The following is a 67,827-nucleotide window of genomic DNA, read 5'->3' on the forward strand; positions in this document are numbered from 1 at the left end:
GATGCGTGATCCTCGAGGTGGTTGATTGGCAGCAGTGATGCGACGGTCATAGTAGGTCTCTTCGACAAACAGGATTGTGAGGATGAGCGCAAGCGAAGTCTATGCCATGGTCAGGTTTGAACTCAAAGTCGTTAGGACAGTCGATCATACTTCAGTAAAGTATACCCAGAACGCAACGGGCCACGGTTCTGTCGTGATGATAAAGGCAGTCAACAATGGACCCATATACGGAGAGAGGATAATGAAGGCAGCCCAGATATTAATCTTGCGAGCACGCTCGTGGAAGAAGAACATGTCAAAGATGAACATCAATCCTCCGCCCTGCGAGACTGTACTGAAGAAGCCATTGAGGATACGCGCGGCCATGAAAGACTCAAAGGTCGTAGCAGCAGCACACCAAGCGGCTGTAGCTGCAGCGATGACGAGGAAGTAGAATAAGACAGGGAGACGGCCTGCCCATGCGGAGAGGGCTACAACAAAGATACCGCCCGCTCCGAGCATGAAAACATTACCAACTTGTGAGTGGTTAACCGTGTCTTGGCTCAGGTTCCATTGTCTGAAGCCATTGTATTAGCAGAATAATCTCTCTTGTGAACAAGTCATTACTAACGCGGCTTGCGGGATGAGAGTAACTGCGCCAACAGCACTACCATAATCGGGAAGAAAGGCTGCGAAACTGATGATAAAGAGGATTACATGTTTCTTGACGGGGCTCCAGTTGAGAGGGTCTCGTGCATCGTCAGAAGGTTGCCGAATTAGAACAGTATGGCCATCCTTGGCGAGCTTGAGGTTGCCATGGTGTTCAGTGTCAACCTGGGCTATGTAGCCTTCTGAATCTTTGAGATCCGAAGATAATGCAGTGTCACCGACTTGTTCATCAATTGACTGCCGGGGTTTGTAATCGTCCATGCTGGTCTAAGCTCGTATAAGCGTAAGTCACTTGTAGGGTAGCCAGGTATTAAGACTAGATGCAATAAATGGGTCCTTTATATAACCTGCCCAGGAGTGACGATTTACTTCAAGAAAATCCACAACAGAGGGGAAGTCCATGCTTTATGCTTGGACTCTCCCGCCTGCTATTAGGATCTCCGGCAGGGTTATGGCAAGGTCTTATCCCCGGATGCGGGGGAACACTGGCGGGCTGTAATGCAAGATCCAATCTAGATGTTGATCATCGCAAACAAACAATGCGGGGCCCCGCGTCTGCAGTCTAGGCTCCGGAAGAACATCCGGTATCTCGGAAAACAGAGAACTCAAATTTCCAGTCTTCCGCCTTCCGGTCTTAGCGCTTTAGGTTTTCCGAGACTTCCAGCTCAATAAACAATAAAGCAACCTAGCGAGGTGTTTCGATAAATCTGTTTTGGTGAGGTACTCTGTGGAATGAGCGATTTCTCCTTGGTTTGTAACGTTCGTCATAGCTGCAATTCAATTCCGCAACCTCAACATGAAAGACTTTGAGTACGATGTCCAGACGAACCGAGTCGTTTTCGGTTCTGGCAGTGTCAAAAAGCTCCCTGCCGAAATAAAGCGCCTCGACGTCTCTCGACCACTCCTCCTTTGCACGCCTGGTAAACGACACCTCGCCGACCAATTGTCCGAGATCATCAAGGGTGCTTCTCTAGACGTTGCTGGCATCTTTGCCAACGCCACAGCGCACACTCCAACATCTGTAACCGAACAAGGAACTGCGTTTCTTGACTCTGTGTCAGCAGACTGCGTTGTTTCCATCGGCGGCGGATCAGTAGTTGGACTCGGAAAAGCTATCTCCATTCGTTCAAGCGTACCTCACATTAGCATTCCAACGACCTATTCGGGCTCTGAAATGACTCCCATCCTCGGAGAGACGAAAGACGGCATCAAAACTACTCGATCCGACCCTAAGATCCTGCCTGCTGTTGTTATCTACGATGTAGACCTTACCTTGACTCTACCGCCTGTTATTTGCAGTACATCTGGAGTCAACGCAATCGCCCATGCAGTCGAGGCACTCTACGCACGAAATGCCAACCCTATCACTTCGATCCTCGCCCTCGAGGGAATAAAGTCATTAGCGGAGGCGCTGCCTCAAATCGTGGAAAGCCCCGACTCCAAAGCTCCTCGAGATCAGGCTCTCTATGGTGCTTGGCTTTGTGGTACAGTCCTAGGCAACTCATCCATGGGACTGCATCACAAAATCTGCCATGTCCTCGGTGGATCGTTCGGACTTCCTCATGCTGAAACCCATACCGTAATGCTTCCCCATTCCTTGTCTTATAATGCTCCCCGTATCCCCGAACAAATGGCCAAACTAGCCGCTGTCTTCCCTGGAAGCGAAGGCGACGCATTGAAAGGATTGGGACTACTGTTGGGAAAGCTGCCAGTGCCAGGCGGCTTGAAAGAGCTGGGGATGAAAGAAAGTGACATTGAAAGAGCATCTCAGATTGCCACAAGTAATCAGTACCCCAATCCTCGTCCTCTGGATCTCAAGTGGATTTTTGAGCTACTGCGGCGAGCTTGGGCTGGGGAGCCAGCAGAAGCAACCTTACAGTAGGTAGCTTTGCATAAAGTTAATTTAATTTATCTAAGAAAACGCTGCTCTCCACTGCCCGGCCTGTCTCACTCAAGATGAATTTTAATCAAGTGTTACCGGAGGAATTAACAATTAGTCGTACGTGAAAATAAAAGAAAATCAAGCGTCACCTATCTAGGCTCCTGTTTTGCTGTAAGGTTCTTTACTCAATTTGTTTATAACTTGCAATTGAACTATGGAATTATATACATCTCCCATCATTTTTACAGAGAAACTTCAAGTGAATGACAATTGCATTATAGGGTCCAGTGTCAGGGTCACCTTTACTGAATGTCCTGACCCTTAGCCACCTGGGTTTGTCTGCAGACTACCACTCGGATTCCATGGAAACTTGGGAATTTCGATCTCGCCGACAAACGTGCTTAGGTCAGGGGCCACTGTGTTCATATCAAGCGCGCATGTCGGCTGCTTCACACCAAACCTCTTTACCCCGGTGACATTGGAGTTCTTGTCAAAGGACATACGAACTTGATGCACAGTCCGTCGTGATACATCACCAGCAAAGTAATTCTGTGGAGAGATCAACATTGAAGATACAGCTTTCGTAGTCACAGTGTTGGGCAGGTCGGCTGTGTTGGGCAGGTGATGCATGCCTAGATTGAAGTATCTGTGATGCTTATTAGCTCTGAATGACGGCCATGTCGCCGCATCAGGTACTTACAAAACAATGTCTTCCTGATCGAGACTTTCTCCATTGAAGAACTTGTTGAAGTCGACCGCTGGGCGATTCAAGTCGTGGCTATTATAGGCGTATGCGCTCTTGGGCTCAGTGTCATGGCGTTGGAGGGCGTAAAGGTTATGATTGGCCCAATTGGCGGCTTGACCAAGGGCCGAGGATGACTGAACAGTCAGATACGCAGTACTACCGCTATCTATAGACCATGTTAGCCATCGTGTGAGATTATGTGTGTGGGTAGGTTGTCATACTCGGGGTTATGGAGTAACCGGGCGCCTCCCCAAAGTCATTCAGTTTATCCCTATTAACAACGGAATATGAAGCAGCTCCATTTGGTGCCCAATTTATCTTGCTGTCATCCTCGCTGGCAATGTACGTGCGGTTAACTTTCATGGTATTGATAGACTGACCATCAGACCATGGATAGCTATTTTAAGTTAGCGGGCTGAATACAAACGCTGGAAGGCATCTTACACTTGAGTGTGTGGTACAAACTCAGTCTTCATCAGACTGTTCTTAGTACCCTTGACATCCAGGTCCAGCTTGAAGTTGATGACATGGTCATGCATAGATCCTGACAGATTATCATGAATATGATAACCGTAATCGCCGTCTCCTGACCAAAAGGCTCCTTGGATATAACCCGAGGCCCGAACAGTAACGGAAATGGATCCATCGTAGTGAAAAGAGTACTCAAAGAGATAGTCATAGTTGCCCACCGTGGAAACACTGCGTACGGTGAAAACGATGTTCTTGGTTGCAGAAACATAGTCCGTAGTCAAGTGTCGTTGAATAGGATAACCAGTATCGTACTCAAACAGACACAAACTGTTTGGGTGCACATGGGTAGTCTCGCTGATGTAAAACGTTGTGTTGAGATAGGTAGCGTGAGATGGGCAGTCAAAACCGTCGACGAGGTTCCATTGACTGGTGCCTATACCATATGAGGAATCAAGATATGCCGATGAGGCATGCAGCGGGTCTTGTGAAGCGTAATGCGCAAGAGCCTCTTGAAGACCAAACTCATAGATCAGACGTTCGCCCTTGAATCGAACGTCGTGTAGCTGCAGACCCGTTTCTTTGTGATTAGAAAGGAAAAAGCTAAAGTCCACTTCAGAATCTTGTCAGCTAGATCTACGAAAGAAATGTCCAAAGAACTTACTCCATTCGACGTAGTTCTGCTCTCTATCCACTCCGAATCGGGGACCATCAGGCTGGACTGAAATAGGAGGGTATAGATGATCACGAGGAAAGCTATCGCCTTGCTGATCAGTAGAAGTCCAGGATCCATCGACGACTGGTCCTGGCCTTCGCTTCAAGGTCTTGATGCCCTTGCGAAAAGCGGCAGTCGTTGGCCAGAAGTTGCCGTCGTAGTACCAGCCCACCACCTTCCACTTGGATGGATCACGGCCCGTGAGGTCAACCTTGAATTGCAAACTGGTGGGTAGTACTGTCTCTGAGTAGAATTCTCCAGTATGAGCAGAGTAGAACTCGTTCCACTGGTAGACCCTATCGTTACGATGAATCAGAGGGTCACTGCCTGCAATCAGCAGATTATCGGTTTCGGCACCTGTTGCAGTCTGTTGACATCGTTAGTCGAGGTGATTCAAGACGCATAATTGGAGGATATACGAACACCATTGAGAAGCTCCTTGGTGATGTCTTTTATCTCGGTGCCAATCTTGAGGTTGAAAGCAGCGATGGCTTCACCGTCAGCGTTATACACATTGATCCGGCCTCGGCCAGATGTGAATATGTAGTTGAGTTCCTCATGGTGTGTCAGACCCTTTTGGATGGGCAGAGGCCCGACCATGTACTCTTGGATATAGGGCTGCAATTTTGAGTTAAACTGGAGGGTTGCTCTGGCATAGCGGACTGGAGCAGGACCGTGGCCTTCAAGATACGTCAATGCACCTGTCTTGTTTGGCTGTAATAGGTCCAGAGACACGATTACATTATCCCAGCTGGGCGCCGTTAGCTGATGAATCGCGAAAGGTTTTTTGTGAGAAGTAGGCAGAAGATGTTCAATACAGTTTTGTTAAGGATTTAAAGGAAACAGAGACTCACGAGGTTGAGTTGACTACAGCAGTCAAGTTGAGGTCTTTCTGCTCATGAAGATACGCCGTAACATGGGCATATTCTTCATCCGTGAGGCTTTGGAAAATGTTCTTCACTGGCGCCTTGATCACTACCTCTTGACCAGAGCTGCATCCTGATGTAGAGGACTTGTACTCCGAAAGGCGCTTAAGGGAATGAGGCCGCGTTGCTGGACCAGCGGGGCCAGGATAAGCCAATATCCCATTCGGGATGGCAAAAAAGCAGAGGATCAGGCTGATAGTGGGACGCATGACCGCCTGTAATCAAAGGCCTGATGTGGCACAGAAAGCGGTGGAGGTGATGGTGATGGTGACCTACGAAAAACAGGTAGACGCATGTTGTGGTTATAGGGCTGTAAACAGCCTGGAAGGAAAAGGGCAGGTAACCCCCAGGCACAGCTATGCAAGGGGAAGCACGGCTAGCACGGCACGGCTTAGGGCGGTACAAAAGAGAACAGCGGGCAGCCGGGGCCTGTTGTAAGTGATATCTGATCAGCCAGCCACCAAAATCCACTACTGCATGCTGCAAGCCATTTTCACGGCACACAACATAGCTCCGGTCCAACGTCTGGAGCTGGAAAGGTACCGAGAACCTTAGTATGTGCATTTTCAGGGCTACCGTGTCGATCCCGGAAAGTGAGGCTACCGGCAGTTCTGTGTTGCAGTAAAATAATGAGACAGCAAATAAAGCTTAGCGTAAATACAGGGCCTAGCAGCTGTGGCTGCAGCTGCAGGACGAATACCTTTATCATGATTCATTATCACCATACTCGAGCAGGGAACAATCGTTGCAATACGAAACTGCAGGATGAAAATTTGAAATTGAGGCCCCACGGTAGCGGGTAGTGCGGCAAACATAAGATTATGACATGGGAGGCTTTCGTGGGCGCTTCAGGTATGGCCACATTCTCACCGACCTTCATGTAAGTCCGTAGTCAGTCTCTCTCTTCAGGGTAGGCGTATGAAGTCATTTACTGTTTATCTGCCTTAGGGAGCAAAATATTTCTGGTGGATTGGCTAGTGATCTTATTTTAGATCTTAGTATCATAATTGATGCTCTAAACTAAACCATCTACTAGAAGCTATCATGATAGGAAGAAGTATACGAGTTCAGCCCAGAATCCATTCGCTGGTGCCGAAGCAAATCTGGCCATGCTCCATCGTAATTTTCTAGTAGAATCTCATTTTTACATCATTCATGCGGTGCTTCCTCGTCTCCCGTACCTAGGCTCTCGTAAAGAGCAGCAAATGCAGAATTTTCACGCCCCTGTTCCAGAAGCCGTCGCGGAGGTCCAAACTCTAGTAGTTCACCCTTATCAAGCACAGCTACCATGTCAAAGTCCTCGAGGGCTGACTGGAGCTTGTGCACGATTGCAATCACTGTGCGATTCTCAAACCGCTCGCGTATAACACGCTGCACAAGTTCGTCAACATGCGAGTCAACGCTGTTCACAATGTCAGTTCTTGATGTCAAGACGCCGCCAAATGAACGATTACGGCTTACCTGCTGGTAGCTTCATCCAGAACTACAATGGGCGAAGGGCGCAGGATAGCGCGTGCGATGCAGAAGAGCTGCTTCTGGCCATGGGAAAGGTGAAGCGCTTCAATGGGCGCATCAAGGCCGCCTTTCTCAGCTATAATGTCCCAGAGCTCAACGGCCCTCATGGCGTCTTCAATGGCAGCATCTGAGAGCCCTTGAGCAGGGTCAGCATTCAGCCTCACGCTGCTTCCTTCAATGAGGAATGCATCTTGAGGCACGCCAACTAGTCGAGTGCGAACCTCTTCGCGGGGAAGCATGCTGATGTCGAGCCCGTCTACGAGGATTTTACCATGGTGGAGGTCCACCATACGGAAGAGACAAGATACCATGGAACTCTTGCCGCTACGGGTGTATATAGGTCAGCTTGGTATGGCTAGTGAATGATGAGAGCATTTTACCTTCCGGTTCGTCCGCAAATGCCGATTTTCTGACCTGCCTCGATCGATACTGATACACCTTTCAAGACGTTTTCAGATGGCCTGCAGGAAGGCTAGTCAGCGACTGATTGAGAGTAACAGATCAAAGTAAACTCACGTGTATCCGGCCGAAACATTGTCGAAGACTATTCGGCCTTTGGACGGCCATATAGACGGCGGCTGTTCCGTTTCCTGCGGCTCGTGCTCTGACACAGTATCAGATGTGAACGATTTAATCCTAGAAATTGCACCGATATGCGTTTCCAAGGTCGTCCAAAATGTCATCAGCAGCTTCAGGTGCTGACTGAACTGGATAATGTTGACAAGGGCCACGCCGATCAACCCAGTTGGGAGTACACCTCTCAGCTGTGTGACAAGAACCACGACCAGCACAGCAATGACTGTGACAAACAAGTCGAGGACAAGAGTCAGCCATCTTTGAGCCGCGTAGAGAAGATAGAACGGCCTCTGAGACCGATCTAGAAGTTCATGATGCTTCTTCTCCAGTGCGTCACGCCAGCCAAATGCACGTAGTGTCGCCAGTCCCGCGACGGATTCTGTGAAAAGAGCATACAGCGGGCTCTTTGCCTCGAGATCCATGAATCTGAGCTGGCGAGATGTCCGAAGATATGTATGCTGAACGACCCACAACGCGACGAACAGAAATGGAAATGCGATCGCTGTGTAGTACGAACCTACAGAGATCAGAACCATCTCAGCAATGCACAACACAAATGTGGCAAAGGTGTTCAGCGCTGACAGTGGCAGGTCCATGTCGACGAGCTGAAGATCCTGGCTGAAGCGGTTGATAGTGACACCAGCATCTGTAGTGGCAAAGAAGGACATGGGTGCGTTGAGTACCGTCTTGAGAAGACTCTGGTGGAAGCTATTACCTGACAACGGCACCATGGTGACAATCATCTGCCAGGTGCTGAGGACTAGAAAGATGATCGCGAGCCCACCTAGCATCGCGTAGATGCCCAGGTAATAACCCAGACGTGCAAAAGGGTCTTTGGCGTTGGCGGCTGCCCACCAGTTGAGCCAGATTGTGGGGAAGGACTGGCAGACGATAAAGGCGCAGATGGCAAAGACGAAGATCATGCTTGGAATCCAGCCGATGGCGCGGATGTAGTAGAGGTATATTGCCATATCACCAGTGCGACGACCAGCGTCATCCTTAGCTTCCTCCGAGAGGAGTACCTCTGCATCCAGCAACGCATCAGCCGAAGGTTCTGTAGAAGAAGAGACAGAGGTTTCTTTGCTGTATGTCCAATTCGCAGACGCTACAGCCGAGCGGGACACGTAGTTGTCTGCTTTGCTTAGATTGTCAAAGCTTCCCTGTACACAGCCTGTACCAGTACCATCAAGGCTGATGATATGGTCCGCGTAGGAAAGTCGGTTTGCTGCAGCAGTGTCAGCATAATCATGAGAACGAGGATAGACTGTTCAACGTACCACGAGAAGTCGCCATGATGACGGTTGTATTCGACTGTCGCAGGAGGCCATCAGTGCCGAGTAGGCTGTGGAAGACAGCATTCTCAGTGTGCATATCCAATCCACTAAAGACATCATCCAGGATGATGATTCTCTTCTGTGCGTAGATGGCTCTTGCTAGGCTGACTCGTTGGCTCTGGCCTCCGCTGAGGACGATCCCCTTGCTCCCGATCCTACTGAGATCGCCGTTGGGCAGTTGGCCGAGATCTTCTGTCAAAGAACAAGCCTCTAGGACCTTTTGATACCATCGTTCGTCGGCGTGCGAGAAGGCGATGATGCTATCTCTCACAGTGCCGTTCATGTGCCAGGGAGTTTGGTCGCAGTAGGCGATTTCCGAATTCATCACTTGGATAGATCCGGCCATGACTGCCACTTCTCCGAGAAATGCTCTGAGAAGAGTTGACTTGCCGCTGCCCACTGGCCCCACGATAAGGGTAAGGTTGCCCAGTGGAACATGAGCGGTGATATCACTGAGGATAGGTTTCTGAGTAGGATCATATCCAAAAGCACCTGTCTTGACGACGATACAGTTGCCGTCCAGAGAATCGATCAGGAATGGGCCTCTCTGGGTAGTGTTAGGCTCTTTCTCGGATAATACCGAGTGTTTCTCCTGCTCGCTGCGTAGAGAAACTGAGGTCGATGACCCTTCGCTCGTATTATCATGAGAGATGATTCTGCTATCGACGCGAATGTCTGTGTTGAGAAAAGCCTGTATACGCGCAAAGCTCCCGACGGACCCCATCAAAGAGGACAACGACGTAACAAACGAGGAAATAGGCTCGTTGAGCAGTGCAAACAGTGATAAAGATGTAAACATGCGGTTTATGTCCAGGTTATTGTCTCCTCCCCGTGACTGGGCGACAAGACTGTATGTTGCAAAGGTCAGGACTGGGGCAAAGATAGGAGCGAGGTATGCTGTAGTTTTCTCGTAAGCAAACATCCCATCGAAACTGTTTGGAACATGCAAGATATGTACTCACCCAATACCATGTTCCAGATCAACAACCTGCGGAACTTGCCGGAAATGCGCAACTCGTCGTTTCGCAGGGCGTGGATACGAGTGCTGAGCACGTCGGTCAGCCCACACATCTTGACGCCCTTCATGCTGCCTAGCATCTGCGAGGTAACAGATATTCTCTTCTCAATGGCCTCTAGCCATGCGGCTTGACGAGCCATGACAAAACTGACGGCGATAACAGACCCGATGATGGAGACTAGACACACCCAGGGCCAGGTCAGTACTTTCACCTGTCGTTCTCGAAAATGACTAGAAGATGGATAGACTCACAAATCGCTGCTCCGACAGGAATAAGACACGCAATACCAAGCTGGCGTCCCAACAAGTAGACTGCGATAACAATCTCAACCAAGTTGGCCCAAACGTCATGCGCAGTGCGCCAGCCCGTATCGATCCTCTCAATGTCGGCACTCATCAGAGTCAGTGCTGCGCTAGGGTCAGCAGCAGCGATACTGATATCCGTGGCCTTGTCGAACAAGATCGAGACGAGCTGACCGCGTGCCATGGTGATGGCGCGATACGTCAGGTGTTGATACTGGCCGCTCGTCACCTGTAGCATAGAAAGTTAGTAGGATGCGCCTGTAGCGACAGAGATGCACGTACTGCTAGACCCATGAAGACAAGAAACCATGCGCCTATTAGACCATATCCTTGGTTCATGTCGTCAGAGTCGCTGTCGTTCTCTGCCCAAGCGAGGGTAGCAGAGATGAGGAATGGCTGGCAAAAGGTGAAGCCGATGAAGCACAAACGTGGAAAGATTATAGACAGGGTAGGCCACTTCAAGGTCCTCAGGACCGTAAGCATCAGAGCATGGTTTCCTTTCCGAGATGCTATACCAATGTCAGTATCCAGTCAATTGAGGTCAATGGAACTGGCAGGAGGACAGACCTTTAACCCACGCTGTCTGCAAAAGCTTCTGAAGATACCAAGACTTGAAATGTTTTTCCAGGGGAAACAGCGCCTCAATCTCTAGGTGCTTAGAATAGCCAGAGCGAAACATCGGTATTTGCCAAGAGAAGAACCAGTGCGACAAGACACTACCAGTGACCTCGGGGGGCAAGGCACGGTACTGGGGCCGTAGGAAACGACGCTTCTCAATTGCCTCGACAGCGAGCATGAGAATCTTGATCACAGTCGCTATGAGCGCGGTGATTGCGGCGGGCCGATTGTAACCTTGGAGCCATAGTGTCCGTGTTTGCGCAGCGTCGAAAAGAGCAGAGAAGAGCAGGAAGAGTATGAGCACTGTCGACGGTCGGTACGAATAGACGTGCTCGACGTAGGATAGACACAAGATGCCAATTGATGCGACAAAAGATAAGGCAGCAGTCGCAAGAGAGGTTCTAGTGGTGACTGCTGAAGAGCGAGTCCACGAGATGAGAAAGCTGATCTGCGCTGCTAGGAGACCGAGACATAATGTCGTGAGGCTGTTAGTACCCGAGACACGACGCAAGCACATCAATTAACTCACAATTTTACAGTACAGCCAGCGGCTGTTTTCTACCTTGACCTTATTCTTGTGCAAGAGATACAGAACTCGACATGGGGCAGCGAGAAGCACCAAAGCGGTGATGGGTATAGTGAGGATTGACTCCTCAAAAAGCAGTGTAAAGTCGAAACCGCCTCTACAGCCACCAGCATATGGACCAAAAGAGTCGTCGCACGACAGCGAGTCCATGATTGTGCCGGATGTGAGACCAAAGGTTTACAATCCGTAATTACAATCAATGTTCGGGAGGAATCGATTAAGGTTGTTCGATCAACGGGGCATCAATCAAACGCTAATCGAGCTGAGAAATCTTTCCCTACTACGTAGTACAATAGAGCCCCTTTGCAAGCTTAGCCGAGGAAATGCTCCACAGACTAAAAAACCAGGATAAATGAAAAAAATGCGGAAAAACAAAATGTCATCATGGGGTAGCGAGCCACGTCAGACATGGTGCAAGGGTACATACAGGGTAGGCAAGGGACATGGCACGGCTCGCAACGGCGTAGCGCACATGGCGGATACGATACGAAGCCGGTGAAAACAACCCGGCGGCCCGGTCGTAAGGGAAGCACTGTACGTACTCTACACCTGGGCTCCGAGACGCCATGATCTGATCAATCTGGGGACTTTGGAGGATCAGGAACGGAACTGATATGTCAAAGATCGGCGATTTTTAGGACAATCTCCCGGGGTGACTTTCAGCTGGCTCCGTAGCGGCGATCATAATCAATTACCGGTATAGCTAGTGTGAACTAGGCCTTCATCGAAGCCACCTCACCGGCGGGGACTAATGCAAGCACGGCAGCGGCTATTAGTGCCATACCCCCCAAGGCAATTGCTTGATTGGCTTTTGAGAAGAGTACCAATCAATCCTGTTCTGAGGCGCTGAGTGCGGATCATACGCCATCTGGAAATTATCTTGTTTACCTGCCTTTTCAAGGCTCAGAAAGATCGTCACTTACTTCTCTCAGCCTCTTGTTCAGCAATTCTTTGCTTTTTCTGTCCCCACTGAACAGGCCTGCTCAGATCATGGAATTAGATAACTAGTTCCACTTCACGGCTCGTATTTTAGTTTGTGTGGCCTTTTATCCCTGTGTTGTTGCATTAGAATCCATACCGGCACGTCACATGCATATGCCGCCCCGTGAGTCATGTCCACCACTACGAGGATGAATACTAAAGTCCCCTTTGCAAAAAGTTGAAATTGGAAGAGAGATCTTGTTAACTTTACAAAAAGAGGAGAAATTTATTAATTAGTATTGAGCATTCTTTTCAATGAATTATTTACATCCAGTTTCTATAATTTGTAAACCGGGACAGAACTTAGCAGTTCAGCAGGTATTGTAAACTCACATAGAATACGACGTTTGACATAAAACACACATCATGATTTAAAAAAAAGCTTTTCTTTGTGTTGGCACTGCAGCCGCCACATGACCCCGCTCCCTGCAAGCCAGACCTCCCTCCCATCATACCATGTCCCCGGGATGCAAGAAAACGTCTGATATTAGATCAAGGTACTAGTAAAACTTAGTCTAAGATCGAGTAGTCGATCTTTACCGAATTATACCAAGCTTACCTAAACCCTTTTGCTACTTAGGACAGAGATCCCAATATCTTACCACGCCCCCTTGCGTGTTGACATAGATTCACGCTAGTCATATCATCCGGAATGCCTTCTCTTGAGGCCTGCCAAGCCTCTTCCCCCCGGTAGCGGAACCGAACTAATGTAGTCCTTGCAGGAGCTCCAACGGTGCACCGCCAAGAAGGGAGTGAATAAGCGTGATTCGCGGCTGCGTCTGTCCACCAAACAAGCAAAACGGCTGCATGGTCGGCTCGTGACTAGCTGCAGTCTGCCAGTGCCGAGCCGGCTTATGGAGTATCTCGATGCATAGCCTAGTTTACTGGCCTTTGCGCGCCATGTATGTCACTCCACCACTTGTTGAGTGTGAATCGCGCGATTAGGTGACAAGGATAAATTTGCCATGACGGTTCCATTCGGATTGTCTGATTTCTTTCTGGCTAAGCTGCGCCGCCTACGTGCTCTTGACATTGGCTTGGCCAAGTTTGCTTTGTCAAGTTGGTCGCCTGAACGAAGCACCCTGGACTTTGATCCGCCTCTTATGTCTCAGTCAAGAAGATACCTCTGGGCTCCATACCATATCGGGCTACATCCGGGCTCTCCGGGTCCCAAAACCGGTTCGTATATGGTGGAACGAGAGAAACGAGGAAAGGGAGAAATAGAAAATAGCGGAAATACTGGACTTACCATGTTGTCATCGGTGTGACGGCGTTGTCAGTGGCCAATGGGCGGAGACAACTATCGTCTTGCGGTTCAGAAGCGAGAAAGAGGAGCCAGCATGGCGAAACAGGCTGCATGTCGCTGAAGAGCTGAAAAATAGTCCTCTAATTCGGCATGGTTTGCTGTGTATATCCCTGAATGACACCTTGAATGCTCTTTCTTGGTAGTGATGTTGCTGATCCGTAACAAGGATATATCTGCTGTAACCTCCATCCGAATAGATGCAGTCACCTTAGACAAAATTATTGCTGTCGTGACGCACGAATTTCACACCTTATTCGTTTGACGGTCTACATCTTTCTGTCATACAACTCCTCAACAGCAAATACTCACCGAATCATTTTACATAACCTAAACAATGGCACCCAATGTCTCTTGCGGCTGTGTCAGAACCGCCGATCAGTCAATGCCGGATCTGAAGTCTGCCATGTTCCCGCAGTTCGATCTGTCTGAGACAGATTCTGAGCACCTGGAATTTACCAGCCGGATCTACCACGTTGCACTTGATGATCTGAGAGACACGTGCTCTGCTCTCTGTGCAGCATGGGCGATCCTTCTTGGCTGCTTCACCGGGCTGGATGATGTGTGTTTCGGCTTTGACAGTCAGCACAGCGTTACCGAAACGTCGGGACTTGCAGAGCGCATGAGACAAACGGTGCATGCCCGTTTGCCTGCCAATCAGCGCGTTGGAGAAATTCTCAACGGCAGCTTTTCGTCGCTGGTGTTGATGAGCGATGAAAAGGCCAAAACGCTATTCAACACGATTCTGTCAATTCAGAACCAGGGAAATGAGCCTAGAAACAATGGCGGACAACATCCTTTGTGGTGCAAAATTCGCATGACAGTAGATCCCGCGACGCTTGAAACTGTCTTGACATGGGACCCTTCTTTTATGGGCCAAGATCAAGCAGAGAACATCAGCAGCACCTTCGACAAGATTTTCAGGGAAATCATCAACCACCCGGAGACTCTCCTATCACAAATCAGCTTCTTCAGTGAGCGAAATGAGCGACAAGTTTTGGCCTGGAACAGCAACCCTTTGAGAAATGTGCGCAAGTGCATCCACCAGGCCGTGTCAATGCAAGGAGCGTTGAGACCCGATGCAGAAGCCGTTTGTGCTTGGGATGGAAGCTTTTCCTACCAACAGGTCCTTTCACTAGCAGATCGTCTGGCCTGTCGTCTGCAAGCCTCAGGAGTCGGGTCTGAAGTCTTTGTGCCCATCTGCTTTGACAAGTCCAAATGGGTTGTTGTTTCCATGCTCGCAGTCCTCAAAGCAGGCGGCATCTTTGTCCCTCTCGACCCTTCGCAACCGCTGCTTCGTCTACAATCTCTCGCGCAAAAGGTGGAAGCCAAGACGATCTTGTGCTCTCCTCAGCATCAGCGCACGCTGGAGAGCGTAGCGCCAGAGTTGATCCCTGTCGATGAGCAGCTATTCACCGAGCTACCCGAACAGAGCGACGAGGTTGACTGTGGATCGTGGCAGAACGGAGCCTACATGATATTTACGAGTGGCACAACGGGCGAGCCCAAAGGAGCCCTCATCCAACATAGAGCTCTCATGTCGAGCGCTCTTGCTCACGGGCCTGCTATGATGATGGACTCCAACACGCGATCGTTCCAATTCGCTGCGTCTACGTTTGACGTGAGTATCACTGAGATCTTGACGTGTATGATCTTGGGTGGATGTGTCTGCATACCCAGCGAAGACGCTCGCCTCAACGCAGTTGAAGAGGCCATCACCGAGCTCCGAGCAAACTGGGCGCTTTTGACCCCGACGTTTGTCAAGTTCATTAACCCCGCCAACGTCCCGACCTTAAAGACACTCGTTACTGGCGGAGAGGCCATGACGCAGGCTGTTATTCGCTCATGGTCGCACATCAACCTCATCAACTGCTATGGGCCTGCTGAAACCTCTGTTGTTTCACACGTCCACCGAGGCATGGTGCAAGGGACCAATCCGTTGAACATTGGCCACCAGGTCGGCATAAACTGCTGGATCGTGGATCGGGACAATCATGACCGTCTCATGCCCGTTGGTGCAGTGGGCGAGCTGGTCATTGAGGGCCATACGCTCGCACGCGAGTACTACAAGGAGCCCGAGAAAACGCAAGAAGCCTTTATTGAAGATCCATTGTGGGCAAGGAACCAACCGTCGCGGATTGGTCCTAGACGAATGTACAAGACGGGCGATCTGGTCAAGTACAACCACGACGGGACGTTTCATATCGCCGGACGCAAAGATGCGCAGATCAAGTTTCACGGGCAACGCATCGAGCTTGGGGAGATAGAGCATCACATCAATGCCAGTGCCAGCATCAAGCACGGCATGGTAGTCCTACCAAGAGAAGGGTTCTGCAATGGTCGACTTTTGGCCATTGTGCAGCTCTGTGATGCCATGAGTGAAGATCTCGTACCCAATGGTCAACCATATAAGCTCATCGGGGGCGATCTTGAGAGCACTGCGCAGGAAAAGATTGCCGAGACCAAGGAGCTGCTTAGCGAGAGGCTGCCCTCATACATGGTACCGTCCATGTGGCTTGCCGTCGAGTTTATCCCTCGTCTCCAGTCTGGAAAACTGGATCGGAAGCAGACAGCGAAATGGATCGATAGTATGAGCGAGGCTCTGTATCGTCAACTCAATCCTGTGGCAGCAGTCGTGCAACGATCGGGGGATCTCGAGTGCGGAAGCAAGACTGAGTTGGAGCTACACAAGATCTGGGCCTACGTCTTGAACCTCAAGGAAGAACAGCTTGGCCTCGCACAATCCTTCCTCAGCGTCGGTGGTGACTCTATCTCGGCGATGCAAGTCATGAGTGAGTGCAAGAAACGCGGTCTCGGGCTGGCAGTTTCGCACATCATCAACTGCAAGTCCATCAGCGCTCTGGCTCTACAGGTCAAGGACATTGAGAGGCCCACGCTGCTGCACGAGACGGTTGAAATACCGTTTGACCTCTCGCCTATCCAGAAGCTCTACTTTTCCAGACCAAACTACGAGCAGGGCCATTACAACCAGAGCTTTTTGCTGCGGACGAGCCAGCGTATTCATGAGGCAGATCTGCGCAAGGCAATGGAGATTCTTATTTCCAGGCACTCGATGCTCCGTGCGCGGTTCCAGCAGGATGTTGGGGGGGAGTGGCAGCAACGCATCACCAGCGACATTACGTCCTCGTATCGACTGCGTGGCTTGAAACTGATTTCACAAGAGGACGTCGATGAGTCGCTTGTCCACAGCCAGACCTGTCTAGATCCTGTACGAGGTCCACTTGTCGCTGCTGACCTGATCGACCGAGGGACAGAAGAGCAGCTCTTGTTCGTCGTGGCGCATCACCTGGTCATCGACCTTGTATCCTGGAGAATCATACTTCAAGAACTCGAGGAGATCTTACTACGACCCGAAGCTGTGTACGACGCAGATCGTCCGCTTCCGTTCCAGGTCTGGTGCAAGATGCAGTCTGAACATGCCGAAACGCAGACGCCAGACCAAGTCCTGCCAATTCACGGCATTCCAGACGGCGATGCTGGGTACTGGGGTATGACAGATATTCCCAATATCTATGGGCAGATGGTCCGTCAAGGCTTTGAGATCGGGCCACACCAGACATCTTTACTTTTATCGAAATGCCACGACGCACTACGCACAGAGATCCCGGATGTTCTCATGGCAGCGATGGTGTATTCCTTCGGCCAGACCTTCACCGACCGTCCAATCCCAGCCATCTTTGCAGAAGGTCACGGCAGAGAAGTCTGGGACAACTCAATCGACCTGTCGAACATCGTCGGATGGTTCACTACCATTTACCCCGTCTTTGCTGGATCAGATGCTCAATCCAGTCTCATCGACACAGTCAAGATGATCAAGGACGCAAGGCGCAAAGTTCTCGACAACGGCCGGCCTTACTTTGCGAGTCGCTGGCTGACGAAGGAGGGTCAAGAAGCATTTTCTCGTCACTGGCCTTTGGAGATCACCTTTAACTACCTGGGCCAGTACCAACAGCTGGAGCGTGAGGGCGCTCTCTTCACTCCCGAGAGCAACATCGCTGGCGAGATTAGAGAGGCAAGCCAGGGTGCAGATGTTGGGCCTCTGACAGCCTGCATCTCCCTCTTCGAGGTGTCCGCCGTCATAGTCAAGGGATCTCTCCGTTTCTCATTCGGGTTCAACCAGAACATGAAACACCGACCGCAGATCCATCAGTGGATTTCCAGCTGCGAGCAGAGCCTCAGCCAAGTCATTACATCCCTGGCTTCAATGGCACTAGAGCCTACTCTAAGCGACTTTCCGCTCCTGTCCCTGACATATGATCGTCTGAGGGTATTCACAGAGGAGAAGCTCCCCGAGGCTGGAATCACAGACGTGGGCCTTGTTCAAGACGCCTACCCTTGTTCGCCTATGCAGTCAGGGCTCTTGGTCAGCACCACTAGGGAGAACGCTGCTTACGCTGCCTACACACTCCATGAGATCAAGAACAGAAGCGGCGACAGGGTGGATGTTGTCAAGCTCATCACTGCTTGGAAGCGCATGGTGCAGTACCATCCTATTCTCAGGACTATCTTCTTGGAGAGCGTGACGTTGGAGGACTCTATCTACGACCAGGTGGTGCTCAAGGAAGTTCAAGTTCCATTCACTGTTTCTGAGAGCGGCACGGATGAGGATGCGATTGCAGCACTGAAGGTACCCATGAACCATGGCGACAACTCATCACGACTACTACACCATTTCCACATCTGCAAAGCAAAGAGCGGCAAGGTCTTCTGTAGACTAGACATCAGTCATGTCATCATGGATGGCACTTCGCTGTCGATCCTCTTCCGCGACCTTGCACTGGCATATCAAGGGCTCCTCACGGCTGAAACAGGCCCGCTGTATCGCGATTACATCAACGCTCTCCAAAAGCAGCCGGTCCAACCCGGCGTCGACTACTGGAAGTCTTACCTAGCGGGTATCGAGCCATGTCTCTTCCCAGTTCTGGACGACGGGGAGATTGCAGAGGTCAAGGAGCTGCGACACTTGCGTGTCAGATTTGACGAGCTCGCTGAGCTGCAGAGTCTTTGTGAGCGACAAGGAGTCACTATTGTGAATGCCATCTATGCTGCGTGGGCAGTCACGTTGCGTTTATACACTGGCTCCGATGAGGTTTGCTTCGGCTATCTAACATCAGCTCGTGATCTACCAATCGAAGGTATTCGTGATGCCGTCGGTCCCATCATCAACATGGTCACATGTCGTGTCAACGCTGATAGCACGACAAGCTTGGCGGACATGATGGGCTCAGTGCAGAGGGATTATCTCGAGAGTCTAGAGTATCGCCACACGCCGCTGGCCCAGGTTCATCACGCCCTTCAGCTCTCTGACGCTGTTCTGTTCAACACAGCATTGTCGTACAGAAAGCTACCGCCAGCGACACAGACGCACCTCGTGTTTGAGGAATGCTGCCCTACCTACGATCCTGATGAGTACAACGTGTCGGTCAACATTGAGGCAGGCGAGCACGACATGGCGATTGACTTGATGTACTGGTCTGACACTCTGTCGGATGGGCAAGCTGCCAATGTCGCTAGCACTTTTACAAAGGCGCTGAGCAATATTCTACATCATTGCGACCAGACCATTGCTCAGCTCGACCACTTAGGTTCCTCGCATAGCAACCAGATTTCTCAGTGGAACCAGCGGATTCCTGACGCCATTGAGAGCTGCGTGCATGAATTGTTCAAGCAGCAGGTTGCCTCACGGCCCGACAGCCCCGCGATTGTCTCATGGGATATGGGCTTTACGTACGCCGAGCTTGATGCGGCCTCTGACAGACTCGCCCATCATATTGCCTCCTTGGGCGTCGGTCTAGAGACTTTTGTGGTCGTCTGCTTCGAGAAGTCAGCCTTCGCCATAGTTTCGATGCTGGCTATTCTCAAAGCTGGCGGTGTATGCGTGCCTCTGGACCCAGCGCACCCGGAAGCTGCGCATCGACTTCGTGTCGAGGATACGGGGTCTACTATCGCCCTTGTATCTCCCTCGTTAGTGTCCAAGCTCAGCTCCCTCGTCACGACCGTCGTCGCTGTGGACGCAGATCTACTTCAGACTATCTCTACGGCGCCTGAGCCACCTCTTCCTCCAGTCACGCCCGACAACGCCTGCTTCGTCATCTACACATCCGGCAGCACAGGACGTCCCAAGGGTGTAGTCCTCGAGCACAGAGGCATCGCCAGCAACTCCATGTACTCAGGCCCCCGGCTAGGTTACGGCCCAGACTCGAGGGTGTTGCAGTTCGCTTCATACACTTTTGACAATAGTCTCGCAGAGATTTTCAGCACTATCAGTCTGGGAGGCTGCGTATGCGTACCCTCGGACCACGAGAGGCTGAACGATTTGGCCGGAGCCATCAATCGTCACAGCGTCACATTAGCTGACATAACACCCACTGTGGCTTGCTTCCTCGAGCCATCGGATGTTCCGACTTTGAAGACTCTGGCTCTTGGAGGTGAAGCGGTGACTACCAAGTGCGTTGGAATCTGGCGGGACTTTGTGTCTCTGCGATGTTGCTACGGGCCGTCGGAATGCTCCGTCAATTCGACTTACTCTGGAGATATCGCCCAGCCAGGTAAGGCCAACAACATTGGCCGTGCCATTGGTAGTGTCGCTTGGGTAGTCGATGCGACTGATCACAATCTTCTCGTCCCAATTGGCTGCGTTGGTGAACTCCTCATTGATGGTCCAATCGTGTCTAGAGGCTACCTGAACCTCCCAGAGAAGATGGCCCAGTCCTTTGTTCCTCCACCCGCCTGTATCGAGGGAATCACTGAGAACGGTAGCCGGGATCGCAAGCTCTACAAGACCGGCGACCTTGTGCGCTACAACTCTGACGGCACACTTACCTACCTTGGGCGGAAGGATACCCAGGTCAAGCTCAACGGCCAGCGCATCGAACTTGGAGAGATTGAGCACCATATTGAGGAGAATCTCCCCAAGGGCTGGGAATCTGCCGTGGAGCTCGTCACATCACAGGGCAGAAAGTTGCTCGCCTGCTTCATATGTGGCGATGCCGATATTTCCCTCAGAGAAACCAGCGATGATAGCATGGTGCTGGACATGGAAGACTGGTTTAGGTCTCACGCCAAGAAGCTCGAGATTGTGCTTTTCAACGCAGTTCCCGCCTACATGGTTCCATCGGCGTGGCTCCCTGTCTCCAAGATGCCTCTTACTTCCTCAGGCAAGCTCAATCGGCGCAGCCTTAGGATTCTGGGAGAGTCGGTGCCGACAGCCAGGATGAAGACCTACAAGCTTGCCCTCAAGAGCGGCAGGGCACCGTTCAGCGAGGTGGAGAAGCAGCTGGCAGCGATGTGGGCTCAGCTGCTTGACATCGACGTGGCGTCTATCGGAGTCCAAGATCACTTCTTCAAGCTTGGAGGAGACTCGATTGGGGCCATGCAGCTTGTGACGCTTGCTCGATGCTCCAATATTGACCTGACAGTGGCTGGAGTGTTCCAGAAGCCATCCCTGCTGGACATGGCGGAGTCGGCTGTGCCGTTGTCGAAGGCCCCAACCATGACATACCGGCCATTCTCGTTGTTGCCTAGCGAGTGTTCGGTCGCCGCCTTGAGACAGACTGTTGCAGACTCTGCTGGAATAGACGTTGGCAATGTTGAAGACATGTATCCTTGTTCCGCACTGCAAGAGGGTCTTATGGCTCTCTCAACTAAGGAGCCTGGGGCTTATGTGGCGCAACTCGTCTATCGACTGCCAGCCGACATCGACACCGTCAGGTTCCAGAACGCCTGGAGCACCGTGGTGGAAGCTGAGCCATCGCTGCGCACAAGGATCGTTCATACAGAGGATGTTGGGTTCGTGCAAGTTGTTGTCGTCGAGGAAGTACCCCAATGGTCCCTGTTTGCCAGCCTCTTTGATGCCAACGCGATAAGACACCAGCTCCCACTGCATAACGGTGCAAGATTGACCAGCTACGGTCTCGTTGACGATGTCTCTGCAGGCAAATGCTTTGTCTGGACTATCCATCATTCCATCTACGATGGCTGGTGTCTTCCTCTCATCCTCGACAAGGTCAAGCGATGCTACCATGACGATTTGAGTTCCACGCAACTCAAGGGCCCTGACTACTCCAACTTCATCAAGCACCTCACGGACCGGGACCCGAAGCAAGACAGCAACTTCTGGATGTCGCATCTTTCGAACATGTCCACCCAGCACTTTCCACGTCTTCCCAACGCCGAGTACCAGCCTTCCTCAACGAGCCTGATGGTTCATAAAGCAACATTGGAGAGCACACCAGGATCAGAGATCACCGCCGCTACTAGAATCCGCACAGCCTGGGCGATGGCGGTCTCTACCTACTCTGGAACCAACGACGTCGTCTTCTGGGAGACTATGACAGGACGCGATGCTCCGGTCGTCGGGATCGAGGAAATGGCGGGTATCACGTTGGCTACTGTGCCAACACGTGTAGTCATTGAGCCTTCACAAACTGTCGCTACATTACTTGCCTCTGTGCAGGATCGGTCCGCAGCTGTGAGGAACCACCAGTTCGCCGGTATCCAGTCTATCAGGAACATCAGCGCTGATACTGCCCTTGCTTGCGGCGCTCAGAACCTCTTGGCCATCAACTACGGACCTCGGGAGTCGACTGATACATTTTGGTGCGAGCAGTCAAACGAGATGGCCGGTACGAACTTCTATTCCTCATACCCGCTCATGCTCTCGTGTCACTTTGCGGATGGCGAGCTCGAGACTGTCGTGCACTTTGATCCCAACGTTGTACCTGAGCCTCAGATGCAGCGTATCATGGATCAATTTGCGCTGATGCTTGAGTCCGTGTCGTCGTCTGACCTATTGGATGAGAAGCTTCGCGATGTACCTTTGTTGAGCTGCAGTGACCTACAGGCGCTGCGTGATATGAACCATACTCCCCTACCCCCCTCAGGGCGACTCATTCACGAGGCTGTTGAGGTTCAGACGCTGGCTCAACCACGAGATAAACTCGCTGTCGTGTCGTGGGACCAAAGCCTCACGTACGCTGATCTGGACTCTCAATCTACACATCTGGCTGGTGTATTGATGGCAAATGGCGTCTCAGTCCACTCCATCGTTCCTTTCTGCATGGACAAGTCATCTCTTGTCGTTGTATCCATCCTGGCCATTCTCAAGTCGGGTGCTGCCTTTGTGCCTCTCGACCCAGCACACCCCGATGCTCGGATCCAAGGAATTCTCACAGACACTGGTGCTACAGTCGTTCTCTCGTCTGATCAGCACGCCGAGCGATTGACGAAGCTCGGATCACAGGTCATCACTGTCTCGCAGGCTCTAGCAACCCAAGCCCAAGACGCTCCAACCAACCCAGCGCCTCTATCACTATCCACCGCCAGTCCAGCTTACATCATTTTCACCTCTGGCACGACTGGGAAGCCCAAGGGAACCATTGTGGACCACTCCGCATTTTACACTGGTGCCTATGCCCACGGTCGCGCCATGGGCATGACAGAGTCGTCACGCGTCTTACAGTTTGCCTCATATACATTTGACGCCAGTATCATGGAGATCCTCACCACGCTTATCCATGGCGGGACAGTTTGCGTTCCAAGTACCGACGAGCGCCTCCACGATCTTGCAGGGGCTATCAACAGATTGAACGTAAACTGGGCTCTATTGACGCCTTCGGTGGCCCAGCTGCTCCAGCCCTCGCTTGTCCCTGGTCTCGAGACATTGGTGCTCGGAGGTGAGGCCATGTCTTCTGCTCATATCTCTTCGTGGGCGCCGTCAATTCGTCTCATGAACGCATACGGACCAAGTGAGACTGCTGTGGTGGCTGCTGTCAACCCAAGTGTTACACTGGATTCTTCGCCCTCGGATATCGGTCATGCTGTGGGTGGTATCTGCTGGGTCACTGATGCCGCCAATCACGACAGACTCATGCCCATCGGCGCTGTTGGCGAGCTCGTGATAGAAGGCCCCATCCTCGCTCAAGGGTATCTGAATGACCCCCAGAGAACGGCAGTTTCCTTCATCTCCAACCCGAAGTGGTGTAGACAGTTCCCAACGACTGCTGCCAACAGGGAACGCAGGTTCTACAAGACCGGAGACTTGGTCAAACTTACTGAGGACGGGATCGAGTTCCATGGGCGCAAAGATGATCAAGTCAAAGTCAACGGTCAGAGAATCGAGCTGTCGGAGATTGAGCATCATTTGGGCGCGGACCCTGCCGTCGAGTCTTGTCTGGCGGCTGTTCCAGCTTCCGGCCCGTTCAAAGCCCGCCTCGTAGGCATTCTATCCTTCCACTCTGATGTTTCGACCAAGGCAGAGATGACTGGAGACGAAGAGATGCAGATCCTGACCAAGTATGATTCATCCATCTTGGTGGGTATTCGAGATGGTCTCGCAAGGCATTTGACATCCTACATGATCCCATCTTTGTGGATTATCGCAAGCCATTTTCCCCTCCTCCCCTCTGGAAAGCTTGATCGTAGGCGCACCATGCGATGGGTCGAGGACATGACTCTTGAAGACTACCATCTCGTTCTTGACGCGCAGGAAGATGCGTCTGCTCTGGATAGAGATGCATCGGAAGTGGAGATCAAGCTTAGGGCTGCGTGGGCCAAGGCTCTCAGTCTCAAGGTCGACATGGTCCCGTTCAAGCAGTCGTTTATCCACCTCGGCGGCGATTCGATATCCGCCATGAAGCTCATGGCCATTTGCCGCTCGGCTAACATGGCTGTGTCGGTCGGCCAGATCATGCGAGCCAAGTCCATTATCGACCTTGCCTCTGCCGTCACCAACGTCAAGGAAGTACTGTATGATGAGGAACAGCTGGACAAGTCTTTTGAACTGTCACCCATTCAGAAGGTTTACTTTCAGAGTATTGGTCGAGGTTCTCACCACTTCAACCAGAGCATGACTTTGGCTACCACCCGCAGCATCACCTCACAGGAGCTCTCGAATGCATTGCACCGTATCGTCGAGATGCATAGCATGATGCGTGCTCGTTTCTCGCAGGTCGATGGCAACTGGACACAGCGGATCACTGGCGATGTCGCTGGCTCCTATACCCTCCGTTCACACGGTATCGTCAACGAGAAGCGTCTCCTGGATTTGGTCATGGAGAGTCAGACTACCCTAGACATTTTTGATGGACCGATATTCGCTGCCAACATGTTTCAAGTGGAGGGAACTGGCGACCAGATCGTCACATTCGTGGCTCATCACCTCATTGTCGACGTCGTGTCTTGGAACATCATCCTACAGGATCTGGAAGGTCTCTTATCAGCATCTGCCTACAGCCCGTCGAAATCACTATCCTTCCAGATGTGGAGCTCCAAACAACACGACGAAGCTCGGAAGGCTTCGCTGGAGCGTGTGTTCCACGACATTCCAGTTCCTCCACAGAGCCACCGATATTGGGGAATGGAAGGCGTACCGAATCTTCACAGCGACTCGGTCACTGAGACCATGAACATCCCGACCGATACATCAACCCTGCTCTTAGGCAACAGTCACGACGTTGTTGATGTGTTGCTAGCAGGGCTGTTAGCATCCTTCCGCCAAAGCTTTCCAGACCGGCCTTCGGTGCCCCCAATATTCAACGAGGGTCATGGGAGAGAGCCTGCCGATGACACTGTGGATCTATCACGCACCGTTGGATGGTTCACCACTCTCTGTCCTGTTTTCCTCCCCGAGGTCATTCCCGCCGAACACGACATTCTCGATGTCGTGTGCTGGATACGGGACTTCCGAAGGAAGCTTCCCGCCAATGGTCGACCCTACTTTGCTCATAGCATGCTACCTAACTCGAAGTCCCAGATCGAGTTCCCAGTGGAAATTGCCTTCAATTTCCTCGGTCATACACAGGACATGGGAACGGAGGACTCGGTGTTCAAGTCTGTCGACGGAAACATGTTGAGCTCTTTGAGCTCGCAATCCGACATTGGAGGCAACATCCCACGACTAGCCCTCATCGAGATTTCAGCATCTTTCACTAACGAGGGCTTAACCTTTGACTTTTCTTTTAACCGCCACATGGAACGGCAGTCATCTTTGAGCAGATGGATCCAGAGCTGCAGGGACTACATACACCAAGCATCTCAAAGGCTATCACAGGTTACGCGAGAGCCATTGACGGATCTATCTCTGCTGCCTCTGGCCTTCAAGAAGGAGTCGCAGGTTCAGCAGAACCTCGCTGTGGCGGGCATTTCTCTTGACAATGTTGAAGCAGTTTATCCATGCTCTTCGGTTCAGCAGGGCATCCTCTTGTCCCAGATCAAGGACCCCGGATACTACTCTTACTCGATCACCTTTTCGGTTACATCCACACGACCAAGCGATGTGATCGACGTGCAAAGGCTATCAGACGCTTGGAAGCGTGTGGTTCGTCGCCATTCTGCACTACGAACTGTCTTCATGGACAGTGTACTACAAGAGGGCGCTATCAGTCAAGTCGTTCTAAGGAACCATGATGTCAACCTTTCCATCATCGAATGTCCCGCCACAGAGGTAGACCTCAGACTCAGTAACCAGCAACCTCTTGGTCTTCCTACGAATCAGCCACCTCACCGTCTCACAATCTTCGACACCGCAGAGGGCACTGTGTCATGTGTTCTAGAGATGAGCCATGCCATCTCCGATGGAACTTCTATGCCACTTCTTTTCCGCGATCTTGGTTTAGCGTACGAGGGCAGCCTGAATACTTTCCAACTTGGAGTCTACAGAGACTACGTCTCCTTCTTACAGCGGAGCGGAGGCTCTCAGGATGCCAAGTACTGGAAGGATTATTTGGACGGCGCTGAGCCTTGTTGTCTGCCTCTGCTTACGGACGGGACTACATCACCCAGGACTCTTCGAACCCTTGCCCAAGGTATCTCGCATCCCTCTGAGCTTCAAACGCTCTGCACCGAACGAGGCATCACTCTATCCAACCTGCTACAATTGGCTTGGGCATTGGTTCTTCAGGCATACACAGGCCTTGATGATGTGTGCTTCGGCTATCTTGTCGCTGACAGGGACGTACCCGTCAGTGGTATTGACGAGGCAATTGGCGTATTTATCAGTATGCTCGTCTGCCGAGTCCGTCTCGACCCATCCACCAACCTCGACAATGCTCTGCGAACCATCCAGGACGACCTCGCCACGGCCATGAATCACAAGAATGCCTCCCTTGCCAGCTTTCAGCATGCCATGGGTAACTCCAACGAGCCTCTCTTCAACACCGCCTATTCTTTCCAACGTAGATCAGTCTCCAAAGACATGGCAGCTGGTGCAGTCTCGTTCGACGTCAGAGATGCGCAAGACCCTAGCGAATACGACATGACAGTCAACGTCGAAGTCTGGGACTCTAGTGTCGAGCTCCAGTTATGTTACTGGCAAGACAAAGTCTCAGACGCGCAGGCCGCCAACATTGCCTCTACATTTGACCAGGTCCTTTCCTCAATGGCGAGATGTGACACGGCACTCCCGATCGGAGAACTGGATATCCTCAGCGATCTCGGTAGACAGCAGTTGATGTCGTGGAACAACAATGAGCCTGAGGTCTTGAATGACTGTGTGCACCACGTCTTTGAGCATAACTGTGAAAGACTGCCAGAACATACACCGGCCATCGATGCGTGGGATGCCGCCTTTACCTACTCTGAACTCGATGCAGCAGCTTCACGATTCGCTCAGTACCTCGTCTTTCTCGGCATCGGGCCCGAAACATACGTCCCGCTGTGTTTCCAAAAGTCAGCATGGACCGTCGTTGCCATGATGGCAGTCCTCAAGGCCGGCGGTGCCTTTGTTCCTCTGGATCCTACTCATCCACCCGACCGTATCAAGTTCCTGGTTAGTAACGTCGACGCCAAGCTCATCATTTGCTCCACCTCCTTGAAAGCCAAGTTCGACAGCCTGCATCTTCCCGCTATTCCCCTTGGTAGGGACACTATGTCTTTACTTCCCCCGGTTCTACCGCAATCTCCCAGGATCGATGTTAGGCCTGACAACGCTGCGTACATCATCTTCACTTCGGGTACGACAGGTCTTCCCAAGGGCACGATTATCGAACATGCATCTTTTACCACGGGAGGCACCGCTCACGCCAAGGCTATCATGATGACATCGTCCTCACGCGTGCTGCAATTCGCGTCGCACACATTCGATGCCAGCGTCATGGAGATCCTCTCCACCTTGTTGGTAGGCGGCTGTATCTGCATCCCCAACGACCAAGACCGCATGGACGATTTGTCGGGCGTCATTACCAAGTTCAATGTGAACTGGACGCTGCTCACACCATCAGTCGCGGGAGTCCTTAAGCCAGGCAGTATCCCTGCCCTCAAGGTCCTTGTCACCGGCGGCGAGGCAATGTCAAGAGACCACATTAAGAAGTGGACTGGGCACGCCGCTCTGATCAACGCCTATGGCCCCAGTGAGACCAGTGTTATTGCTGCAACGAGCACAAAGGTTGATCATGATGGAAACATCCTCAACAACGACCCAGGTACTATCGGTCACGCTGTTGGTAGTCGTTGCTGGGTTGTCGATCCGCGCAACCACAATCGCCTCATGCCGATTGGCGGCATTGGTGAGCTCCTCATTGAAGGGCCTATTGTTGCCAGAGGTTATCTCAATAACGAGACAAAGACGAAAGAGGCATTCATAGAGCCTCCGTCGTGGCGTGCAGGCATGAACCTTGAGGGAGATACCATCGGTCGGATGTACAAGACTGGTGATCTGGTCATGTACAACTCTGAGGGGTCACTCAAGTACGTGTCGCGCAAGGACACACAGATCAAGCTCAATGGACAACGTATTGAGCTTGGCGAGATTGAATATCATGTCCAGGCGCACTTACCCGACTACATCCAAGCCACTGTTGATATAGTTGTCCCGCAGAGCAAAGCGTCAACCAAGGCACTCGCCGTCTTCTTTACCAGCGACGATGATCTTGAGGATACCTTCACCCAAGACGTTGATCCACTTCTTGTGAGCATGTCGAGTGCTTCGAGTGACCTTGCCCAGTCCCTCAAGTCAGCTCTCAGGGATGCTCTCCCATCGTACATGGTGCCTACCATCTACATACCGCTGTCCAAGATGCCATTGACTTTGGCTGGCAAGCTTGATCGCCAGAGGCTCAAAGCCATTGCCAAGTCCATACCACCTCAACTGATGGCCTCCTACAAGCTCTCTAGCTCGTCTCGAAGCGGAGTCCACCCTACAACGGCGATGCAGCGCAAACTACAGAAAGCCTGGGCTACAGTCTTGAACATTCCTACCGGTCAGATCAGCAAAGACGACAGCTTCTTCAGGCTCGGTGGTGATTCAGTCGATGCCATGAAGCTCGTTCCGGTGGCTAGGGCAGAGGGTCTTGCCATCACCGTCATGGCCATCTTCAACAACCCTGTCCTGTCAGACATGGCAATGTCTTGCAAACACTCAGATGAAGCTCTTGTCTCCAGTGTTGACCCGTTCTCGCTTCTTTCGGACACTAAAGATCTTTCGTCGCTCCTGCACGAGGTTGCAGATCGGTGTGGCGTGCAAGAGAGTCAGATTCTGGACATCTACCCTTGCAGCTCCCTCCAAGAGGGGCTTGTTGCCTCGACTTTGCAACAGCCAGGTGCATATGTCGCTACTTATGTTTTCGAGCTTCCTTTGGACATCTCCATTGACCGTTTCAAGCTCGCTTGGCAGAATACTGTTGATCGAGTCGACATTCTGAGAACACGCATCGTCAACACGTCGCTCAAGTCATATCAAGCCGTTCTTGCTCCTCATGACATTGAGTGGGAGCATCACGATGACCTCGAGTCTGCTACTACCCAGGCTGGATCGATACCTGATCACAATGGAGGAGTTTTGGCCCGCTACAGTATTGTCAAGGCGGCTGATAAGGGGCCTTGCCACTTTGTGTGGGTTATCCATCACGCGCTATATGATGCGTGGAGCATGCCGCCTCTCCTCAAACTAGTGTCTCAGTTCTACCACGGAGACACCGCCCATGAGCCTGTGGGTGAATACGCCAACTTCATCAAGTACCTGGCCGACATCAACGCTGAAGTCTCTGACGACTTTTGGAGAGCTAGGTTCCAAGACGCCTCTCTCGTATCTCACTTCCCCAAAGTCTCTTCGGCGCCTGCTGCGCAATCGTATCATGAATCCTTGACACATACGGTGCGCTACAGTAGAGATGGTCTCGGCATGGATGTAACCATTCCAACAATCGCCCGGGCCGCATGGGCGCTTGTCTTGGGGTCTCAGACTGGATCTGACGATGTCGTGTTCGGCGAAACTTTGTCTGGACGTGACATTGCCCTCGATCATGTACAAGACATCCTTGGACCTACATTGACCACGGTCCCTTCAAGAGTTCACATCAGTCGCAACAGTACCATTGGTGACTTTTTGAAGGACCTTCGTGAACGAGCCACGGAGTTGATCCCCCATCAACATGCGGGTCTTCAGCGCATTAGTCGTTTAGACGACACCATAGCAGTGGCCTGTGACTTCCAGAACTTGCTGGTAATACAGTCATCCGACCAGGAAACGGATCTGAATGACCTGCTGAACCCTACCCAAAACGACGTTGGCCAGAAAAGCTTCTTCACCTATCCACTTGTTGTGGAATGCTCCATTGAGAAGCATGAGCTCATCTTGACAATTCACCACGACAACAAGGTCATCTCTGGTTGGGAGGCACAGCACATCGCCCATCAGTTTGAAGCGCTGGTAGGTCAATTGGCGGACCTATCGCTTCGAGAACCTACTCGCAAGGTATCGGATCTTCGGCTTTACAGCCAAGAGGACGTGGAGACAATCAGAGGATGGAACAGCCTTGTCCTACAGCCTTCAAAGGAGAGTATTCCCGATCTGTTCTGGCAGTCAGTAGCAACCAATCCCAACAAGACCGCCGTTCGCGCCTGGGACGGTCAACTCAGCTACAATGAACTTGCCCAGCACGCTTCGCATTTCGCCAGGACACTTATGCGACATGGTGTACGCGCTCATGAGCTGGTTCCATGCTGTATGGACAAATCTCTCTGGACGACAATCTCGATGCTCGCTGTGATACTCGCCGGCGGCACCATCGTTCCCATGGACCCTGCGCATCCTTCTGCTCGTCACGCCGAGATCACACGCGACTGCAAGGCCCGCGTTGCGTTGTGCGCACCGCAGTATCAAGAGCGCTTCCACGGCCTTGTCGAATCTGTTGTCTTGGTCACTTCTGGCTCGATCACTGCCCCAGAACCTTGCACGCAGGATCTGCCAGTCGTCGCGCCTCGAGATGCCGCGTTTGTCATCTTTACCTCCGGCAGTACCGGAAAGCCTAAAGGCGTTGTCATTGAACATGGCTCGTTTTTGACAAGCTCCAAGGCTTTCATGAAACGCATGAACGTGGGTCCGGATTCGGGTGTGCTCCATTTTGCATCCTATGCCTTCGACATTTCCATGGGAGAAACGTTCGCTCCACTCACCATCGGCGCCTGTGTCTGCATCCCCAGCGAAGAGATGAGGATGACAGATCTTGCCGGTTCCATGAACTCCCTCGGTGTCACTTGGGCATTCCTAACGCCCTCGCTCGCAAATCTTCAGGACCCCTCCAAATTCACCACATTACAGACCCTAGTCTGCGGAGGCGAGACTCTTACACCCGAAACGATCAGCGCCTGGGGAGACAAAGTCGAGCTGATGAATGGCTACGGGCCAGCAGAGTGTACCATATTTGCTGTTGCAAACAGTTCTGTTTCTGCTACCAACGCTAATATCGGCCACGCCATGGACGGGAACCACACTTGGGTCGTCGATCCGAGAGACCACAACTCTCTTGTCCCTGTGGGATGTGTTGGAGAACTTCTCATCAGTGGTCCCATCGTGACTCGCGGGTACTTGAACGACAGAGAACGGACGGCGGCATCGTTCATCGAGGACCCAGCGTGGATGCACTTCTTCACCACCGAGTCTCTTCGTCTGTACAAGACAGGCGACTTGGTCAGATATTGTCCTGATGGATCGCTCATGTATCTAGGGCGCAAGGACCATCAGGTCAAGCTCCATGGCCAGCGCATGGAGCTCGGTGAGATTGAGGCTCGCCTTGAGTCTGACCCGCGTATTCGCCAGGTCTTGGTCAATCTACCACAATCTGGTATCTTCACGGGACGTTTGGTGGCTATTGCTTCTCTCCAGGATCCTTTGCCCGTCGAATCATCCCTTGCCACGTCTGGCTTTGTCCCTATTCCCGATTCCGCCATGGATGCTGCCCGGACACAGATCTGCGCTATACAACACGATCTGTCCGCAACCCTTCCGCCCTATATGATTCCGTCGGTTTGGCTCGCGGTCCAGACCATTCCACTCTTACTGTCTGGGAAACTCGATAGAAAGAGTGCAAGCAGTTGGCTTGTTGATGCAGACGCAGACTTTTGCAAGGTCACTGTCGACTTGGATCATGGTCAAGATACGGTGGATGCGGTCATCACACCAGTTGGCCAGCAGCTCAGACGTATCTGGGCGTCAATACTCAACATTCCAGAGACAGAAACTCCTATGAACCGTTCCCTCATTTCCCTCGGCGGTGACTCCATCATGGCGATTCAGATGCTCACACGCTGCCATGACCAGTCTCTTTCATTGACCTTGCAGGACATCATGAGAGCTAAGGGAATCTCTGAGTTGGCTGCTGCCGTGACCACCCAAGAAGATCGAGTCATTGACAACTACGAGGAAGATGACGATCAAGCATTCTCTTTGTCTCCAATCCAACGCCTCTTCTTCAACAACAGCGCCAACACGGAGCGTGGAGATCGCTTCAACCAGAGCCAACTCTTGTCCATCACCCGGCCTGTCGAGGTGCCTAGCCTCCAGGAGGCTCTTGATGCTCTTGTGGAAAGACATCCGATGCTTCGCGCACGATTCAACAAATCTGCTGCTGGGGAGTGGACACAGCATATTTTCTCACCTGCCCAAGGTTCTTATGGCTTCCAACACCATGAGATCGCTGCAGAGCCGGACATGATACCATTCGTAGCCGCCAGCCAAAGCAGCATTCATGTTTCTGGTCCTGTCTTTGCGGTCGATCTATTCACACTATCTCATGGCGCTCAGGTACTCTCACTTGTAGCTCATCATCTCGTCATTGACATCATTTCCTGGATTAACATCATCCACGACCTCGAGGCACTACTGACCTCTACCTTCTCACCATCCACCAAGCCCCTCTCGTTCCGCAGATGGAATACTTTACAGAACGATCACATCAACTCCCTCAGCAATGGTGAAGCACTTCTTCCATTTGCTGTACGACCTGCCGACATGGATTTCTGGGGCATGTCAAACACTCCCAACGTCTACGGAGACATGAAACAAAAGTCGTTCGTCATCACAGAAGCTGATGTCGTCTCCTCTATGCTCGGTGGCTCGCACAGAGCCCTCAACACCGAACCACTCGATTTATTCATCACAGCCATTCTCAAATCCTTTGCGCAGACCTTCGATAGCCGAGAGTTGCCAACACTGTTCAATGAGGGTCATGGCCGTGAACCCTGGGATAATGCCATTGACCTTTCGCAAACTGTCGGATGGTTTACATCACTCTGCCCTCTTCAAGTATCACGACAGAGTCTCGACCACGGCGATGAAGTCGACCATGTTCGTAAGGTCAAGGATGTCCGCCGGAGTATTCCCAATAATGGCCGCCCGTACTTTGCCCACCGCCATCTCACTGGCCCAGGAACGCTTCATGATGGACCCATGGAGATTTTGCTGAACTACCTTGGTCACACTCAACAAACAAACCACAGCGATTCTCTCTTTACTGCAGTTAACTTTCCATTAACGGAGCAAGACACTCTGACTATCTCCGATGTCGCGCCTGAGACCTCTCGCCTCGCTCTCTTCGAGATTTCTATATCCGTCCTTGACGAAGGCATCAGGTTTACATTGATGTATAACCGACATATGCTTCACCAAGACGGTATCGAGAAGTGGGTATCCAATTGTCAGGACAGTCTCACCAACACTACGAGAAGGCTTGCCGAGACCTCTTCTGCTCCAACACTCAGCGACTTCCCTCTCTTGCCCATTAGCTACACAGATCTCCACGAGATTATGACCACGCATCTTCCCAGGGCTCATGTCTCGCTCGACATGCTAGAGGACATGTATCCATGTTCGCCCATGCAGACTGGCATTTTGCTCAGCCAGCTTCTAGACTCATCGCAGTATCTGTTCCACGTTGTTCTACAAGTTAATCATCCCGACGGCTCTGCAATCGACACTGAAAAACTCGTCCAGGCTTGTCACAGAGTCATTGAGCGACATCCAGCATTGAGAACAGTCTTCATCGATACCTTACGTCAAGGTGGATCCTTCGATCAGGTCGTTTTGCGGCCTTTTGAGTCTCGCGTTAGCACTATCAAGTGTCGGGAGATCGATGTCATGGCCGAGCTGAACTCTAGATCACTCGGTGAGACCAACAAGACACACCGTGGACCGATGCTTCCCTATCAGATCACCATCTGCGAAACACCACAAGGCAAGGTTTTCATGAAACTTGAGCTGAACCACGCAGTGACCGACGGTGCCTCCACATCAATCCTCCTCCGAGACATCTCCAACGCTTACACCGACAGCTTGTCTCCAACTCCACCTCCTTCGTACAAGGAGTACATCAAATACATTTCAAATCAATCTACCACCTCAAGCCTCAACTTCTGGACAGGCTATCTCTGGGAGTCACAACACACAGGCTTTCCGACACTCAACCCAGACTTGATGGCTAACCGCCAACTACAGTCTGTCATGGTCCAGTTCGACCGTTTCTCAGAGCTACAAAGCCTTGGATCCAAACTTGGGGTGACATTCTCAAACATCATCATGGTGGCATGGGCCCTGCTCCTTGGAGCTTATACAGACCGCCAGGACGTCTGCTTTGGCTATCTAGCTTCTGGACGTGATGCTCTCATCGATGGCGTCGATGGCATTGTCGGTCCTCTCATCAACATGCTTGTGTTCCGCTTCCAGTTCACGACTGAGACGCTTCTCAAGACACTCTTCTCCACCGCTCGAGATGATTATATGGCTAGTCTGTCGCACCAACACTTCTCTCTGGCTCGTGTGAGCCATACCCTGGGTCAATCGAAGAGGGGCTTCTTCAACACAGCTGTGTCCATCCAGAACGCCGGTGTAACGGGTGTCTCCGAGCCCGACTCGCTTACCTACGAATCAATCGATGCCTACGACCCAAGCGAGTACGCCGTCACTCTCAACGCAAATGCTACACGAGGTGACGAAGGCATCGTCTTCCGCTACTGGACCACCATACTTTCTAGCTCACAGGCCCAGGAGCTCGCCGTGAACATGTCTAAGCTACTTGACGACTTCGTCGATTACAGCGAGAATACTCTAGTTCACCTTCGGCTATTGCAGAGCCCCCCAGTGGCTCGCAGTACATACGCGCAATCGTCCGAGGTTGACGGCTCGACGTCGGAGCAGGACGACACGAACAATCTGCCCAAAGCACAGAGCTCAGGAATCAGTGCATCCTCCACTTTGATTGACCTTGGCGACGTATCCTCCATGTCATCCAACATGTTCAACTCATTCTCCCGCGACACGAAGCATCTACACAACAAACTATCCGCACTATGGAGAGACAGTCTCGAGTACCAAGGTTGTGCAATCTCACCCACCGACAATTTCTTCGAATCAGGCGGCGACTCGATTATCGCTATGTCCATGGTGGGCAACGCCAGAGACTTGGACTTGCCGCTCACTGTGGCTGATATCTTCAAGAATCCCGAGTTCGGCTCCTTGTTGGATTGCCTCAATGACAAGTCTTACAAGTATAGTGACAGGGCTTCCAGCCACGACCACCTGGATACCTCGACCTTCAAGAAGGAGAAGTACATCACCAGTGACGAAACTTACAAACCCCTCTCCATGATTGACGCAGATGATGCCGAGCAGTTCGTGCGAAGCCACGTCTGCCCCGTTGTCGGCGTTTCCCGAGCCAGCATTGTCGACGTCCTTCCAACCACCGACTTCCAGGACCAGGCCATTCACGGAAGCCTTCTGGAGTCACGATGGCAACTCAACTGTTTCCACTTGGACTCTTCAGGCTCACTTGACATGACGCTACTACAAGAGGGTATCACCAACATCGTGGCCGCTTACGATATCTTGCGCACTGTCTTTATCTCTCATCAAGGCCGTTACTTGCAGGTCATCCTCCGCCATGTTCAACCCACGGTCATCGTTGAAGATGTGGAGAGTATTGATCTATTTACTTCAAACCTTGAATTGACCCATCAGAACCAGGTTCCACGTCCTGAAGACTCGTCACTCCGCTTTATAGTAGCACGCCACAAGTCATCAGAACGGCACCGAATATTCATCCAGATATCTCACGCGCTGTATGACGGCGTGTGCTTCCCGACTATCCTACAAAGTCTGAAAGCCTCATTTGATGGAGAGCCTATCAGCCCGACACCCTCATACGCAACCTACATCCAGAAGGTGTTGGGGACAAACAAACAAGGGTCCTACTCGTACTGGAAATCGCTTCTGAAGGATTCAACTCCTACCAATGTCGTCCAACGGCAGCGGTCATCCTTACAGACCTTTTCTACCCAAGTCTTGAGAAGGGTCGTGTCTACATCCTCGCTCGCGTCATTCAGCATCACAACCTCAACTGTCATCAAGGCTGCCTGGTCAACGGTATTGGCAAACGTCACAGGGAAGACTGACGTTGTTTTCGGCAACATTATTAGCGGGCGGAATGACAGCAACATACCTGGGATCCAAAGCATTGTCGGGCCTTGTCTGAACGTAGTTCCCGTACGCGTTCGCCGCCAAGCCTCTTGGACCATTCTGGATCTTCTTCAATACATTCAAGACCAGCAGGTGGACAATATGCCATATGAGACACTGGGATTTAAAGAGATCATCGACAAGTGCACTGACTGGGATGATGATGGAACCAACGGTTTCTCTACTGTTGTTCAGCACCAGAGCATGCCGCGTACAGAGAGTTTCGCGATGGGGGGAAACATGTATCAGGTTGGTGTGATGGGTTCGCAGGAAGACTGCGCTGATGTCAGCGTCGTGACGACGCCCCTGGATACCAATAGCACTGAGATCTGTTTGGTTTACAACGGGAACGGAGCTATAAGCAATGAGTTGACGGAAGAGATGTTTGAAAGTCTCTGCGATAGGGTTTCAGCATTCTCGCAGGATCCCTATGCTTTGCTATAGTGTTATGGTTTATTATAAGTTATCGGATCGGGGTGCCAGTTAATTTCTTTACTATATAGCTTTTTGATACTCAGTATATTCTGCTTACTATGCCTGATTTAAACCCAGTTCTGCATGAGTGAATCTTATACGAGCTTTGATATGGCCATATTTCAACCCTAATCTACGATACTGTTTAGCTGCCGAATCATCCAGTTCGAGACAATTCTTGACTCCCTCTCTTCTCGGCTTTCATTACCCGATCCCTCCCATTTAAGTTCGTACTCTCCAACATCTTCTCCGTCGTCATCTGATGTCAAAATGGTGCCAGTGACGTTTTCCAGGACTACGCCAATGTCTCTCAAACCTTCTTCATCGTGATCGAAGTAGAAGAGTCTCCTTGCGTAGTCTAAAATTCTCTCCATTATGGGAATCCATCGCTTATGCCAGTATTCAACAATAACATCATACTCAATTTCTTGCTGTAGGTCAGGATCGTTATGGTAAGCACCATTACCTTCCATAATAGCTTTTACCTCAGTCTTGGCGCCGATGTGCTCCTTTGGCGATACTTGATGATGATCAGCAGAGAAAAAGGAGGTTGCTTCTGACGTTACTTCGTTTAGAGCATTTGCCCTGTAACTATCTTGAGTGTCCAGCTCGAATTGGATCTCGTCTGGGGAAAGCTCTTCAACATAATCATCGCTGGGCCTATGGGAGCATATATGTTTCATCTCGAGGACCGAAAATGTCACTTGGCGAACTGCGTCGACATTTTGATCAGTTGTGAGGGATTGACCATATTTGCTCATAAATGACAAGATGTCATTCGCATATCCTGAAAGAGTACGATGCTCTGGCGGCGTGCGTTCTTCATATTTATATGGCAGCCACTTCATTCGCTGAATGAATGGGGTGCAAAAGCCAGGTGAGCATGGACAGTGACACTCCATAACCGAGGGTGAGCTTGAAAACCAATGTTCCAACTCCTTGGTTTCTTCCGCAAATAACGAATCATCAAACATTGACCAACACCCCATCCTATCCGCGAAGATGAAAGTGGAATCCTTAGACTCGTGGATCCTGTTTTCTCTCTTCGTCATTGGAACGGCATGATCTCGCAACCACAATAAGTAGTCTGGGTTGATCAGGAAATCTGCTCTTCGAGATATCTGGATACCTAAGGGCAGTACTCGGGAAGTAGGAAACTGAGTTGTGTCAAGGTCAAACTCCCGAAAACCTAAATCAAGATAGACCTTAGCATCGAAGCCTTCTACTAAATCGTGGTATATGGGACGGAAGACGTAATTGAATTTGAGTGTGTCGTCAATATCTCCAGGGAAGAACGTTGAAAGTCTGCCAAACGTAATGACTCTTCTTCGACGAAGTGTCCGATCCACTTCTATAGCGTGAAGGTCAAGCTCAGTAGGCTGAGACGATTGAAACTGACTAAAAGCCGACATTGACAACGTGTCACAAGCCAGCCTTCTTAATTCCCGGCGGCGGAGACGTAGCTGCTCTGCTACAAGTACCCTGCAATGGGTAGAAGTATTACGCAAAACGCTGCCCTCCCTTGTCCAGAAATCGTGATGGGGTACTATAGGGCAGCCTGATTCCAGTAGAGCCCTTACAGTCGAGGTGCAAGAGCAATTTGTGGCTTGAGGTGATGTTTCGTAGTTGCACTTTACACTGCTAAGGGCCATAGAGAATCCAAGCAAGGTATGGCCCAGTTCATCCTTTTGGGTCCATGTCGTTGGCTTAGCTTGCTGTATCAAAAAGCTGAATATCTTCAACTTATCAGCGGCCACATGAAACGCTGTCTGTCCATAGACATTTCTTTCTTGAACAATAGCAGGACTTTCTTTAATCAGTCGCTTCACTTCCCCTAAATCGTCTCTAAGGATCGCCGTTATCAAGGGTCCATGGAACACTATGAGACGCAATATTAGTTTCATGTTGCAATACATTGAAGTCCAAATCTAAGTTATGGATCTCATACATTCCGCGTTTCCTTGTTGTAAAGCAGAGTTCTTGAGAATTTTTGGGAGTAGGCTTCTCCTCCAAGTCATAGTCCCATTGTATGGCTGGTCGATATTCGCGTTGAGTTCCAAATTTGCCCCATCTGCGTGAAATGCCGTCTGGAGCGAAGTTGGGAGAATAATCCCGTATGCAGCTAAATGCAGTGCAAGACTTATTTTATTGTCAGAGCCATTAGAATGGACTGTTGGCTATGTAGGTGGTACTTACTGTCCTTGACGATTACGAGTTGACAACGGGGATCCTGCTGAGATAATGAAATTCACGAGCTCTTCCATAACCGGGAGACACCGGGCCAACATATCGGTTTGTGCGCTAAATCTGTTTCTCGTTTGCATGCCTGCAAACCACAAGTTTACCTTGAGACATCAGTCAGTCTCTAGATCTGTATTGCAGTAAAATCAATTTGACTTACTAGTTTTGCGAGTTCGTGGAGAAGAGAGTTATTCTCTATGTCAACCTCAATTGGGCTCGCCTTTCTGTAGCTGAAGAACAGTCTCAACTTGGAAAGGATCACCCTTAACATAGCTTCTGTCGTCGCAGCAGGCCTGGGATGGCTAAAAGCCCGAACCACGCAATAGCCTCCGTAAGATAAGAGTCGCCATGCTAATCCCTGCCGTCTATCAACGATAGGTGAAAAGGCGAGTCCAGGGCTGATACTGAACCCGCCTGTACCCTTCTTTGTGTAGAAGCACAGCTGTAAGGCTCCTTGAATGAGCGCATTAGAAAAAGTAACACGCAAACCTTGAGATTTCTCAAATTCTGATATAGGTCCGCAAAGCGGGCAGCTGTTTTCGTGCTTGACGACAGTATTACATTCATTAAAGACATATAAAGGCCCATAGGAGCCCCCTCGATATGTCCGTAATCGTTGTACGCGACAAGAACAGAATACACCAGAATGAGAAAGGCTAGTAGGCGGATTTGACTTTGCTCTTGGACAAAGAACTGTAGATTCTGCGCCTGGTTCCCTAGTTTGCAGGTCCATGATCAGCTTGTTCGTAGCTTCAGCCCGTTCACGTGCTGCTGCGTCAGCCTGTCGTATAGCTAGCTGAGTCTGCTCCATATATGATTGGATTGCACTAGTGATATACGGATTTATCGCGTCTACCGAACTCTGAAGGATAGGAAGTGCTGCGCTGACCTCCCCTACTGGTGAAGCCAGACTATGTGTAGTTGCTGTGAGACTTGACACAAGACCTGACGTCTGTTGAAGTGCTGTTAGCACTTCTAGTGAACTGTTTCTTGTCGAGAGTCCGATATCTCTTTGGACAATTAGCCACAACGGTTAGAGTATAGCCCTACGACTACTCACATGTGGAGTTTCTCAATAGCGAGCTGAAGCGGTATGCAAATGGTATCTAGAGCGGTCTGGAGTTTCAAAATGTGTGATTTTCGAAGGGGGTAGGAGAATTTCGCAAATCTTGCTTTTGTCTTGCCTAGAGCTTTGGCACTTGGTTTAATAGGGATGCTAAGCTTTTGTTCCAGTTCCTGCAACTCTTGTAATCCAGATTTACAAGCTTCCAAAAGGCTTCTAGCCCCGACGGCCGAAGCAAGGATCTGGGGGTCAAGTTGACTTCGCTCTAGTAATACCTCGAGGTCCCTAAAGATGTTCTCCATAGCCCGAGTTTGGCGAGCGAGGCGGCTAACATCTTGTCTATAGTCATTCAGGCTTCCAAAATAGGATGACAAGCCAGAGCAAACTTTAATACCTAAAGGGATGATGGCAAGGGCTAGCTCAGCAGACATGTTATTGTGGGCGTGAGATCAATTATATATGGTGTTGCAGTAATAGTCAAGGGGGGGAAGTAAAGTTTGGACGTAGATAGGATTGCAGACTGTTATATTATAATTACCAGTTCTCCAAAATCAGGCTGCCAATAAATTCATACTACACACCCTCACGGAGACACCGCCACCACAAAACTGAGTCAGCTTATTAGCACACGTCACTGCGACATTGTTCATCAATAACAAAAAAACGCCCGACATTGTGCCTTGTCAAATAACGGAGTTCTTGAAGGGGCGAGGCTTATTTCGCAATATATCCTTGTCCGATCACGAGTCTGTAATAGGTAGAATGTTTTTTCGCCGTAGCGCAGAGCCTTTAAACTAGGCATTTAAATCGTCATTTAGTAAGTAATAAAATTATTCAAGTGGGAAAGATCCAAGTAAATGCCTCAGGCCACTACTATACTTATTTTACTAGTCTAAAACCCTCTATATAATACTCTCTATCTTACTGTACTTTATTAGTATTAATGCATTTTAAATACTATTAATATTAATATTTATTTTGAATTTATATATTTAACATCAATTTTATCATATTAGCTTGCTGTATTAGCATATACCTTGCCGACTATGTTGCTTGCTGTCTCTTTTATTTATGGAACATATTACTTAGACCTCTTGTAGTAGGTAATACTTCATAAGATTTAATCGATTCTCTTCGTCTCAGCCTATAATCACGGTACATATAATCCATTTTAAACAGAGTCCGTCGCTTACTATACTAGGGACTCGCTAGTACTGAGTAGCCACGAGACGTCGAAACTTCCCCAAACAGAATTTCGATTCACCCCATGATGATTTAACATATAACTAGGCTAATATATCCTTATTTGGCAGAGAAACATCTGCAAATCAACTACTACAATTCACGCTCGGCTGTTGCCTACATCTCCCTGTAATACCCTAGAAACAGTCTGCAGCAGAATCTCAAGATATGCTTCTGTCTCCCACAGGGTTCGCAAACGAGCGTCCTGCTGATAGCACCAAGCACTGTGACAGACCTCAGTAAGTTATGCGAGGACAGGCTCAAAGGTCACCGCTGCTTGTGAGGCGGGAGACTGACACATATACTTGAAATAAGCTCTGTTGATTGTGCGGAGAGTACCAAATTCACTTTGACGGCGGTAAACCAAGAAATACAAGGCTACTAGGCTTCTTCTTTCTCTGCATTATAAATATAGTAAGCTTAATCTGTATTGCCTTGGAATGAAATATTTTATCATTGCCTATATGGCCTGTAATTGATTGAAATAGCATTACAGACTTATGACGACATATCTACCTACCCTGTCTAGCCTGGTAGGAAAGCGGGATCTTTTCCCCGCCCTTTGATGCTGAAGCAAGTGAGCTCACTTCCCCGCGTTTTTCTCCCTTCTGTTCTTTTCAATCATTTTACAAGCAGTAACTGTTCAAAATTTCTCATCAGGCTATATATATATATTAAAATCTAAGGTAAGTTTATTGGCAGCTAATAAAGAAACTCTGGTATAATGAAGCTGACACCAGCTAGAACAACATTAGTCATCATGCCTCACTTTAGCTTCTTAGGAGAGACCTCGACTTCAGCCGACACTATAATTCAGATGTTGAATGAAGATGACCAGATTCAGCAAGAGGAAATGACAAAGAACTGGCGTGACCATAAGCTACAGGAACTCAACTTTGTCGGAACACTTGTACGTGACTTCTAAATCCCTTCCTCTTGTACACACTCACTGAGATTCTAAACAGGGCGCTCTTCTCGCAAGTTGTCTGAGCACAACAGGCTCCTGGCCAGATGTACTCCCCAATGGCCGTAACAAGCCCTGGTCAGTACGAACGATGTGGTTCAGCGGACTCGTGTTTGCCCTCTTCTCAGTAGTCATTGCAGGCGTTCAGAGCATGAGACTGCACCGCCTGTCTGCTCATCCCGACGGCCTGAGCTTGATCCGAAACAGCCTTGGTCGCAAACGACAATCCGATAGCAAGTCTCGACCTAGCTGGCTTCAGGTATACGCATGGGAATTTAGCCTTGCGTTTTTAGTCTTGGCCATATTTTGCATGATAATCGGGTTGACAATTCTGATATGGGCTGGCACTGAGTTTGGGCCTTCGAAGTCTAGAGAAGATGGCTGGTGGGATGGTAACTCCAAGGCAAGTTATGTTCTATATATCACTGTATTTCACTAACACTATCGCGTTTTAGATGGCGGTGACCTTTACAATCGTCCTCGGATTCGCGTCTTTAATCCTGGTCCTGTCACAGTCTGCCCTGTCAAAAGGTAATGCGATTAGGCTATAACAATTAAGTTCTGGCGGTCTCTCAGTTATAGGGATTGTCAGGGGGAACTCATGAAGATTGAAGGGAGAGCCATTCGACAGACTGGTACGAAGGCTTCTGACTATTATATTAGAATAGCGAAATTCGGGCGCGTAGATCACATAAGATGTCTTTCAATTGGCTGCGAGGAGTAGTAAGGACAATGAAAGTCTACTCCTATTGCATCTCTTTAAGTAAAATGAATTATAATTACGATTATGAAAAAGTAATTTGGACTTGGAGGCTAAAAATGGCTCAATTTCTTGACACAATGCACTTCAGCCATGAGTCTAAATGAGCAATGACATACGCAGCTCCAGACTCGTCAACCGATGTTGGATCCTCAAAAACACTCCTCATGTCCTCTCCGACATGGCCAAGTTTGTCTGCCACTCCTTTCATCTCTTCCAAAATATCCGTCGCCTCCTCGCCATGATACTCAATGCTGGCCAGTATATGTAAAAACATTGCTAGCGCTGCATTATACTCTGTCGTACTATAAAATTCCCCGAAGCAGGGTATGCGAAAGAAATGCGATATAGCGCTCGATCCCGGTGGGATAAAGTAGGTATTGACCAGCGAAGTCAGTGATAAAGATGTTCGTTGCTTTGGGAGAGCTATGAAGAATTTGCCATGATGGCCGTGGCTAGAAAACGGAGATTCTTGTATGATTTCTTGCAACATCGCGTAGGCGTATTTCATCCCAAAATTAGTTCGCAGACGCAAGTCTTGTTCTATGAAATGACATAGAAGCCGCTTCCAAACCAAGTTCCGGATAGCCTCTGGTTCAACAACATTCATCGATGTCGCTAGCTGAACTAATACGATGAAACCCTCAAGCGGCTGCGATAGAACTGCCTTGAGATAGATTTTGTTTCCTAGGCATGCAAAGAAGGCGACCTGTTGCGGCGGAACCATATTGTCGACTGCTGATGGAAGACTAGTGACGAGCTTCGGGCTGGAGCTTTGGGGTACGTGGATCCCTGGGAGTCGGGAGAGTTCGTCTCTGCACCACTTGAGGCTCTTTGAGCGTGTCAGACTGGGGACGTTTTCAATTTCGGTGCAGATGGTAGCGAGGAAGATAGACAAGACATCACTATCGTGGAAACGGTGTCTGAAGACCTCTGCGAGCGTCTGCCTCCACAGGCTTCGATTCTGCTTGTCTTGGAGCGATACAAGTGGCAGTGCCACGGCTACCTGATGGCTCGTTTGAGTGGCGTTGGCTTGCTTGTTCGTTCTCAAGAGAAGGAACGCGCAGCCATCGCAGCATGTCAGTGGAAGAATGATGTCGACCTCTGGGCAATTCCCCAGCGCCAAAGGACACGTCAGCTTGAGCATTTGGTTGGGCGATGGAAGGTGTGGAGTTTTGTTTTCCTTAGGGCTCGCTTGCAGCAGCAATGCTTGGATCGAATTCGGCTCTCGACATATTGGACAGGTAGCGTATGCCCTTGACTGTGCAGCCTTTTCAAGCTTCCGGGTGCCCTTGAAGCCAGAGAGAAAGAGTGACTTGTCGACATCTTGTTTATCCAACTTCTTTGGTAGAACTGATGCCGGAGGCTTCTCATTGTCTCTCGCAGTCTTTACTCCACTAGCGGGGTACCAAAAGGTTTCGGCTGCGGCGAGACTTGAATCATCTGGCAAAGGGTCACCTAGTATCCCTATCGCGCACTGGACCTCTTGTAACCCTTTGGTAACACGCCCAAGTGCCGCCCGTTCTATCTCCACCTTAGCTTCGAAGTTGGCCCAATTTCTCTTGTTCTGAAGCCTGACTGACGCGCGATGAAAGTCCAAATGGCTTGTTCCATGTACTTGCATCGATCTAGAGCAACGAGGGGGTGCGACAGATGTCAAGCAAGACCAAATGTCTTTGTGGCGAGTATTTGGTGCTTTCAGCTCTTGCTCAGCTGCCATCAACAGGAATTCCATGGCTGTTAGCCCTCGGGAGTCGACATCGTCTCTGTCTATGGTCAAGCTCTCTCTTCTCGTTGTTCTGCGAAGGCTCTCAATCCACAACTTCACCAAAAACCCTTCTCCTCGTGTTCTGGCAACTACCATTATCGCATCGAGGGCAGAGTTGTTTGATACCAGTTGTAATTTATCTTGGTCGGACATGGAGTCGTTGTATATGTTTTTCATATCGAACACCCTGCCGTAGGGCAGAGCCACTTCGTCTTTGGAGAGTCGGATTGACTGGGGAACTCGGATCCTCAGCAGCCTATCGTAGGAAGTCTGAGGGAAGTCCGTCCATTTTGTTCCACTGAACCACTTGAAGTAAGACCCCTTGGGAAGCAAACTAGCGAAACATCCTTTGGCTTGAACGATGAATGGCTCATTGCTCCATACGTCGTGGAAAAGAACCACACAGTGTGGCGACGGTGCACAGATAGACATGCCAGTTGATAGTTTGCTTCGAGAAGGAGGACGAGATCTGTTTCCAAAGACAATTATGACGGATGGAGTGCCATGTAATCCCGCTTCTGCAACTTTGTTCGTGAAGTCATTGGCACGCTCCTCTTCAATCACACCGTCCGTCATGAGGAACCAGATCTTTGACTGTTCAAGGCGCTTTCGACCAAGACGATTATCGAAAATGCTCGATGGGTTTGATCCAACATTATGTTGGAGATTCCCAATCAGACTTGTAGGTACTGGATCGTGAGCTTGACGATCCCAAGGTAAGATGTAAGACTGGTCTACCAGCTCTTTGGGCTCAAGCTTCGAGGCTATATATGAGATCGTGTTCTTTTCTTGCTGGAAGATTCTCTCACTTGTGCTAGAGACTTCTACGGCGAAGACAAGTGGAAGCTTCTGAAGCTGCGTTGAGGTATGGACAGAGGTAGGTCGCGGTAATCTGTCGTCCGATTCTCTCGTAAGAGCATACCCTGCCGTGGGAGGGCTTCGTGGGTTACTAGGCGAGGATGCAAAGGACGCTTCTGAAGCACCCTCGGGACGGTCCATTCGGTCTGGATGATGCGAAGTGGTAACATCGAAGCTTACAGCCGGATGTGCACACTCTTTCCCTGTTTGGTAGCACTCTAATAACTGTTCTGAACTCATTGCATCGCCATCTAGAAATTCTAGTGATGCTGGGTTGTCCTTTAGAAATTGATGATGCACTGGAAGGCTTGTACTTACTGTCAACTTGGCTTTGCTGCAGAGACTCCGGAGAATGATCGTTACGATTGCTAGAAAGAAGCATAGCGGCATTCCGTTAACAACGGGAGGTGATTGAACTTGGAGGGCGTGTTGAATGCTTTGGTGCTCAGCCGCCAAATATCTAGTATTTCCGGTCCGTTCCCCTTGCGAAATTGAGGAACAGTGAAAAGTGTAGGCTGCAGGAAGATTTGCCGGCTCTATTCGGGCCAGTTTCACGACAGGGATACTAGAGATTGTTCACACCATCACTCGCAGACTCCTTCAAGTTTCAGCTTAAGACAAACATTAGATATAAAACCTCATTTCATAGTATTTCCACAGTGAATGGAGACGTACTGTTGTTAAAAAGGGCTATGAAGACATTACGTATGGTGTTTGTTGACGATAATTTGGCATACATTCCTGGGGTAAATCCCTAATCAGAGGACACGTTTAATGATCTCTGATGAGAACTACTGAGTAGACTGTTGGTCCCCAAACGATGAGATGGAATGTTATAGCTCCACATATTGTTTCACTGCCTTTCATGGGAGTGGTTGCTAGATCTGCGAAATTAGAACTCCGCCCTTGCATCTGCCACACCTGAACTGTCTAATTTAGCTCGTTTCGAGAAGAAACAAGAGTCTAATGACGCTTCCAAGCGGCAGATGTCGAAAAAGCTGGGGGAAATCATAATCTCTTATTAAGAGCTTTTTGATATTTTGCAAGTGAAAGTAATATCTGCATCGCCAAGAAAATGCAGTTAAATTTTGTCTGCGCCTCTGTACTTGACAAATAAGACTTCCTGTCTTGGTAATTACCCTACAGCTCCACGGTAAGAGGAATCGATGTAGTAACAGAATTCAGCGGCAGACGCCTAGATGCGGGAAAGGGTTCTGGGGCCGGCTTCCCGAGTTTTTCAGTATCGGTAATAACAGAAAGCATTATACCGGTACTTCAGAGCCTCTCTAATAAAGGAGACAACATATGTAGCCCCTGCCCAATATGCGTAAGACTTGAGGGTTGCCTAAAATTCCCCAGACTGTTTCAGCGCGTATAGTGTGGTGTAAGGATCCAGGCGGCAGCTAAATGGCGTGGATGAAGATCTGCATACTTTCAGAGTCGCTGTCCATTTACAATGTCGGGAAAGGACGCTTTGGAAGACATAGGTGCAAAGGATGAAAGGGTGTCGCTGAGGTCACGTAAAATCCTCTATTCAGGGTTGCCGGCAACCTGGAACCAGCGCATGTCATCTACAGAGCCGCCTTTGCTGGGTCCGGCTCCCAATGCACCATCACCTCGAGGGACCGGGTTCAAGCTATGGCGTGTCTTCGTAGCACGACCTTGCAGTAGTCCATTATCTTGAAGCGAAAATGTACCGGGTGCTTTATCTTAGAGGCTACAAGAGGCAGGGCAACCTTTCAAGTATGATGTGCCAAGGCGGTAAGATAGATTCCAGCGTTTAGGCATGGGGACGTCATGCCTCCCTGATGGTCGTTACTGAAGAATATCAGAGACTGGGAATAAATCAGGTCAGACCTGGAATTTGGGATCAGGCCCTGGCGTTACTGTCGATTATCGCTACAGCTGTAACTGAGGGCTATTTACAAGCAAGTAGGCCAATATGCCATTGCAGTTCGGCGTGCTCTATAGACTGTTGGTGGCCTCTGCCATCCCAGAATTGCAACCCAAGAGTCCAATTAATGCTATCTTTCACAGGGCTCAGATAATGAATGCCGTAGAGCATGAAAGGCGTGCTATTTAAACGGCAGCGTACCAGAGACAGGAGCTGCAATTTAGTTTGGTAAGAAGCAAATGGTAGAAGCTCCAGTCCAAAGCGCGCTATGATCAAATTAGGATTGAGTTTCGCCGACCGGAGCTAACGGCACCGGAGATTGTCGGCCGAGACACCAGTTACGGCAGGGCATCACGATCGGAGTTAATGGCCGAGAAATTATGGGGAAAGGAAATCCCAGCCAATATTCCGTACTAATGAATGTTCCCGACGAAAGACAGAGAGGGCAATACTGCTGATTCTAGACCCATTGCTTATTTTCTAAATATCCGGTATAAGACCACAAGAAGCTTAAAAGGTTCATATTCCTACACTGTCAATCTGTTTACGTTCTTGTTCTTTGTTCTATTCCCATTACTGATCTGAATCCTATCTTGCAACACAAGAGCCTAGAGAGCCTAGCAAAATGGACGGACGTAAGCTCGTGCTTGTGACAGGTGCCAACACCGGTCTCGGTTTCCAGATTGTCAAGGCTATTTGCAGCTCCGATTTAGGGTATGAGGTCTTGGTCGGAGGTAGATCCCTCCAAAAGGCTGAACAGGCCGTCAAGAACCTCAAGGAAGAGTTTCCTTCCAGCTACCTTCATGCAATTCAACTTGATATTGAAGATGATATCTCCATTGCTTCTGCATTTGAATACATCAAGGCTCAGTATGGAAAACTTGATGCCCTTATCAACAACGCAGGTAAATTAGCCCCGATTGAAGAATGCCCTTAAAGATGTTGACTTAATTGCAAATCGAAGGTGCCCAATTCGATCAACAGCTTACCGCTGGCAAGATGTCAGCTAGAGAAATGTGGAATAAAACATATGATGTGAACGTCACCGGGACCCATATCTTGACTTGGACCTTGGCCCCATTGCTTCTCGAGTCCAGCGATCCCCGCCTCATATTCATCGCTAGCGGCACATCATCTCTTACCGGGTCTGAAAACCCCGACTTGCCCATCAATACGCGGCCCAGCAAAGGTTGGCCAAAAGCCTTGAATAACTTCAATTTGCCCGCGTATCGAAGCAGCAAGACTGCACTGAACATGATGATGAGGTATTTTATAACGTGACCAGCATGAAAGAATAGAGCTAACTTAAAGATCAGGGAGTGGTTCCGGCTTCTTGGTCAGGATGGCGTGAAAGTATGGGCTATCAGCCCTGGATACCTGGCAACCGGTCTCGGTGTCGGCCAAGAGCAGAATAAAACACAAGGTGCAATTGATCCTTCCATTGGAGCTGCAATTGTCAAAGATGTTTTGGAAGGGGCGAGGGATAAGGAGGTTGGCAAAGTTGTATCCAGGCAAGGCGTTCAGCCTTGGTAGGGTTGAGTTCACGCCCATAGGTGAAGCTGGCAAGGCTGCTGCTAGATACTGCGATTCAATCACACACTGCGTCAGTCTAGAGAATCTCAATTGGGGACGAATACAGCCTCGGAAAGGCTGAGACGGTGACAGAGAGCAACGAGAACAGTCCAGTGGCGTCGCAGGACCGATCTTATCATCTCTCTTCTATATAGTATAAACGAGATCCTGCTAGATTTTAGATGAAACTATTAATCATATGCAATCTTACTTCCTAACATGAGCTTTTGTCTTTTCAAGATTATCCTGCTTTCCACTTCACTTCCTACAGTGATACCAAAACCTTTTTTCTCTTTGAACAAATGAATTCTACATATGACGCTTCATAAGAATTAGTCGAGTATAGCAGGGTCTGGCAGGTTGCGAACAGTTAGGTCATAAGGCCGAAAGGGCTAGAGGTTCGAATGACCAAGAGCGTTCAGAAGAGCATTCCTTGTTTTAGTCCTACAATTATCGATTGATATGAAAGTCGTTGATATAACCGTGCTTGTCTGCTGCTATTTGTCGCGCTAGGGAATTGAGCGGTCAAGCTTAGGTGTTCGGAGTTAAACTCCGTTAAAAGCACTACTACCTATTCCTACCTGATGTTTAGTTGCTCCGTAGTCCGTAACGCGCGCTCGCTTGTCGCGTCTTGTTAGGTCCGCTTGAACAAACCTTAAATCGTTAAGGTTCATGTTGTCTCGTATAGCGGGGCATTTGGTTTCTAACGGGTCTCTTTCTTTTTGAACTGGTTGGAAAAGTGAAGAAGCAGCGGCAAATGAATCATGCCGCCGGTGGTAGAGACAGTCCGCTCGGAGTCGGCGAAGAAGGCTTGCAAAACTTGTTTCTCTTGGCTGAGGCTGTCAAGATAGTAAAGTAACACAGTCAAGAGAATATAAATAGACTACTCAAAGATCTATCTCGTCTTTTCCCCATCGTTCTCAATCAATCCAGTTCAACAAAACTTACTATCTAACCAACAACCGTCATGTCTACCCAAACATCCAAGTCCATTTTTCTGTCCGCTCAGGGCAAGCTCCTCGTCCAGCCAGTGACAGAAAGTTACACGGTCGAAGGCTCCCAATGCCTCGTCCGTGTCGACTATTCAGCCATCAACCTCTGCGATTACAACTTCTTCTACATTGGACTCAGTTCCTTCATCACCGGATTCGAGATGTCCGGTACTGTCGAGCAAACAGGCCCCGACTCACAATTCCAAGTCGGAGATGCAGTCTTTGGCATCTCGCCCGTTGTCATCCCAATTTCATCCTCACATGGAACTCACCAGGATTTGGTTGTCGCAAGGTCTGAGCTACTCTACAAGATCCCAGCCGGTGTGTCATCAAAAGACGCCAGTGTGATTTGCATGCCCGCGCACACAGCGGCAGATGCCTTGTTCAATGTCATTGGCCTGGGGCTTCCAGCCGCTGATGTAGCTGGCATTGACCCTGTCGGCAAGGGAATTCTTATCTGGGGCGGCGCAAGCAGTGTTGGAATGATGGCCATTCAATTGGCCAAGGCTGCTGGGCTCCAATACATCTTCACAACAGCCTCAGCTAAGAACCACGATATCCTTCGAGAGTTGGGAGCCACCCACTGTTTCGACTACAGGAGCCGCAGCGTGGTTGAGGATATCCAACAGGCTCAGAAGTCGCTCGGCATCATTTTAAACTTGGCCTTCGATACTGTCGGCAAAGGAGTCATGGGTCCTGCTGATGATAGCAATCTCAGCACTCCTGAGCTCACAAAGACTGCATTGGGCGATTCTGAGGGTCTTCGCCTGGCCTGCACGCTCCCGGTTCACCAAGACCCTGCCTTCGGTATGTGCACGTCTTATCGGCCAAGCGGCAATGTGAACGCCATTGGCGCACCTCAAGATCCCGATTCAGCTATCCGTATACGCAATATTATGAAGCATCTGTTGGCTCTAAAGGATGGATGCTTGAGACTGCCTGTTGTCACAGTTGTAACTGGCCCTGAGGCTGGTATTGAGGGAATCAAACGTGTTGCGGGAGGTGAAATGAGCTTGGAAAAGCTAACACTAAATCATCCACTAGAATAGTGATGGCAAGTATCCATATTGCTGCTTTGAAATTTACGTTATGAGGGTAATCTGTTAAGTAGTAATATATCTAGCTCTGAGGTACATTTAGCAGGAACACATTGCGGACTTAAGTCATCTTTGCTGGACACTAACCCTATCAAGGATTAGCGCCCGAGAAGGCATACATTATCCTCATGACCCCTCCCTTATAAAAGTCTCTGCTCTATCCGTTTATCATCGTCATGAGTAGAATTTGTCCTGCATCAAACCATGAGGTCCGCTTCTAGGCTGAGAAAGCACAGAGAGCGGCTGGCTTGTTCGGCATGCCGGCAGAGGAAGCTCAAGTGTGACCGTGAAAGTCCCTGCGGCAGCTGTATTCGCAGGAGAGATGTAACATCCTGCTCCTACGAAGTTTCCTTTGATGACCTGAACCGCGACCGTCTCCGCCACACACAGGCCCAAGCACGTCTTGAACATCTGGAGCACCTCGTCGGGTTACTCGCGGAACAACGTTCAAGCACCACTATTGGAGTTCAATATGGCACTCCGGCTGTTGAGTTGCCACACGATTCGGACACTGGGGAACGCACAATCGCATCATCGTCTTCTCGCTCCGACCAGGCTGGAAGCGGTGCAACACACTGGTCAGCTATGCTGGATGACATTCAAGCTCTCAGGTCTACACTCGATCCTCCTGAGGGCAATGACATAGATGAAGGAGACACGAGTGCTCCTCAGGCAGACGTTGGAATGGGAATGGACGTCATGTTCGGCGCTGGCCTTTCACAAACCGTCAGCATCGAACAAGTACTTAGTACTTATCTTCCATCCCGAAGGAGCACCGACCGCCTAGTATCTACATATTTCCGCGTTCGGTCGTACATCACGCCATATATACATTCAGTGCAATTTCAGAGGCAGTACGAGGCTTTCTGGAGCGACCCTAGCGCAGCCTCGCCACTTTGGATATCAATCCTCTTTTCAATATTGTTCATCGCCGCCAACATATCTCGAACTGGCAAAGAAAATGAGATACCAGGGCATGGATTTACAGTTGCTGCCGCCCAGTGTCTCTCTCTGAGCGAGTATTTCCGCCCCAAGGCCTTCTGCTTTGAGGCACTACTGCTTTATCTCCATTCACGCTTTGTCACTTGTCTGGAAATCTCTCCGGATATGGGGGCTCTCATCAGCGTGCTCGCCCACATTGCCATGATTTCGGGCTATCACAGAGAGAGTAGCGTTCCAAGTCTGAGTCCCTTCACAGCAGAGATGCGACGCAGGGCATGGAGTTCGTTCATGCAGCTTGATCTTCTAGTATCCTTCCATCTGGGTGTTCCGTCGAGAATCACCTTGGCAGTCTCAGACACGCGGATTCCAAGTAATCTTCTCGATTCCGATTTCGATGAACACAGCGCTCGACTGCCCTCCTCGCGACCGGATTCTGAGCTGACTGGTGTGACATTTTGCATTCTAAAGCACAAATTCATGACAGTATTCGACAAGATTCTTCAACATGCGCTGGTAAATCCTTCACACGAGGTAATAGACGCTCGCATTGACTCCTTGGATACCGAACTCAAAGACTTATACGGAAACCTGCCGGAATTATATCAGCCTCGGCCAATCGAGAGTTGTATCATCGACCATCCTCAACTCATCGTCGCTCGCTTTTGTATCTCTTCTATATACTACAAAAGCCTATGTGTTCTTCATCGTCCACATGTGACCAAACATCGAGATAAGAGCATTCGAAAATGCTATTCGGCATCATCTGCCCTGGTAACTGACCTTCTACAAGTCTACGAGGAGTGCAAACCTGGAGGCCAGCTGGATACCGAGGAGTGGTTGATGAAGAGTATCACCTGGCATGACTTCTTACTCGGTGTTACCACATTGTGTCTTGTGGCCCATGCAGCGATCCAGATCACCGAGGGATTTTATATCAATGAACTGAGTGTAAAGCTTCTGTTGGAAAGAGTCAGAACAATGATTCAAACTGAAAATTCAGAAGATGGAGCAAGGGCTCGATCCAGAGTTCTATCGATAGTGGAAGCTACAATCTCTCGTTTGAGGGCACAACAAAGCAGCGAAAGCATGCAAATCACAGCCGATATACAGGTGTCACCAAATGGAACTGAGGGAAGGGGCTGGAAACAAGGGGAGGCCCAGCAATACGAAACCAATTGGGACTATCTCGACGAGCTACTCGATGCCTCTCATGGAATATTTACCCCAGCAGAAGTATAAGGCTCAGTAAACGTAGTCTGGTATAGGTATAGAGATGAAGTTGTTGAGTATGCCTGTTTCCTTTGGACCCGTCACATGCGCCGCCTTTTCAGGCTTTGAAATAGACTCATACTGCCGTCTTGAGTTCGTTCACCTAAGCAAAACTTCCAAATGGTGGGTAACTTTGCGGCGTGGTATCAGTGCGTATATCCTCGGGGCGACCCCGCGCTTTGGGCATTGAAGCCACTGTAATTCTGCGCTTGAGAGGATGTAGCAGGCCTTTTGAAGATCCTTTTGCAAAATGTAGGACGAGATGCACCTTAAGAAGCGCGGCGGATCACGGGGTTTAACAGGCCTTCACGTTGCGGTTGGCTATGGAGAAGTCGAAGCTATCCGGCTGCTGCTCTCTGATGGGCGCTGCCCCAAATCAGGGGAATGATTACGGGGAGAATGGACTTCACTGGGAAGCGTACTTGGGCCAAGAAGGGGCGGTACAGGCTTTGTCAGAAGGTAGCACAGATCCAGCTTTGCTAGGCCTTATGTAAAACCCGGAGGTGTAATGGCATACGAATGAAAATAGACATACGACTAAGGGTATTGGAAAATATGGGTTTTCATCTATGCTGTAGAAATTAAACGTTCACATGCCATTAGTATCCAATGCCTTGTAGCCTATGATGAACCTCTACCTTCCTAGCAGATCGGTGTTATCTGTCCCATGATTCAGATAAGGAAAGGCCGAGAGCATAAAAAGCGGGCTATTTGAACGACAACGTCCTAGAGACGAGAGCAGCAGCTTAGATAACAGACAGTTAGTAGAAGCTCCGAGCGCAGACGCTAAAACGCGGGGAAGTGCACCAGTCGCTCCAGATTTCCATCTTCAGAAGTGCATCAGATTACCCCATCTACGATAGCTTATCGGCCATCATGTGGCTGATATACATTTGCAAGGAGATTGGTCAATCTGCACAACCGTGGTAAACGTTAAACCTTGCTATCGCTGTTAGCGTTGGCAGCCAAGTCTGGACGCTCGGTAGTCGGAGACTCGGGGGTAGATCCGGTCCAAGTCGCCTGAACATTCTACAACGGGGATAGTTTGTTTGTCTTGATGTTGCAGATAAGCAGATCTGCGATAGTGAATATGATTCAACTGTGAGTGTTGTTCACAGCAATAAATGCGAAGCCATTTTAGAGCAATGAATCGAAACGGGTATATATATCCCTTGACATCCGCGCTATCGTCGCTGCCACAGCTCAATGCCAACGCTTGAGTAACACTCAAGACATTTGTTCCAATCCGATCTCACTTCATTTCTCCCATCATGGATGCCAACAAAACTGAACTGGGCATCTCACCCGTGGAAAGTAACCGTCCTGGCTCCCTACTTGACACCGACAATAAACCGGTAGTCAATGAATTGGTCGAGAAGTATGGACAGACTCAGCGTGGTCTAAAGCCTCGTCACGTCCAGCTCATGGCCATCGGTGGCTCCATCGGAACCGCACTATGGGTAGGCCAACCATCCAATTCCATCCATGATCAAAGCTGATGAGAACCAGGTCGGTATTGGGGGCTATCTGAGTCAAGCCGGACCGCTCTCTCTACTTCTTGGATACACCTTCTGGGGCATTTTCTTCATTTGGCCCACGTACCTGTGCGTCGCAGAAATGATGGCATATCTCCCCGTTCGCGGCTCCATTTTTGAACTTGCCTCTCGCTTCGTCGAACCAGCTGTTGGCTTCAGCCTAGGCTGGACCTATTTCTTCGGGACGTGCATGCTTGTTTGTGTTGAGTACAGTGCTGTTGCCGCCGTGGCCGAGTACTGGGATAGTACGACGAATCCTGCTGTATGGATAGCCGTTTCAATGGCTATCTGTATTTTTCTCAATGTTGTTGCGGTCAAGTAAGTATATCAGTACACAGTATTACAGCAGAAATTAACCGTTCAACAGATGGTATGGTGAAGCCGAGTTTATTCTCGCCATCACCAAGGTGTTCTTGCTCATTCTCCTTGTCCTCATCACTATTATAACGATGGCCGGCGGAAATCCCAAAGGTGATGCCTATGGGTTTCGTAACTGGAAGGACGGAGCCATGCACGAATACTACGCCAAAGGTCCCACTGGTAGATTCCTCGGCTGGTGGTCGGTTGTTATCTATGCGGCATTTACTATCGCTGGGCCTGACATGATTGCCCTTGCGGCCGGTGAAATCCAGAATCCTCGTCGGACTATTCCACGAGTCGCGCGTATGATATTCTACCGTCTTGTCGGGTTTTATATCGTCGGAGCTCTTGCTGTTGGCATTATATGCTCATCGAAGGATAAGAGGCTCATTAGCGCTATCGCAGATGGCTCTTCTGGTGCTGCAGCGAGCCCATGGGTAATTGGCATTCAGAATCTTGGAATCGGATTCTTGCCTCACTTCATCAATGCCCTCATCCTCGTGTCTGGGCTTTCTTGTGGTAACGCTTATCTTTTCGCTGCTAGTCGAACGCTCTATGGCCTTGCCAGAGGTGAGCATGATCCACTCCTTATCGAAGCTGACCAGACCACTGATAATTCTTTTAGATCATCAAGCTCCCAAGATTTTGATGAAATGTACCAAGACTGGAGTCCCGATCTACTCCACCGCAGCCGTCTCCTTGATCTCTTGCGTTACTTTCCTTGTGGCCTCCAACTCGGCTATCGAAGTCTTCTTCTGGTTCGTCGACCTCACCACCACCGCATTCATCGCTTCATACAGCTTTATGCTACTCGCGTACATTGGGTTCTACCGTGCTCGCAAGGCACAGGGTCTCACTGACGAGTCCCTCTCTTACGTCGCGCCTTATACACCATACACTCCCATAATGGCCCTCGCTCTGGGATGCACAGCGATCTTTTTCGTAGGCTTTGACGTGTTCAGCCCGTTCAGCCTGCGAGGTTTCATCACCTCTTATTTTGCCGTTGCTTTCACTGCTGTTATGTATCTGGTTGGCAAGATCAAGTATTGGAGAGAGGGTAAGGGTATCGTCAGTCCCAAAAATGCAGATTTGATCACTGGTAAGGCTGAGATTGATGAGGAATGCAGACACTGGGAGGAAGGAGGTATTGAGGAGGTTGAGAAAGCTAGACTGGCTGAAATGACTTGGGCCAGGCGTGCCTGGGAGAGAATGTGGTAGTCGGGAGGTAGCCAGCGGCGACACAGAGTGCATTTTGATAAAGTAAACTCCCTAATGGGTACAAGTGCCAATTTATCCATCCCTTTCTTTTACCGGTATCATGCACTTTCACACGGCAAAGATATCGAAATATAGTCCTTGTAGGTCTTACGCGCTGACAGTAGATTCTGGGTCTTTTACTTCTACTAGTACGCCGCATCAAATATGTGAGATGGCTTTCATAAAGACCACAGGTCTCTAGGTTCTCTCGGCTGGATTAAGCTCTCAGCCACAGGTCTCGATCTGCACAATAGGCACTAGGGATGATACGGCACTGGCATTGAGCATTTGATATTTACTGGTAAGTACGAATTGCCCATCTCGGCTGAGAATTGCCTCTTATAATTCCCCTGAAATACTTGGGCAGGACAGACTCCATGATCGAGTAATTGCAAAAATCTACCGTTGCCAAACGCTATCCATTCAGATTGTGGAGATAATAACAATAGTATATTGACGTCTTTGCATGTGACCTACACTTCACTAGTTTGTTCCCAGCCTTAAGCTATCTTAACTAAGTACTGCAACCCATTCATCATTAACTGGGGAAAAGTTGTCGGTTTCGGGTGTCAAAGTCAGCTTCTTACAACCTTTTTTGAGAGAAACCTTGTTGAAGCGATCCTCAATCCACGAAAGGAAGTATTGCTGTGAAGCTGGGAGAACAGCACCGTGACCAAGGCCGGGGTATAGCCTATACTCAGCAGTCGTCGAGCTAGCAAACTCTTTGCATGTTTCGTTGAAGGCCTCCTCAGATGTGTCAGCGTATACCAAGGTATCTTCGGCGCCTTGGATCACAAGTAATGGAGCTGCCAGTTTATGAGGCCCTGCACCATTATAGACTGTCTCCCACTTGATGAAATCGGGGTGTTGAATCCAACTGGTGTTCTTGTAGAGTTGGCTGACAGTTAGGTTGCTGTAGAGGGCAGCTGAAGTATAGAAACATCCTTGGTCGGCCAGAGGCATCCGAGCAAGAAGAATATCAGAAGCATAATCCTTAACTTTGATAGAGGGGTAGATCCTTGAAACCGATTGTAGCATGAGGGAAGAGAGAAAGTCTCCAGCAGGTCCATCTCCGGCACGACGGATCATTTCAGCAATAATCTTGCTTGGAACAAGGCCAGGGGAAGCGCAAACCGCCCCAATTAGGCCGCCCGTAGCCTCCGGTTTTGCCTCTCGCTCATTGGTGCGCCAGCAAGACATTCCGCCTTCGCTGTGCCCCATAACAACCCATTCCTTCGTAATCTTGCTGCCTAGAGCCTTGCGTACAGCCTGGACGCTTAAGCTGGCATCTGCTGCATGGAGAATACCAGCCTCGTACATAAAGCCCTGGGCCTCACTTCCCTGGCCTGCGTAGTCAGGGGCAATAACGACGTAACCTGCAAGGGCTAGAGCAAACGGAGCTGACCACCCATAGAGTAGTGCGCGATGGTTCGAAGGTGAACACTGTCGGGTTCCGCCAGCTGTTCCGTGAGTCCAAACAACAGTACGGAATGGCTTGTTCCCCTGCGGATTGGAGTATGGAATAAGCACAATGCCAGTAGCTGGAAGGGGTTTCCCTTTAATATCCTCAGACATGTAAAAGAAACGAATCAAAGATATGCCAGCAGGCACAGTCCATCGCCGATAAGCCTGCTCAGATGGGATCTTTTCCCATTTTAGGATATCTCCAGTCGAATACTTTGACACATTTGAGGGGGTTGAATAGAAGGAATCAGTGGTGATATCTTGATTGACCCATCGTTCTGCCTCCATAGCTAGCACCTGTCGGTAGGCAATTTGGCAAGTGGCATCGCATCGATTTGGCTCATTGCCATAGGGGAGAGGAGTTTGCGACGCTGCGAGAGCGCTTGAAATTAATATGATAGAGAGGAGTTTGGACAACATAGTGCCGAGGAATATTAGATGATTGTTGGGAAGCTTAGGGACAAGGGGACATTCGGCGTATCTTCAGGATCTACAACGTAAAATGAATTTGTCCTCTTGTACCGGGATTATTGCAGGGAGATGCTGGGTTTATAAAGGCTTTCAGCCCGAGAAATTCCCCCCAGGGTTGTGCGAAAGCCTTGGAATGAGATCAGGGTATAGCCTCATTAGTATTTAATGGGCCTATAAGCCACACCATTCCTGTACCTACCACGTGAAGGATTAAGTAGTAACTTCGAACTTTTAGTTATCAAGTTCTCATAAGATACAATGCAATTGAGTTTACTAGTTAAAGATCTCTGTCAGCCCTTGGCTATGTAGATACTTAGTTTGTTACTAAAAGCACTTAGCTTAGCCTCGAAGTATATATGACCTTGAGGCATTTTGTAGTAGTATGTGGTGATATTCCCGATTCGTGATTATTATGCCGTCCCCACGCTGGCAAACTTGGAAATAAGCAAGTGGCGCATAAACTGCTACCTTGCCTGGAATGTTGGTAAACTCAATTCATAACGGTCTCGAATGTTCTCACAACACAGGAAGCAGACCACCACATTCAAGCTAAGCTTAATCGAGGTCTCTTAGCATAGACAGTGAATGCCGTAGGCAAGCCAATAAGAATATTACCTTGCTGGAAGATGATGAGAATTCCCAACCCCATTTTTAGCTCAAATAATCGAAGCAGTAGTATACGAAGTGACCGAAAAGGCCACTGCCGTTACAGATACCAAACCTACCCCCATAGCGAAATATTTAGTTCTCTACCACATTAATACTCAAGTAAAACGGCGCCACGGTGAGAGAAGGCGCCTACGAGCAAATCATGACAAGTCAGGTGAGATTACGCAGGGGACATAACATCGGAACGGGAGCTCAACCATGGCTGCATTTGCCATATTCCTTTGACACCAACTTCCCTCTGCTAATTTAAGCTCTCAGCCACCAGTCTTTGGGTGCTCTCCTCTTCAATTTTCCTAGCGCACCGGCTGCTTCACATTTTTCCTTAAGACTCAGAGCTCCCTTGAGATCGATCTACAATTCATCTAGGATCCTGAGGATGATGTTGTGGATCTTGAGTCCTCAGCGTCAAGCTGGCCTATTTCCTGCATTCCTTGTTAAGTATATATAGTGAAATACCTAAGTATTAATATCTTGTTTCCTTTTTTTATAGAAGTCTAGTAGAACTATTATAGCTCTCTAAACATATATTAGAAGCCAGAATCCATTGCCTAGTAGCCTTCTGAACATTGGTTACTTGTCTAGTGTAACCAGTGCTAGTTGCGTATGCTTCAAAAGCAGTCTGGGTATAGTCCTGCAGTTTTAAGACGCTAGTATATCTCTTATCAATTGCTAATGGGAGATTTATGAGAGGGAAAAGAATTCCCATCAGCAGCATGGCTGTTTCATAGTTAGAAAGATACAAGAGAACCAGAAAGCTGCTACTGGATAACTCCTCTGGAGCTCGTGGAACAATTCTCAGCCAGTTTCGGATAGGGAAGATGACAGAGAAGGCATCATGTTGCGGTGCCTCATCCCGTGATAGTAGGAAAGAACGAGTGTTGTGAATGAGATTCGATAATTCCTGTACCGCGATCTTGAGGTCATTATCAAGATCGCATGTTGATAGCTGATGCAAAGAGTCAGCGACGGTGTTGAGAAGCCTATAGTCCTGTTCTGGTAGTCGACCTCGATTCTGCGGATCTTGAGGCAGGGAAGACAGGTTTATAGGCGGCTCCAAAGTATCAAAATGCTCCAAGAGGAAGCTTCCACTGCATTTGGGCCATAACTATAGCTATAATTTAGAACCCCACAGAGTGTAATGAGAATGTCAAGAGAAGGCTTACTGCAAAAACGCCATTCAAAAGGTTCTTATATTCGTGCCTAAACAGTTATTCGTAATGTTCGTCAAGGTTGATATATGTGGAGGTGAGATTACCTAGTATCGCTGTACCAGGCCATGAGGATTGTTGATGCAAGAAGGGCTTGTGAAGATTCTTTATGCTCTTGCTGTGGAGTGGCAAGTATAACACTTAGCTGCGTGGCCATTTCTCGTATAGCGTGCGTTCTATATTGGCATTCGACTTCGTATTCGGTAGTGGACTTGTAAAGAGTTCGCAAGTGACCTGCGGCGATACTGCAAATACAGAATCGAAGGTGATCATAGCGACCAGCCATTGACATAAATCTGTAAGAAGCTCAGTACCAAATCAGCTACTGTTGAAGGCTCCGCAATATACCCGTTCCACTGAGTCGCGCCTGCAAATAGACCAAGATCTATTACATTGTCAAGGTCAATTCGGACATGACAGAGATGCTGAAGAAGTCGTTTCTCCACAGCAGGTATGGCGGTAGGCCACCCATACTGGGAGATGATTGAGAGACAATTGCTAGATGTGGGACTGGGGACAGTTTCGTCCTGATGGGAAGATGCAGATGCTATATCGAGGTTGGTTCCCTCTGGGTAACAACAAGGATGCAGTTGTCTGTTCTTGGCAATCTGCCTTTGGCAATATGAACTGAAGATATAGTATTAACGCAGATTGCTAAGTGCGATGGTCAAAATAGCGCATACCACTGTGGTTTGAGTTCATCGCATTTGATTCTGCGCTTTTTACAGGCAATGCATCCGCTGCGGACCTTTCGGTGTGTTTGCTTCATGCTTTGCGGAGTATCTGACTGCTTCTTTTCAGCTTACGATGGCCGGGCCCAGAGTCTGCTATTTATTTGTCCACCCCTGTACAGAGCGCTAGTTACTAAGACTGTGCACCAATACGTCACCACTACAGCTTGTCTGGCTCCGATTGGGCCTGGAGCCGGACATGCCGAACTCTCCGAAAGTAGTAAAGTCGCTCGAGGGAGAGGCTGCGTTTAACTCTTTGGATGTCTGGGATGAAGTCATATGGAACAGAGTAATCATTTATTTCTTCTTACGTAGACGAAAGTCGAATTTTAAGCAAACACATCGGCCCAGTACCTTTCCCCTTTCATGCTGTCAACCCACTCGGCCGCCGTTTCTTCATCGCAATCTGCCACTTCAGCCTTTATCTTGACCAATACTTTTTGGATGCTACTTCCCACGATCCCAGCGCCACATATGTAGATCTGAGCGCCTTGACGGAATGACGCTACAATATCCTTCCTGTCAAACCACATCCTGTCTTGCACGAACTTGCAATTCACCGACTTTTTCGAGGCGAATGTGTACGCGCGATACACCTTTACTACGCCCTCGTGCTCCCATTCATCGAACTGCTGGCGATAGAGATCGTCCTCATCAGGATCGTTGCAACCGTAGAACAGCAGAGCCGTACCAACATCCAGGCCCTGTCTTTTCTTGACGGCGCGCTCCGCTACGAAGCCGTAGAATGGAGCGAGACCTGTGCCAGCGCATGCCATTACGATTGGTGTCTTGTTGTCTATTGGAAGGTGAAACCCGGAGCGGCTCGGACGGACACCGACCTGAAGGTGATCCCCTGGTTGGAGACGTTCGAGATAAGTACTTGCAACACCCAGATATCGATGTCCCTGAGAGCTTCCTCTGGCAGGGGCGTCTATGACGCTGTATGTCAAGGAACACTCGGACGGTGACGGCGAGGCTATGGGTGAAGAAGAGATGCTGTATTGGCGCAGATGGAGAGCTGGTAGAGCCGCCAAGTACTGCCCGAACGAATATGTCGCAGAGGGGTAATCCTCTAGGAGGTCCAGTAAAGTGGTGTTCAGCTTGTGGATATTACCCTGGTTGACACGCTCCTTCAGCTCATCCGACTTGATCTTGTCTGGAATTGTCTCAGCCAGCTGCTGTGCCTGACGCTCGGTCACTGGTTGGCCGAGCTCTACCATTCCAGCGAGTAGATTTTGTACGGACAACGGCTGGTCGGTTGGTAGGCTCGTTGATTTGGAACCATCGATGACCACAGTCGCATCCCAAGGGAGATTGAACCTCCTCATTACTCGGTGAACAACGTCGGGATGGTTCAACGGCAGGATAGCCAAGTAATCACCAGCCCGGTACGTCGTCCCAGAAGGTAGGATGATACCGATGTGACGCTTCCTAGGCGTACCAGGTTTGCTCAACAACCGCATCGTGGAAATCTGCGCCGTCATGACATCCTGTCGAAGGATACTTGGTCTCAGCCCAGTGCTAATGTCTAGCTTCAGCTCACGAGCTCCGCCCGATGCCGTGTTGCTTGACTTGTCGGACTGTTTCTGCAGAGCTGGCCAGAATTCCCTTTCCTGCCACTCTTCGATAGCATCGAGGCAATTAGTTTTGGCTACATCAACAGCTGCTCTGGTGACGAGGCGCGTGGCACCCGCCTTTTCAAGCTGTTCATCAATGAGACTTGGGATTCTCTGGTATGTGGCATGCCACTCCTCTATAGATATTCGTCAGGGGGAAACAGCAACTCATGGAGAGGGGGGGGTTGGCTTACCATTGCCGACGCCAAACACAGCGTAAGGAACCTTGATGAGACCGCCCGACGAAAGCGACGCTAGCCATTCCATAAAATGAGATGCATTGTCCGGCGGCTGTCCTTCGTAGCTTCCGGTGATAACCACTACCGGCACGTCAGGCTTCAGGGAAGAGATTGCATTGTCCAGCGAGTCAACTTTGGGGACGTAGCCATTTTCTTCGGCGAAACTGGCGAGAGACTGCGCAAGAGCTTCGCAGGTACCTGTGTTGGATCCGAACAGGATAGAAATGGGTTCCGAATTTCCTTCTTTGACAGCATGGGACCTGGATGGTGTCTTGGAAGAGGCCGCGGTGCCAGAGCTACTGCTATGGCTGAGTTCAACACCTTGGAGGAATGATGGGTTTCTGAGTCTAGTTCTGATCTTGAAGCCCTGGGGCTTGATGGTTAAGGCTGTCCGAATTTGGAGCTGATATGAAGGATTGTCCTTGGTTATGTGGAACGTCTGAAGGATGGTAGCGGTCGCCATGATGGCCTCCTGTATAGCAAAGGGTCTACCAATACAGGCTCGAACGCCATGACCAAACGGCTATGGACAAATCAGCATATGTCACTCGACTCTGAGTTGGTATTTTACCTTCCAGGCATTTGGGGGTAGTTTGTTGAACTTGTCTGGCAACATACGAGACGGATTGAACTCTTCTGCATCAGGGCCATAGACATCGGGATCGCGATGCAGTCTTGCCAGCAAAATGCTGACGCAGTCCTTGTCCTTAATAGTGTACTCGCTATTCAAGACCTGGTCCCCTTTCGCCCGGAGAGTGAACGCGGGTGCCGTGGGATAAAGTCGTAGCGTTTCCTTGAGGCACGCATCAATATAAGGCAACATGGCTAGATGTGCAACCGTCATAGGTTGCGAGCCAAGAACCCTGTCGACCTCTTCTACGGCCTGTCTGAGAGCTGAAGGGTTTTCGAGCAATTGGTAGAAGAGAAAGGATAAAAGACCTGATGTAGTCTCGTGGCCTATGAAGCTGTCAGAAAGTTGCTGTGGTTCGGGTAAGAGTCGCTCGATGTACCTGCGATGAGGAATGTTATCATATTCCGGATGATTGCGTCGTCATCCAGTCCCTCGCCCGTCTTGGGATCTCTTCCATTGATCATTGCATTGAGGAGATCCTTCTTATCCACGGGATTCTGTCGACGTGCTTCAAGAAGCTCCGTAGAGATGCTCTCCAGCTCCGCAATATCGGATTGATATCTCTCGCTACTGGCCTTCATTATTGCAGAAGCAAAGGCCGGGCGTCGCGAACGAGCAAAGGATTCGGCAAGCATATTGTTCATGGCGCTTACGAAGGGATGAGTATCGTCATGGTAGAACGAGTTGAACCGTTCTCCTATGGCACATCTTGTGGGAGTTGGTCAGTTTCGGCATTGCCCTAATAGAATAATTGCCAACGTACAGTGCAATCGAATCGAGAGTCAGCTTTGTGAAGTCAGTTGAGACATCGACCGGTGTACGTGGCCCAAATCTAGCCCATCTCAAGACCATCTGAGATATAATGTCTTGCATCTCTATAGAATTCATTAGCTAAGCGCCCCAGCCCTGACTAATATCCCATACGCACCACCAAACATGCTCTGGATAGAAAGAGGCCCAAAGGCTGGCATGAGGGTTCGATGCGCAACCTCCCAGTTGTGTTCTCCAGGGTACGCCGTGAATAGGCCATCCTTAGTGGCATTGCGGACTTGTTCGAGAGGGCCTGTGACAGCTTTCTCGAATCTTGCCTCATCAAATAGGTCTTTGGCGAGGGCGTAGTTGGCAACGAAGATCCTTTCAGCTGGAAGGTATAGTCTAAAGATCGGTCCTACCGCAGAAACATTGGTAAAAGCATCGCATAGAGGGAAAGGCAGGATATTGACATACCGTATGACTCAGCAATCTGCGCAAGACTTTCTTGAGGATGGTCTGGGTTCACATCGAGAACGTTGCCGATGAAAGGATAACCCTTTGGGGTGGGGATTTGCTTAGACATAACGGGATGGAATTGATTGATCTCAGGTTGATGAGGGAATATGATGAGCTTTCGTGACGCAATGGAATACACGTCGAGTACTGGATAAGAGCCAAGTGTCACTGGGTCAGGTTTTATATCTTATGGTCTGAAATGGAATTTTGCTAAGAGTTCAAGGCTGTCATGCGATATATGGTCAACCAGGACTATACTGCAATCGTATTTTCTAGCATCGACAAACCCCTCTAAATTATCCTTTAGAGGATGACGCCTACTTACGCTGTGCTCTTCATCACTAACCCGATTGATTGTGCTAATGTTTTGGTATCTATGGTAAAGGAGCTCGCAGATCTCTTTGATTAGGTTTGGTAATGTAATAGCCCCCCTAAGAAAGTAAGCACAGCTAATGAGTAGGTGGTATTGCCTTGCTTGAAGCAAGCTATACAGAATATTGGAATTTCATGCTAAGTCCGTTGATAGCTTAGTCGTTTTCGTTCCTGCAGGCTCTATCCCGAATTCAGTAGGGAGCAACACTGACCGTTCTCCAAGCCACTTATACCTACACAAGTTAGACTCTTGTGGCAATGCCGATCAAAATTGGCGGACTTTAACAAGGCTTTTCGTTTATGCACATCTGGAGCTTAACTATACACTAGGACGGACCAAAGTTCCAAACACTGGCGTGAAAGCGGGCAAAGAGATAACAGAGGCAGATTTGAATATTTAAAGTCCAGTCAAACATTGGTCAATATTCACCTCGCTTGGCCCTTGTAACAATCACTTGACGCTATAGTCATCCTACAACTCAATTCTCATACATTGCACCATGACTAGCTCTACCTTTCTGATCGCACTCGATGTCGGGCTTAGCAACCCTGTGGCTGGGAAGTCTTTCAGAGACATCATCTCCCAGGGAGAGGTTCTCGGCATCTCACTGGATGGCAAGCAAGTCTCCACCATTCTGAGCGACAGCCATTTCCTCTCCTTACCCGATGGTGTCATATACCATCCAGCTAACCAACGGCTCTACATGACCAACATGGGAGTCCCTCCTCTGAACGATGGAAGTGTCATTTCGACTCGTTTGGATGGTACAGACCCGCAGATCATCTTGTCCAAGGGCCAGATACATACCCCAAAACAGATTGCTCTTGATAAAGATAACGAGAAGCTATACATATCGGATCGCGAGGGACTCAGGGTTATGCGTTGTAACCTCGACGGATCGGGTCTTGAGACCTTGATCAAAACAGGAGACTACAAGACCCCTTCCGACGCTTCCGACAGCACGAAATGGTGCGTTGGCATTGCTGTCGCGCCTAGGCGCAATGCTTTTTACTGGACGCAAAAGGGTCCTTCCAAGGGTACGCAAGGGAGGGTTTTCTGTTCGCGCATTGACTTTGAGGGAGAGCGGCAAGCGATCTGTCTCCTTGATCATCTTGCAGAGCCAATCGATCTTGAGATCGATCAAGAGTCCAATACCCTCTATTGGACAGACCGCGGAGAGTTGCCTTATGGAAACACTTTTAACAGAGTGCAGCTAGATGAGAGCGGACTCAGGCTAAAGAAAGAGGCAGCGGATGATCACACTGGTCTGAAGCATGAGATCATTGTGCAGAACTTTGATGAAGCCATTGGACTGGCCCGTAACCCAGAGGATGGCAGGTGGTTCGTGTCGGATATGGGCGGCACAATATGGTCATTTGATTCCGATGGCGGTAACAAATCTGTGGTTTTTCAGGACAAACGCCGATCATTCACTGGTATTGCTCTTTCTAGGGAGTAACAAGCTTTTACATGTAGTCATTGCTTATCAATCAGATTCTTCCCCTCTCATTTCTACGGCCAAAAAGTGTGAATGTTTGCAACTATTGATGCAAATCACTTCCAATTTCTCGCTCTGATACCGCCAGCCTATGATGAGAGAATTCCCAAAACGGAGAGTTAGCTATGATGAAACTGTTGATTTCTTCTTTAAATACACGTATATTACAGCTAGCTGAGTCTAGAGACTGCCTTTGAGTTTGAGAATCTCCACGAGTAGCCTATCACGTTCCTTCTCCAGCTCTTTGACATTAGCACCCTGTAACTCCTCCCCGACACTGTCGGTAAGTTTGTCAAGACTCTCGGTATCCCATTGGAAGGAATTGGCTTTGATATGCTCCAGCCACTGCTGGGAGGCAGGCCCAAGGTGCTCCAAGAGATGCCGAAACCCATTGCTTCCACCACCGCCGCCCATAGCATTGGACATCAACGGGCCTGTCACAGCCCAGCGCGGGCCGAGACTGGAGGTCACGCAGGTGTCTAGAGAGTCAGATCAGACTTATTCAATCATGGGGGCCGCCATGATAGACTTACCAACGTCTTTTGCGGACATGACGCCGTTGCTGACCAAGCTGTAGACCTCATTGCAGAGGACAGCTTGGAGACGGTTTGCTGCGAAACCAGGAACTTCTTTTTTGATGACCACGGGGGTCTTTCCAATCGACCTGTAAAAGCTCACAGCTGTATCAACGCTGTTGGAGTCTGTCCCAGGGTGCGGGACGACTTCAACCAGTGGCATCAAGTGGGGCGGGTTGAATGGATGACCGATGAGTACACGGCCTGGATTCTTGGCACAATTGGAGATGAACTGTGAGCTTGGAATGCCAGAGGATGACGAAGCGATCACAACCTCAGGTCTGGCGCCGGCATCGAGCTCAGCAATCAACTTGATCTTGAGGTCAACTCTTTCAGGTGCGTTCTGGAGTCGTCGGTCGTAAGCAGGCATGTCATGGGGATCAAGTAACAGCTAGTGAGTGTGACAAACCTCTTGGATGAAATCAACCTCGCCAAG

The 67,827-nt window shown here is 49.7% G+C and overlaps 18 protein-coding genes across 18 annotated transcripts in view; 8 read left to right on the forward strand and 10 right to left on the reverse strand.

Annotated features, from left to right (window-relative positions):
• The window catches only part of FPRO_11306 (uncharacterized protein), a gene marked incomplete at both ends in the record, with an annotated part of 1,699 nt that extends 790 nt beyond the window's left edge, over nt 1–909 (reverse strand). Inside the window, 3 exons of the mRNA XM_031232363.1 lie at nt 1–99; nt 151–556; nt 611–909. The exon at nt 1–99 is cut by the window's left edge and continues 553 nt beyond it. Of these exons, the coding sequence (XP_031082308.1) occupies nt 1–99; nt 151–556; nt 611–909 (804 nt within the window). The remainder of the gene's footprint in view (nt 100–150; nt 557–610) is intronic.
• A 535-nt stretch (nt 910–1,444) lies between these two features.
• Nucleotides 1,445–2,530, forward strand: FPRO_11307 (ADH4-Alcohol dehydrogenase IV; the record flags this gene model as incomplete). The annotated part of the gene is made up of 1 exon (XM_031232364.1): nt 1,445–2,530. The coding sequence occupies one exon, from the start codon at nt 1,445–1,447 to the stop codon at nt 2,528–2,530; it is 1,086 nt and encodes a 361-aa protein (XP_031082309.1).
• Nucleotides 2,531–2,851: 321 nt separating this feature from the next.
• Nucleotides 2,852–5,593, reverse strand: FPRO_11308 (uncharacterized protein; the record flags this gene model as incomplete). The annotated part of the gene is made up of 7 exons (XM_031232365.1): nt 2,852–3,176; nt 3,231–3,441; nt 3,497–3,672; nt 3,720–4,356; nt 4,408–4,825; nt 4,882–5,209; nt 5,313–5,593. 7 exons carry the CDS (start codon nt 5,591–5,593, stop codon nt 2,852–2,854), a joined length of 2,376 nt encoding a protein of 791 aa, XP_031082310.1.
• Nucleotides 5,594–6,533: 940 nt separating this feature from the next.
• Nucleotides 6,534–11,484, reverse strand: FPRO_11309 (uncharacterized protein; the record flags this gene model as incomplete). The annotated part of the gene is made up of 10 exons (XM_031232366.1): nt 6,534–6,786; nt 6,846–7,223; nt 7,280–7,360; nt 7,416–8,700; nt 8,753–9,706; nt 9,772–10,005; nt 10,080–10,359; nt 10,413–10,639; nt 10,698–11,196; nt 11,278–11,484. 10 exons carry the CDS (start codon nt 11,482–11,484, stop codon nt 6,534–6,536), a joined length of 4,398 nt encoding a protein of 1,465 aa, XP_031082311.1.
• Nucleotides 11,485–13,955: 2,471 nt separating this feature from the next.
• Nucleotides 13,956–36,803, forward strand: FPRO_11310 (uncharacterized protein; the record flags this gene model as incomplete). Its single annotated transcript, XM_031232367.1, has 1 exon — nt 13,956–36,803. One exon carries the CDS (start codon nt 13,956–13,958, stop codon nt 36,801–36,803), a length of 22,848 nt encoding a protein of 7,615 aa, XP_031082312.1.
• Nucleotides 36,804–36,961: 158 nt separating this feature from the next.
• On the reverse strand, nt 36,962–38,245 carry FPRO_11311 (uncharacterized protein; the record flags this gene model as incomplete). The annotated part of the gene is made up of 1 exon (XM_031232368.1): nt 36,962–38,245. One exon carries the CDS (start codon nt 38,243–38,245, stop codon nt 36,962–36,964), a length of 1,284 nt encoding a protein of 427 aa, XP_031082313.1.
• A 433-nt stretch (nt 38,246–38,678) lies between these two features.
• Nucleotides 38,679–40,568, reverse strand: FPRO_11312 (uncharacterized protein; the record flags this gene model as incomplete). Its single annotated transcript, XM_031232369.1, has 5 exons — nt 38,679–38,712; nt 38,782–38,955; nt 39,030–39,178; nt 39,235–40,084; nt 40,135–40,568. 5 exons carry the CDS (start codon nt 40,566–40,568, stop codon nt 38,679–38,681), a joined length of 1,641 nt encoding a protein of 546 aa, XP_031082314.1.
• A 1,571-nt stretch (nt 40,569–42,139) lies between these two features.
• On the forward strand, nt 42,140–42,878 carry FPRO_11313 (uncharacterized protein; the record flags this gene model as incomplete). The annotated part of the gene is made up of 3 exons (XM_031232370.1): nt 42,140–42,289; nt 42,345–42,735; nt 42,799–42,878. 3 exons carry the CDS (start codon nt 42,140–42,142, stop codon nt 42,876–42,878), a joined length of 621 nt encoding a protein of 206 aa, XP_031082315.1.
• A 289-nt stretch (nt 42,879–43,167) lies between these two features.
• On the reverse strand, nt 43,168–46,111 carry FPRO_11314 (uncharacterized protein; the record flags this gene model as incomplete). Its single annotated transcript, XM_031232374.1, has 2 exons — nt 43,168–45,998; nt 46,048–46,111. The coding sequence occupies 2 exons, from the start codon at nt 46,109–46,111 to the stop codon at nt 43,168–43,170; spliced, it is 2,895 nt and encodes a 964-aa protein (XP_031082316.1).
• A 2,137-nt stretch (nt 46,112–48,248) lies between these two features.
• Nucleotides 48,249–49,156, forward strand: FPRO_11315 (uncharacterized protein; the record flags this gene model as incomplete). The annotated part of the gene is made up of 3 exons (XM_031232375.1): nt 48,249–48,528; nt 48,588–48,888; nt 48,940–49,156. 3 exons carry the CDS (start codon nt 48,249–48,251, stop codon nt 49,154–49,156), a joined length of 798 nt encoding a protein of 265 aa, XP_031082317.1.
• A 1,006-nt stretch (nt 49,157–50,162) lies between these two features.
• FPRO_11316 (uncharacterized protein) lies at nt 50,163–51,236 on the forward strand (the record flags this gene model as incomplete). The annotated part of the gene is made up of 1 exon (XM_031232376.1): nt 50,163–51,236. One exon carries the CDS (start codon nt 50,163–50,165, stop codon nt 51,234–51,236), a length of 1,074 nt encoding a protein of 357 aa, XP_031082318.1.
• A 252-nt stretch (nt 51,237–51,488) lies between these two features.
• On the forward strand, nt 51,489–53,465 carry FPRO_11317 (uncharacterized protein; the record flags this gene model as incomplete). The annotated part of the gene is made up of 1 exon (XM_031232377.1): nt 51,489–53,465. One exon carries the CDS (start codon nt 51,489–51,491, stop codon nt 53,463–53,465), a length of 1,977 nt encoding a protein of 658 aa, XP_031082319.1.
• A 1,301-nt stretch (nt 53,466–54,766) lies between these two features.
• Nucleotides 54,767–56,608, forward strand: FPRO_11318 (putative general amino acid permease; the record flags this gene model as incomplete). Its single annotated transcript, XM_031232378.1, has 4 exons — nt 54,767–54,955; nt 55,005–55,348; nt 55,398–55,960; nt 56,016–56,608. The coding sequence occupies 4 exons, from the start codon at nt 54,767–54,769 to the stop codon at nt 56,606–56,608; spliced, it is 1,689 nt and encodes a 562-aa protein (XP_031082320.1).
• A 549-nt stretch (nt 56,609–57,157) lies between these two features.
• On the reverse strand, nt 57,158–58,531 carry FPRO_11319 (uncharacterized protein; the record flags this gene model as incomplete). The annotated part of the gene is made up of 1 exon (XM_031232379.1): nt 57,158–58,531. One exon carries the CDS (start codon nt 58,529–58,531, stop codon nt 57,158–57,160), a length of 1,374 nt encoding a protein of 457 aa, XP_031082321.1.
• Nucleotides 58,532–59,497: 966 nt separating this feature from the next.
• FPRO_11320 (uncharacterized protein) lies at nt 59,498–61,228 on the reverse strand (the record flags this gene model as incomplete). The annotated part of the gene is made up of 6 exons (XM_031232380.1): nt 59,498–59,602; nt 59,826–60,356; nt 60,415–60,451; nt 60,507–60,755; nt 60,808–61,086; nt 61,143–61,228. 6 exons carry the CDS (start codon nt 61,226–61,228, stop codon nt 59,498–59,500), a joined length of 1,287 nt encoding a protein of 428 aa, XP_031082322.1.
• Nucleotides 61,229–61,519: 291 nt separating this feature from the next.
• Nucleotides 61,520–65,012, reverse strand: FPRO_11321 (putative bifunctional P-450:NADPH-P450 reductase; the record flags this gene model as incomplete). Its single annotated transcript, XM_031232381.1, has 7 exons — nt 61,520–62,943; nt 63,001–63,568; nt 63,617–64,002; nt 64,056–64,384; nt 64,440–64,551; nt 64,605–64,844; nt 64,904–65,012. 7 exons carry the CDS (start codon nt 65,010–65,012, stop codon nt 61,520–61,522), a joined length of 3,168 nt encoding a protein of 1,055 aa, XP_031082323.1.
• Nucleotides 65,013–65,817: 805 nt separating this feature from the next.
• FPRO_11322 (uncharacterized protein) lies at nt 65,818–66,777 on the forward strand (the record flags this gene model as incomplete). The annotated part of the gene is made up of 1 exon (XM_031232382.1): nt 65,818–66,777. One exon carries the CDS (start codon nt 65,818–65,820, stop codon nt 66,775–66,777), a length of 960 nt encoding a protein of 319 aa, XP_031082324.1.
• A 219-nt stretch (nt 66,778–66,996) lies between these two features.
• FPRO_11323 (uncharacterized protein) overlaps nt 66,997–67,827 on the reverse strand; it is a gene marked incomplete at both ends in the record, with an annotated part of 1,062 nt that continues 231 nt past the window's right edge. Inside the window, 3 exons of the mRNA XM_031232383.1 lie at nt 66,997–67,295; nt 67,350–67,734; nt 67,801–67,827. The exon at nt 67,801–67,827 is cut by the window's right edge and continues 231 nt beyond it. Of these exons, the coding sequence (XP_031082325.1) occupies nt 66,997–67,295; nt 67,350–67,734; nt 67,801–67,827 (711 nt within the window). The remainder of the gene's footprint in view (nt 67,296–67,349; nt 67,735–67,800) is intronic.

This window comes from Fusarium proliferatum (assembly GCF_900067095.1).
Source record: "Fusarium proliferatum ET1 genome assembly, contig: FPRO_scaffold005, whole genome shotgun sequence".
NCBI lineage: Eukaryota > Fungi > Ascomycota > Sordariomycetes > Hypocreales > Nectriaceae > Fusarium > Fusarium proliferatum.